Source organism: Papilio machaon, chromosome 17 (assembly GCF_912999745.1).
Source record: "Papilio machaon chromosome 17, ilPapMach1.1, whole genome shotgun sequence".
Classification (NCBI taxonomy): Eukaryota; Metazoa; Arthropoda; class Insecta; order Lepidoptera; family Papilionidae; genus Papilio; species Papilio machaon.
In genome coordinates this window covers 3,925,903-3,989,628 of record NC_060002.1, presented here as the reverse complement: position 1 = coordinate 3,989,628, position 63,726 = coordinate 3,925,903, and the positions used below count along the sequence as shown (strand labels likewise).

Here is a 63,726-nt window from a genome sequence, read left to right as displayed (position 1 = left end):
TGACATTTAATGAGATGAAATAAAATAAAACCTAACCTAACTCATTGAATCAAATCATTAAATCTGATATTGTAACAAATTAGGAGCTTCTTTTTAGAAATATTTGCATGAATCATAAAAACTTTAATGACTTTTTTTGTAAAACTTCGTGGTTGGTTTTTCTTTTTAACAGACATTATTTTGACAGTTGGGAAAGAGAACGCACGAGTTTGGAAAAGCTAAAGAAAAAGCACGAGTAAAAAAGTGTTTTAATACAGTTGCTCAAAAAGTGGCGTATTGCAGTGACGAAGAGTGTTCGGAATGTGGGCTATTACATACTCGTGCTTTTATATACTCGTAATGAAATATACTATTTTGAACCTTCTTTTGATTTTGTCCTGTTGGTCACGTCTTTCCCGGACGCTCTGATGCATCACAGTTCCACGCGAACTTCACATGTACCAATTATCAACTCGTTCGTTCACCATTCGAGTCGCCGACAGTCGCCCAACATAGTTGAACTTACGAGCGTGGCGTGGCGCGTAATTTAAACAAAATGACAACACGTCTCCAAGTTTCTAATTTAACGATTAACGGACTTTTATTAACGGAAGTTGAGTTTAACGGAAGTTAACAAAAGCGTTAACACTTTTTGAAGTTAACTTAAAAGTTAATCCGTTAAGCAAAATGTTAACTTCGTTAATTAACGATTAACGGATTAACGAGTTAATGCCCAGCTCTGTTAGTATGTGTAATTTTGGTATGGTTAACTGTTAACGATTAACTTTAACTTGCGTTAAATTTTCGAGAATTTAACGCTTTAACGATTAACGAAGTTAATTTTTTTATTAACGAATTAACGATTAACGAAGTTAACTTTTCGATTAACTGTGCCCACCTGTGTATATAACACTACTTTATATTTGTGATGATGTGGTTGTACTTTCCCCATTGATTTAAAACTGATTCATAGAACAAAATTAACATGATTGATTGATCACCGACATTATGTTTGACAAAAGAGAGAAAGAATGATATATTTAAGAGAGATTTTGGGGTCACAAACACACCATGTATATGTTATGAGGATGCCTGTCAAATGCTTTGCAATTTTTTTTAAGTTCATCAATTAAAATACAATTTAAGTCATATATATCATTTAATCAGTGCATATAGTTACAGGCAATTTTTATCATATAGTCAAGATATAACTTGCTCAAATAGTTTAAGCAAAATCATCCACAATGCCTCATACAAAAATAGTAACTGTCTTTGTCCATATTTATATTTATCTTCTATCATCAACATCTGGAAAAGAAATGACAAATAACATGACATATATCTTATTATTAGCTGTCGCCCGCGACACCGTCTATAATGAATTTTAAAAAATCGTAATAAGTAGCCTATATGTACTTCCAGAATATTGTTCTATATCTGTACCAAATTTCATCAAGATTCGTTAAGTAATTCTGGAGATACCTTCAAACAAACATCCATCCATCCATACATCTAAACATTCACATTTAAAATATTGGTAAGTGTTCTATTTACAATGTTTTATTACTAATTATTTTTTTGGTGTATTTTTAGAAGTAATTTTGAATTATTAAGCTATTTAATTTTAAAAATAAGTTGGGTTGGCAATATGCAGGCAGCCGGCCTTAAAAAATTAGAGTTAAAGAGGTCTAAGGTTAAGGCAAATCTTTAAGGTTTATAAAAGCTTGTGTGCCAACCCCATATGAGTGGGATAAGGCCAGGGAGATGATGATGATCTTATTTTTAAGGCTTAGATTAGGAACTTTGAAAACCATCATCACATGATATTTAAAATTTTGTTATATCAAGAACATTCCATATATTAATCATTTTGTAACTCACTTTTCCCATCGCAAGCAACAATTTTCACTTTATCCACTTTGGCTATTTCTTGAACTTCCCTAAACTCCACATCATTTAACATGAATGTCCAAACATTATCACAAAACCTGAAATAAATGGCAATTTTATGAGATTCACTTCAAAATTTTCATCTATAATATGAGAGTCATGTCAATTGCTACATAAAACAAAATTCATTACAATGTTTAAAACCAATTAAATTTGTTTACAAAGGTGTTACTTGGCCAATATGTAAAAAAGTGCCACCAATTCACCTGGCGAGTTCACTTTCATGTGAAAAAATTGTAATAGCATGGAATGTTTTATTGCAGCCGTGCAAAGTCAAAGGCACAAAGTGACAACAATAATTACAAAGTATCTTTTATGCTTATTCAGACTTATTTCTTCTGAATTTTAAAGTATTATGAAATTTTAGGTTTCTTACCTGTATGTATTCAATTTTCCCGCTTTAAAGGTAAGCCTAGATTTAACTCTGTTTGAAAGTGCCTGGTTAATAGATTTATCAAACTGTAATAAGACTTTAATTGCTAGATTTGGGGTTATTTGGCCATACTGAAAAAAGATGTATTTAAAGATTATTTGAACATTGTTAAAATTTTAATAGTTTTCCTTCTTGTACCGAGAATAAGATTAATTCATTGCTACCCAAATTGCTCATGTCCTTTTCATATACAACTTTCTCGTTTTCGTTCCAATGAATATTTACTATATAATTTTATATATAAGGCCAGATTTACAACGGTCTAATTATATTTTTTCTACAAAAGACAAGTCAGAAAAAACTTTTACTTACTTGTATTAGTTCATCGAGGCTTTCTTGAAGCGTATTCCCGATTGTGGTATTTCTGTACAATTGGTATGACATAACTAAAATATTTACTTTATAACTAGTATGCAGATCTGCTAATGTAGGTTCAAATGATTTATACAAAATTCAAAGATAACTTCAATCCTTATTTCACTAGCCTCCTTATTTCATTTAGCATTTAGGTATCAAAATCAAAGGAAAGGATGGTGGTTGTCTTGTCAAACAAAAGCAAGTCAACCTTTCGCCTTCAAAGAGCATGTAAGATCCAAAGAGTATGTAACTATTTCGTAGTACTACTCCGTTCACACTAGGCCAGTCGCACTCGAAATCAGCGTTGACATACAACTGGCCTAATGTGGACACCCATGGAAGCCAATAAGCCAGTCCTAGGACCAAGTATATATAGTCTATTCTTTATCTGAGAGCCAGTCTGACCGATAAGTGGGATGATGTTCTACTTTTCAGACCAGTTCGGCCATTCCACCGCAACTGGTATAGTGTGGACGGTCTGGGACAGGCCAGTCCAGTTCTAACTAAACAATTGTATAGGTACCACACGTTTTTATTTTATCTAGAATGTTTAATCTGTCAATATTCTTATTTTGTTATTTTTGCTTTTTTTAATAAGACTGGCGTAACTAAGTTTTAAAAATAGAGCTCCAAAGCCCTAAAGCAACTACGAATGGAAAGAGCTGTTACCTATTAATAAAATGGTAATTGAGTGCTTTTAGAGGTTATAAAATGTATTTTTGTCGCTAATTTATGCTCCCCGGATCTTCTGCCCTGAGCTGCTTTTATAGTAAAGCCGACCCCCCTTATCACTAATTTACTTTTTAACCCAAGATTTTTTTTACTATTTAATTCATAATTAATTTCTTTTACAAGTTCCTGAAATACTAAATTGAAGGCTTGCTTATGTAGTCTATTCCATTTTTTCTCGACCACATTGTCCCTGTAGTCTTTACTAAGCCACGCCTCAGACTGGACTGGCGTAATGCGGACAACATCGTCCATGACAGGTCAGCGCGACTGGCATACTGAGCTGGCCTGGTGTGAACGAGGCATAAGTCAGGACTTGGAACAAATTTGTGTGCAATGGCTTTCTGGTTCTGATCGTAAAGCTTTTGTTCGGAAGATTAAGGAATACAATTTCACATTATGCATGTGTGGTCTGGCAGCTTTGGGATCTCCATCTTTTATTTTTCTCGTTTCTTTTAAATGGCATTCATGTTTACAATAATAACCTTTATACGCCTTATTAACCCTTAATCAGGCCCATGTGCATTGGCATTAAAACATATTTTTAAATATGGTGAGTTCTTAATTTTTACCTTGTCAGTGTATAGGTACTTAAGATATTTTCATAAAAAAATATTAAAATCAAGACAAAAAGTGGATTTTTTGTCAACGTAGTACTGTTTAATTAATGTTTTGTAAAAACTGTTGTCATATTTTTTAATCAATGATTAAATTAGGCTCCGATTATCACTATGCTCTACCATATTGTTGTGGTTTTAATCCAAACCAAATTGGAACAAGGGCAAATCTTATAACCAAGATAAGAATTTTTAGCTCAGTTACACCTGAATTTTTGCAAGAATTTTTAATTAAATGAAAATAAAAGATAAAATTGATGGTAAACAATTTATTAATAATTCCTCAATGTAATTAAATTAAAAACATCGAATGTAAAAATTAAACAAATTCCAATAGTTACATTATTTTTCGCAGATAGATTTTTTAAACGTCATATTACACAAGCATTAAAGATCTCAATCTTCACACGTCGTCTTCACTCTTAGCACGTCGTCTTCAATCTTCACACGTCGTCTTCAATCTTCGCACGTCGTCTTCAATCTTCGCACGTCGTCTTCAATCTTGGCACGTCGTCTTCAATCTTGGCACGTCGTCTTCAATCTTCGCACGTCGTCTTCAATCTTCGCACGTCGTCTTCAATCTTCGCACGTCGTCTTCAATCTTGGCACGTCGTCTTCAATCTTGGCACGTCGTCTTCAATCTTGGCACGTCGTCTTCAATCTTGGCACGTCGTCTTCAATCTTCGCACGTCGTCTTCAATCTTCGCACGTCGTCTTCAATCTTCGCACGTCGTCTTCAATCTTCGCACTTCGTCTTCGATCTTAGCATGTCGTCTTCGATCTTAGCATGTCGTCTTCAATCTTCGATCTTAGCATGTCGTCTTCAATCTTCGATCTTAGCATGTCGTCTTCAATCTTCGCAAGTGGTCTTCAATCTTCTCGCACGTCGTTTTCAATCTTCTCGCACGTCGTCTTCAATCTTCTCGCACGTCGTCTTCAATCTTCTCGCACGTCGTCTTCAATCTTCTCGCACGTCGTCTTCAATCTTCTCGCACGTCGTCTTCAATCTTCTCGCACGTCGTCTTCAATCTTCTCGCACGTCGTCTTCAATCTTCTCGCACGTCGTCTTCAATCTTCTCGCACGTCGTCTTCAATCTTCTCGCACGTCGTCTTCAATCTTCACACGTCGTCTTCAATCTTCGCACTTCGTCTTCAATTTTAGCAAGTCGTCTTCAATCTTGAGACGTGAATCTTTATTTTTTCTTTATTCTTCGCGTAGTTTAAAAAATAGGAGCTAATCTTCAATGCAAGTAAGTTAACTGCACTTTAGAGTCTTCAGAGTTTGACTTTGATTTTCCTCCTCTCTTCCATCTTCACATATTTAATCTCCGTCTTCTGACTTCGGTTTTTAGTCTTCGGTCTTTCTTCCGTTTTCTATGTTCGGGTTTCGGGCTTCGTTTCTCCTACTCGAGTCTCTCTTCTGTATTCGTGACTAAGCCTGAAGACAGAAGTTTTCTCGCTTCGTCTTCGAGTTTTTGTCTTTAATTGTCTGGCTTCGTATTCAGTTTTTAAATTTCATCTTCGGGCCTCGGTCTTCTGTCGTCGGGTTCGACTTCTAAGCTTCGGGCTTCGTCTTCATTCTTCGGATACGTTTTCAGTCTTGTTGCTTTGTTTTATGTTTTCATGTTTTTTTTTTCGGGCTTCTATATTCCAGTCTCGGACTACATCTTCAGTCTTCGTCTTTTTCGCTCTTCGTCTTCAGTTTTCCAGCTTGCGTCTTTAGTTTTCCCACAGGCTCCACTTCAGGCCTCCGTTTTCTGGTGGTCTTCTGTTTTTCTGTCTTCAGCCTTCTTTTTCTGTCTTCAGCCTTCTTTTTCTGTCTTCAGCCTTCTTTTTCTGTCTTCAGTCTTCTTTTTCTGTCTTCAGTCTTCTTTTTCTGTTTTCAGTCTTCTTTTTCTGTTTTCAGTCTTCTTTTTCTTTTTTCAGTCTTCTTTTTCTGTTTTCAGTCTTCTTTTTCTGTTTTCAGTCTTAGAGCTTTGCTTTCTTCGCTCTTTGTCTTTAGTCTACTGGCTTCTTTTTCTGTCTTCGCTCTTCGTCTTTAAGTCTTCAGTGTTCGGGCTTTGTATTCAGTCTTAGTTTTAAGTCTTCGTGCTTCGTCTTCTGTCTTCGTGCTTCGTTTTTCGTCTTTCGCGCTTCGACTTCAGTCTTCGGACTTCGTCTGTATATTCAATTTTAAAGTTTCATCTTCAGTAATTCCCGTCTTCGATCTTAGGTTTTCACTCTTCGTCTTCAACACCAGCTGTTCTCGGAGTTAAGATTTCATAACTATCCTTTTGCTTTGATTGTTCCTTGATTTTTTCAATTTCTTTGTTGTATCGTTGACCTTTGTCTATAATTTATCTTTAGTTGTATTCATTGATCTTTTGTAGTATCTGCAGTTACATTTGATGGATTTAAAGCTCTTTTTTTATCCATTTAGTTTTATGCTAAGCGTAATATTTTTTTCACTGTTTATTTGATTGAATTGTTTATTATTGCGTTGAATTTACCTAACGGTATCTAAAACGCAGTCAGCTGTATGCCACGTATATGTTCTTGAAAACTGCCTCAGTTATATATTTAATTACTTGAAACTTGTTTCAATTATGCAAATTTTTAGCATTATACGCCTTTCTTTAGAAATAATTTTTCGGAAGATGATTTTGCGACCCATACATTGTTGGCGTTAATTTTATTATTGGCGTCTTTTTCTTACAGTTTAAGAGTTCTTCTAGTTTGTACGACTTCAGTATATAGTTTGTATAAATAAATTATACCCAGGAATAACTTATAACTTTCTAATTTGACATACAATTTTAGGTAACAAGACCATCGTAAGATTACATCTGTGGACAATGTTGTTAGCACACCCTATTTTTGGAACATCGATTTTGTAATAAAGTTTACTCGTCAACAAGAATTTCAATTTTAATGTAATAAATATTGATTTACCTTTATTTTTCTGAAACAAATGTATTTTAAACAATCATAATATGTCATCGGAAATTTTCTTACCTCGCTGTTACCATTTGGTTCTGTAAACAAATTATTTTAATGCCTACCTAGTATAATTTAAAATCGTACCAAACAAAAAAAAACTAAGCTGTAATAAAAATTAACAGTTATAAAATAATTTAATTATCCTGAAATTCATTAATGAGCATTTCAAAAATGTAGGAAAAAGCGACAAGACCATTAGATTGTTCATGATAAATAACTATTGGAATAAATTCTAGGTCAAACAAAAAATTTAATCGTGAAAGCTGTCAGCATTCATACCTCATTTATTGTTACTTCATCAAAAGTCAAACCGTCGACTTCGTGTTAAAATATTTGTGATAGGTCAATTCCAAAGAGCAGCAGTCTGCAGGACATTCTGATCAGTCTTAAAAGTACGATCGTAGCAAGAGGAAGCCAGGGTCACATGTGCTAGTAAGGCAGGCAGACTAAACATCGGCAACTGAAAACTTAGGACAAAAACACAGCAAATTGTAAACACATGTATGCTCACAAGAAGAATGAAGCGTCCAAGGCAGGTCGCGGTGCTGGAGGACGTGAGGACCCCACGTGACCACACGTAACCTGGAGCCGGATGTTGAAACGCCGACAGCAACCGAAAGACGGTGCTCCTTGGTAGCCTACGAAGCAGAAGAATTGTATACCTCCAAAGGAAGCGAAGACAGAGTGACCAGAGTTGAAGAGATGCGCAGCAACCGGAACGGGTAGGCGTGCCACCAACAGCGATCGCAGTGAAGGCGCGCACAGCGACTGAGGCTACGGGTGAAGATGTGTGCAGTAACCGGACAGACAGGCGATGGCGTGAGCTGTAACCGGACTTCCCGCGAAGGTCCGCGCAGCGACCAGAGTTGCAGGCGGAGGCGCGCAAAGCGGCCAGAGTTGCAGGCGGAGGCGCGCAGCAACCGGAACAGATAGACGTGCTACCTGCAGCGATCGGAACTGCAGGCGGAGGTGCGCGCAACGCCCGGCGCTGCAGGCGGTGGTACGCGCAACGACCGGCGCTGCAGGTGGAGAGGCACGCTGCGACCGGAGTTGCTGGCGGAGGCGCGCGCAACAACCGGCGCTGCAGGTGGAGAGGCACGCTGCGACCGGAGTTGCTGGCGGAGGCGCGCGCAACAACCGGCGCTGCAGGTGGAGAGGCGCGCTGTGACCGGAGTTGCAGGCGAAGGCGCGCAGCAACCGGAACAGATAGACGTGCTACCTGCAGCGATCGGAACTGCAGGCGGAGGTGCGCGCAACGCCCGGCGCTGCAGGTGGAGAGGCGCGCTGTGACCGGAGTTGCAGGCGAAGGCGCGCAGCAACCGGAACAGATAGACGTGCTACCTGCAGCGATCGGAACTGCAGGCGGAGGTGCGCGCAACGCCCGGCGCTGCAGGTGGAGAGGCGCGCTGTGACCGGAGTTGCAGGCGAAGGCGCGCAGCAACCGGAACAGATAGACGTGCTACCTGCAGCGATCGGAACTGCAGGCGGAGGTGCGCGCAACGCCCGGCGCTGCAGGTGGAGAGGCGCGCTGTGACCGGAGTTGCAGGCGAAGGCGCGCAGCAACCGGAACAGATAGACGTGCTACCTGCAGCGATCGGAACTGCAGGCGGAGGTGCGCGCAACGAACGGCGTTGCAAGTGGAGAGGCGCGCTGCAACCGGCGTTGCTGGCGGAGGCGCGCAGCAACCGGAACAGATAGACGTGCTACCTGCATTGATTGGAACTGCAGGCGGAGGTGCGCGCAACGCCCGGCGCTGCAGGTGGAGAGGCGCGCTGTGACTGGAGTTGCAGGCGAAGGCGCGCAGCAACCGGAACAGATAGACGTGCTACCTGCAGCGATCGGAACTGCAGGCGGAGGTGCGCGAAACGCCCAGCGCTGCAGGTGGAGAGGCGCGCTGTGATCGGAGTTGCAGGCGGAGGAGCGCGCAACAACCGGCGCTACAGGTGGAGAGGCGCACTGCGACCGGAGTTGCTGGCGGAGAGGCGCACTGCGACCGGAGTTGCTGGCGGAGAGGCGCGCTGCGACCGGAGTTGCTGGCGGAGAGGCGCGCTGCGACCGGAGTAGCTGGCGGAGGCGCGCGCAACAACCGGCGTTGCTGGCGGAGGTGCGCGCAACAACCGGCGCTACAGGTGGAGAGGCGCACTGCGACCGGAGTTGCTGGCGGAGAGGCGCACTGCGACCGGCGCTACAGGTGGAGAGGCGCGCTGCGACCGGCGTTGCTGGCGGAGGCGCGCGCAACAACCGGCGTTGCTGGCGGAGGTGCGCGCAACAACCGGCGCTACAGGTGGAGAGGCGCACTGCGACCGGAGTTGCTGGCGGAGAGGCGCACTGCGACCGGAGTTGCTGGCGGAGAGGCGCGCTGCGACCGGAGTTGCTGGCGGAGAGGCGCGCTGCGACCGGAGTAGCTGGCGGAGGCGCGCGCAACAACCGGCGCTGCAGATGGAGAGGCGCGCTGTGACCGGAGTTGCTGGCGGAGGCGCGCGCAACAACCGGCGCTACAGGTGGAGAGGCGCGCTGCGACCGGAGTTGCTGGCGGAGGTGCGCGCAACGCCCGGCGCTGCAGGTGGAGAGGCGCGCTGTGACCGGAGTTGCAGGCGAAGGCGCGCAGCAACCGGAACAGATAGACGTGCTACCTGCAGCGATCGGAACTGCAGGCGGAGGTGCGCGCAACGAACGGCGTTGCAAGTGGAGAGGCGCGCTGCAACCGGCGTTGCTGGCGGAGGCGCGCAGCAACCGGAACAGATAGACGTGCTACCTGCAGCGATTGGAACTGCAGGCGGAGGTGCGCGAAACGCCCAGCGCTGCAGGTGGAGAGGCGCGCTGTGATCGGAGTTGCAGGCGGAGGAGCGCGCAACAACCGGCGCTACAGGTGGAGAGGCGCGCTGCGACCGGCGTTGCTGGCGGAGGCGCGCGTAACAACCGGCGTTGCTGGCGGAGGCGCGCGTAACAACCGGCGTTGCTGGCGGAGGTGCGCGCAACAACCGGCGCTACAGGTGGAGAGGCGCACTGCGACCGGAGTTGCTGGCGGAGAGGCGCACTGCGACCGGAGTTGCTGGCGGAGAGGCGCGCGCAACAACCGGCGCTGCAGGTGGAGAGGCGCGCTGTGACCGGAGTTGCAGGCGAAGGCGCGCAGCAACCGGAACAGATAGACGTGCTACCTGCAGCGATCGTAACTGCAGGCGGACGTGCGCGCAACGCCCGGCGCTGCAGGTGGAGTGGCGCGCTGCGACCGGCGTTACTGGCGGAGGCGCGCGCAACAACCGGCGCTACAGGTGGAGAGGCGCGCTGCGACCGGAGTTGCTGGCGGAGGCGCGCGCAACAACCGGCGCTACAGGTGGAGGCGCGCTGCGACCGGAGTTGCTGGCGGAGGCGCGCGTAACAACCGGCGCTACAGGTGGAGAGGCGCGCTGCGACCGGCGTTGCTGGCGGAGGCGCGCGCAACAACCGGCGCTACAGGTGGAGAGGCGCGCTGCGACCGGCGTTGCTGGCGGAGGCGCGCGCAACAACCGGCGCTACAGGTGGAGAGGCGCGCTGCGACCGGCGTTGCTGGCGGAGGCGCGCGCAACAACCGGCGCTGCAGGTGGAGAGGCGCGCTGCGACCGGCGTTGCTGGCGGAGGCGCGCGCAACAACCGGCGCTGCAGGTGGAGAGGCGCGCTGTGACCGGAGTTGCAGGCGAAGGCGCGCTGTGACCGGAGTTGCAGGAGAAGGCGCGCAGCAACCGGAACAGATAGACGTGCTACCTGCAGTGATCTGAACTGCAGGCGGAGGTGCACGCAACGAACGGCGCTGCAGGTGAAGAGGCGCGCTGTGACCGGAGTTGCAAAGACGCGTAGCAACCGGAACAGGTGGTAGACGTCCCTCATGCAGCGACCGGAGTTTCGGGCAGAAGCGCGCGCAAACACCGTAGCTGCAGGTGGAGTTGCCCGCAATGACCGGAGTTACAGGCAAAGATGAGCAGCAACTAGAACGGGTATACATACCACCCGCAGCGACCGGAGCTGCAGGTGAAGCGCGAAGTGACCAGAGTTGCAGGACGGTACGCGGAAGTAGCTGCCGGCGGTGAATGAGCCGCGGGCAGTAAGCTACCGGCAGTGGTTCGGCCGCGAGCAGTAGCAGCCGGCGGACACGAGCCGCGAGCAGTAGGCGCTGACGGTGGTCGAGCCGCGGGCAGTAGCTGCTGACGGTGGTCGAGCCGCGGGCAGTAGCTGCTGACGGTGGTCGAGCCGCGGGCAGTAGCTGCTGACGGTAGTCGAGCCGTGGGCAGTAGCTGCTGACGGTAGTCGAGCCGCGGGCAGTAGTTGCTGACCGTGGTCGAGCCGCGGGCAGTTGCTGTAGATGTAGAGCGGCTAGTATACCTGACGGCTGTAGACGAGCCGCGGGCAGAAGCTTCTGGCGGCCCCGAGCCGCGAGCAATAGCCATCGATCGTGGGTGTGACGCGGGCAGTATAGCTGCCTGCTGTAGTCGAGCCGCGGGCAGTAGTTGTCGACAATGGAAGAACCGCGGGCAGTTATTACACAAGCCCGCAGACAATGCCGCAGACGTGCTGATGTACAGCGTGCACGCAGTAAGTACCAATGGTGGACGCTGAGCTAGAGTACCTGCAGCTTGTACTCAGCTACTGCTAACTGTTCTGGACCTGCGCATAGCAACCGTACCGAAATATCACGCAGAAACTTACCGGAAACGGTGCTGCACATGAAATCCACATCTATGTCCTGTTTGTTGTTCTATGTTGTCATAGAAGAGGTCCTCCGCAACAGAACAGATAAAATTTAAGAGGATCTTCTGCTCTGAAGGAAAACAAACGAGATTGTCACGATTGTAAATGTGAAGCAATAAGACGCGAAGTAGCTTACGCGACTGTCATAGGTAGCCTGGTCAAGAAACGGCGAATTGGAAGTGGCAGAAGCAGATAATGGCAGGTCAGGATTGGCCACTTATCACCACACCGCACCAGTTCCTGTTACCAAGCATTTTAACATTATTGTTTTGTAACTTCTCCAGTAAGGCTCTGCTAAATCAGCTCAACCTACAGATTTACATTAACAATTTTAGATTTTATTACTTCAGTACTTCGTATTTTTATTGATTACGTAAGAAATATGTTTGACAAAACTGCATTATCTAATGTTCATAGCTACTTAAGTAATTTTTTATTCGAGATGCAAATTTTGCGAACTAAGTAATAAATACTGCGCACTGCTTACATCTTCGTCCTTATGATCCTGCATTCTTCGGCATAAGTGAGCGTGGGGATATATATACTCCACGCTCACTTATACCAAAAAATGCTCTGGACAGCTCTGTGTATAGAGGACAGCTAGTGGTGGTTAGCCACTCGAAGACTTCGTGGAAGGCAGACGGCACTCGTCGGGCAGCAAGCGGCTTAATCGACCCAACGGCCGTTATCAGGAGTGACAGCGAGCAAGATACAGTGGCTATCGCATGAGCAGTGAAGAGCAGCCAGCCTGTAAGTCTGCCAAAGCAACTTGCAGCGTCGCATGGGCAGCTCAAGTAGCAGTGGGGGCTTTGCTGCCGTACGCAGTGTTGGTTAGTTAGGACGGATTTACTTGATTACCTGGCGATAAAAGTAGCCAAAGTTACGACCACACAAATTCATGCGTTAAAGTTGGAATGGAATAATTCATATATTTTGCAATATTTTTAAAACTAATAATTTTAGGACAAAAATGGGAACAACTAAAACATTCGCTGTAAACAATAACAATCCCATATGCAACTACACCAAAAATTAAATTTTAAGACATCAAGACAGAAAAATAATAAAAATTTCATTCAAAAACAAAAAGCATGTCATTTTAAAATAAATAAAAAATCTCACAAACACCAGTGCGTGCTACGTCGCTCTTAGTGATTGAATTTGAGAGTCTGGCAAGAGGATCGCAGCAACATAGGTTTGGATCGCTGCAGTTGCTGCCAACCGAGGGCATCGTACAGTACACAGCATGGGGAGATTTTTGGTGATCAGTTTTGATTTACGCTGCTAATGGCTGTAATATGATGTACAAACACACACGATATTTGTAAAGAGACAGCAGATATACATACACAAGGCAGAGTTTGTAAGCCAGAAAGATATATTTTCATCCAACTTAGTTTTAGCATTATTTCTTTATTTGCCCATATAATTTCACGAAAAGATAAGGATTTTTAGATTTAATAAAATTCCATGCAAATACCTTACAGTTTAACAAAATAGATGATAGCGTAACATACAGTATATGTTCTAAATAAATATATTCTGGAAAAAAGGACGTTTTTAATCGTATATACGAGAATTCCTTCATTAAAAATCGTTTGCATCGGCAATCGGTATTCTCAGGATGCAGTTTGTGACACGTTCATTAGTTTTAACAAGTCAATTTTTTTTATAATTTAGCGCCACCTGCTGAAAATGGACTGCCGTATTACATTTTAAGTGCTGAAAGCCCAATTAAATATTTAGACAACCTTTATATTTTGTACACATTTTCAATTATATAATAGATACCTTTTAGCACTTATTGATATATACTTACAAAAACATTAGGTAGGTACTTTTAGTTTTACAGTTTTTAAAGTTAGAATACGATGAGACTATAATATTATGTCCCCCCATGGTAATAAGTCATAATATACGTTGTTTACTTCACATCCTTGTTTTATAAAAGTTACTTGTATTATATATCTAAAGTTTGATCTGTAAAAATAATTTGGTAATATCGAAAATTTGAATTCTATAAATCGACTGCCTGGTTGTTTTATTTTCTTCCATAAGTTCTTCGTTGTAATATTAAGTTTTTTTATTCTATAGAATACTATTTATATTCCCAGAAGTTTGTAAGATAACTTCAATTTACTCAATATCCACATGCACAGCCTGAACTAACACTTCAAACCTGAATAAATTATAACAAAATTCATAAATGGCCCCAGAAACCATAGCAACACAATGAAAAACCTGAATATATTAGCATTTTACTAATTCTACAAATTAAATACAAATGATCAACTGTATACATACATGCAATTTTTCTAATTCATACTTCAAATACGAATAGATTTGGATTTAGGAATATGTTTACCTCTTGTATCAGCTTAAATATCCGGTAAAATTGTCAGTTACATTGCTCTTAATTCAGTAGGTATATGTATAATTTTCGTATCAAGGGTTATGTATGAAGGGTATGTTGGGCTTGTGTATTCCAAAATTAGGCTTAAATTAGGCCCTTGCTGTTCCCAAATGGGGTTGTGTTGAAGATGAATCAATTACATTATATGATGGCCGTTAAATCCATTTTTCGAAAATATTTCCCAAAAATAAGTAATTTAATCCCACAATGTCTACGTATTGTTATAATATGTATAAAGTTCATTTTACTCGCCATATTACATTCCAACAGGAAACCTAGTTTTTAGAATACCTAAATAATGTGATTGATCAGTGTAGTCAATTTTGATAACTTCTTTGATTAGATGGATCAAAATGCACCTGAAATTCAATGATGAGCACTAATATTAATGTCTTGCAAGTCCTGAACTCGAAAAATGCAGAGTAGTTCAATCTTGAGCACTTGCTCTTGATTGTTGTCCATTATTTCCAAGAAAATTAGCTTTTACTTGGCACATTATCTTCATTGTAGAAGTTTTTTTACGTTAGCCAATCTTTCAAAGTATATTATTTGACTTCATCATCTCCCTCTCTGAAGTATTTGGTAACAAACCTCTAATAAATCATGGCTTCATGAGATGTTGATGTGAAATCCATGGTTCCTGCAGTGTATTCAATGGTGAATTATAATTACATGGTAATTAGAAAGCATACCAGTGTCATTATCAAAATAAAATGAAGAATGTCCAAAATTTATGTTACTTGTTGACCACCAGCGAGCAGTGAAACTAATCTTCTAGAAGGAAATCCATATACTGATACTTAATCCCATGCAATTATCTCCAATTCCAGAGGCATTGTCGTCTACTTCATAATATAAGCAGTCTTCTAACTTTAGAGCCACTAATAACCTTTGGTTTAATACCACAACTTCCAGGATTTTGGTAAAGACAATTTTTTTCCAAAATTAAAATTACTAGCTTGCCTTGCACTATAGTGAAATGGCTGTAATGAATTGGTTAAACAAAAAGCCAAACATGGCTACTACATATCAATACGGCAAAATATAAAAGACAAATATGTAAAGAATTGGGTATAAATATCTATAGATGAAACCTATTGTTACCTGTGAAATGGGAGTACAACAATAGTGCTGTTGATTATTTCATATTTGTGTGTACCTATTATTGCTTAGTAATGCAATCAATACATCTATGCAAGTTCAATTCATCTAAAATAATTAGCAGACTTTTTACAATAAGCGTGTTGCTCAAACTAGCCTGTATTGTTGATTTCAGCAACTTTGAACATTTCACAATCCCAAGCAATTGCTTTATAAAAAAGGTACCATATTAAGCATATTGTAAAGAAATGCACCCATTTGGCCAGCACTCATTACTTCACATTCTAGATCTAAAATTAGCTAGTTTCTTTTGTAATCTGAAAGAACAAATTTTGTAGCAAGGGTAGCATGCACGGGTTAAATGTTGCTGAAAAATTATCTCATACTAACCCCTTAGACTAGACAAAGATTTGCAATAGTCTAACATACCATTCTCTTGCATTTCTCATGCTTTTGTGTAAAATATACCAAACTTGTACAATTTGTATTGTAATAAATTTGCAATACATTATTCACTGCATTAGCATTGTTTCATCTTTCATACAAACATATCATATACCAAATTTTTATGTATCCTTCTAACTGTTGCCGACGTTAGACATCAAACTAATATCTTTCCTAATCACCAGGTAATAAAATTATCACGTCATTTACTTCCATATTGCTTCTATATAAATTCTGTAAACTTTAATTTCATATGTATTAAAATCTAAAATCTGGTTTATTTGTTGCACTTACCATTGGATTATGCAACTAAGACCTATGGAAACCGTGTGCCATAAATTTTTAACTCAGCTTAAATTTAGCTCCTAGATTTTCCATAATTTTAGAACTTATCTGTTTATGGTGATAGTGCATTCTTTTGCAGTGTGCAGTAGACGACCTTCTTTACGAAGGCTGCAAGTTGCTTTCATGTATAAATTAATTCGTCACGAGTCACCGCCACCGTAACAGCTGTGAAATTTACATATACAAATCAGTTTTTATTGTATTTCAACAACTGTTGAGTTAATCGCGAACGAAAATTCCCAACGATACTTACCATTTACACTATAAGCCGGTGTCCAATCCTAAACCACGGCCATTTTACCTATGCTTTTACATCAACAATATTTATTCCAAATATTTTAGTCCCGGATATAAATCAGCCCAGTCACGATTAAAAAATATATTTCCTATTATTATGGTTTTTAAAAATATTTATGTAATTTCATTTCATAATTGCAAGTTGCAAATAATAAAAATCAATATACTTATAGCTTCACCTGTAAAGGTTGTGGTAATAACGTAACAGTATCACATTTCTATTCCTGCAAACTTTTTCGTATTTTCTTTATTAACTATTTTCTGGAATCCATGTTAAAGTTTCAGACAATAGATAAACCTGTGTGGATTTAATATTATTGCACATTTGCAACAGGACACAATCAATATAGAAAATCATTGTTAGCCTCAGCTTGCATTTGCATGAATAACAATGACTCACCGTAAGTATCGCTTCGAGTTTATTTTCTTATGCCGATATCAATTCTAAACATCCGTCATACGCAAGTAAGCACACCTCGCTCGAGCAAGTCGACAATGACGCAGGCATACGCGTATCCAATCCCACTGCAGCCTGCTCTGGCAGCAGCGGCAGTTGTGACATCTGGGATTTAAGAAATAGCACACACGACGGCCTGCATACAGGCCTACATATTGTTAAATGGTAAAATGATTGCTCAATTCCCTAGCTTTACCTATGGGCTGATAACCGGGACTGAGCGCGCGTGACCTTTAGCATGTGGCAGATCCGAATGTCGCCACATCCGGCGACCTCGTAATTGGCAGCGGGAGCGGCTGTGTCTGCAGACAGCTCTCATACGCTTGTAACTCGTCTGCATCGCAACTTCACGTCTTCACGAAGAGATGGCGATGACTCATGGAATAATACATGTTGGGTGAAATTACAATATGTAGAGAAAATAAAATTCAATACGACAATTTTTATCAAATACTCTTTTATTTTCATACTTAAACATATGTTACAATTTTGTATTCAATATGAATAAAAACAAAATCCAATTTATTATTGAATTAAAGAAAAATTTAAATATTTACAATTAAATAACAAATTAACTAAATATAAATGCATGATACCGTTACAAACCCATTTTGTAGCCAGCAGCGGCCACGCCCCATGCGGCAACAAGATGGCGGCCGTCGAATGCAGACCCACGCGAAACGCAATGGGACTGTAATTTAGAAAACATCCTACATATATCACAGATTCTAATACTGTACTTTACCTCTTACATCTAGTTTAGGACTGGTTTGACATTATCTAGTTCCTTGAAAAAGCTATCTAAGCCGCTGAGATCATTCTTCCATATATTATCAATTTTTTCTTGCTGCTGCCTCGCGACTTCCTCTTCCTTATTGCACAATCCAAGATCAGCTTGCATTTGTGCCCACTTTCTAGCACGTTCTCTTTGTTTCGTAATAAGTTCATTTTCCGCACGTAACAAAGAATTACTCAAAATGGCGATTATTCTTAGGTCACGTTTTCTCTTTGTCTTTGCATTAACTGATTTACATTTAAATTTGCTGACCCAATTAGATAGGGACTCTGTTTTACTTTCACAAAAATCAACAACAGATTTTTCTTGTACGGCGTAGCCCATTTTTTTAAACAGGGCTTTCTAAAATATTGTGGATGATACAATATTACACACCTGAATCCGAACAGGCGGCAGACTGCCAGCACTTCACTACACTTCACAGACGAACGTTCTTCACCACGACGAAATTGAAATGAACGGAAATTTCCAACATGGCCGGTTATATACCCGACGCCCTTTGCGGTCGATAACTGCGTAGTTTGCCATCAAAATGGCGGCGTTCTAGTACAAACAGTGTTGCAAACAAGTCTACGAAATTTCCCTAAAACTGGTTTTCGTATTATTTAAATGATTTTTTCGCTTTAACTACAATTGTAACTTTTTAAATGTATTATTGCTAATTAAATTGGCAAGCTTTTAGTGAATGGCGTATTAATAGATAGAATTAAATTTTTTATTCAATGAAAATAAAAATTACGCCCATGACTAAACTTCTTCACTTAATTTCAGTCAGTGGATTTATAAATTTCACTGTGACCGTGATCACCCTTGGCCTTAACAGTTATTACATGTACCGAATTACTCCAATGAATTAAACATCACTTTCTTAGTTTCCAAAAGTTCCATGAATTCTCCCAATAATTGTGAAAGTTGTCTAGATGTAAACACATTGAACCAATTTCGTTTAGATTCGAGAAAAGAATGGCGTTATGCATCATGAAAGACGATCAATACTTAATACAAAAATTCAAATTTAGGCACTACTTCTTGCTACTATTGCATATGCCAATGCCAAAATATTACATTTTAATACTTTTTTACTTATTCCTTGATTTAAAAACTTGCTTAATAAGCGGAATTTAAGTTAATACCTATAAAAGGTACCTATTTCATTTAATTCCTATTCCTAAAGTTTTCACGCTTGCGCGTCAGGAGTTCCATCATCATAAAGGCCAATCTACAAATATTAATTTTTAATTGCGTAGATACGTATTTAATCAAATTACAATTTTAAACGGTTTAAATAAATTCCACATTAAATAACATTTTGATAAGACAAGTGAATAAATTTTCAGCAAACCTTGGATATTTTAACAATTAGAAAACTTTTACTGACATTCTTTATTTACCTTTTCAATAAATTACGAAAATGTGAATCATTCTTCATTCAATTATAGTGTAGAGGTCGATGAGTCTATCGTTGTTAAGAAGGCCATGAAATTTAATATAATCTTTATTCGCAAGGAATAAGAACCAAACTTCCATGACGCATTAAATATAAAATGGCCGTGGACGATGCGCCAGGTGACGTCACCCCTCTAGAGTCACGTTCACACGATCGATACAGAATACAGACAAAGGGAAATACCACGCGCAACGCAGCTGCGCATATTCCGCATAACGAACTTGCTTGGCTTCTTGTCCTCCATTTTAACGAACAAAATGTTTGGTTCGTTATAAAATGGCGGAACGAATACAGTGGTGTCAGTATTTGATATTATTTTACAAAACCATATTTTATAAAAATTGACACAATGGAAAATGACGTAAGATAAATGATAGAAACTATTAAACTATTCCTAAATAGTTATGTCTGTAAGAATAGCATAGGTACAATATTTTACCTATTAGCTTTTCTAAATCAGCTCAAACCAAATTTTTATATTCTTACGAATTCTTACTTATATTATAAATGCCTAAGATGTTTTTAAAGTTATTATAAGCTCTTATAAGTCACTGATAAATGCGAATGTTTGGATGTTTGTTTAAAGGTATCTTCAGAATGGCTCAACGGAGCTTGATGAAATTTGGCATAAATGTTGAGCATAGTCTGGAAGAACACATTAGCTACTAGTAAAGTTTTTTTTTATAATTCCGCGCGGACGGAGTCGCGGGCAATAGCTAGTACAATCATAATGCTTATATAGCAATAGGCAATAGCAAATGCAAATTTAGTTGATGACAAAATTTAAGTTTATTGCCAGGCCCCTAAAATAACCCATTTTATTTACTTTCCGCGTATAATCTGGGTATTTCGGGTTTCATTCCAGTTTTAGAATAATAATACGTTGCAGTAGTTACCAGAAAAGAAGACTAAAGTACTTTCAATTGAAATATAATACAACTAATCACTTTTTAATATTTTGTGTATTACATTTAAGTGGTATGTAGGTATTTTGCGCAATAAATATACGCCTACGCAGAAGTTGTGCTGATAACCCATATACGCGTGACAGTTATTTATATCTTTGTCGCGTAATTTCTTGTAAACTCCGTTGTTAATATGTTTAAAGTTAACCAAACAAACTGGAAACCTACTACATGTATCCATGAGTCACGGTCACGTGTAAGAAATAAGATAATTTGCGAGAACTAGGACGATGTACGAAATAAGGAATTATAACTAGCTAAGACCATTTTCAGAACTAGACAACAATTCTACATATAATTTTAACATTTTGTTTAATCATTAATGTTTAGACGGCCATGTTTACAATATTAGTCAAAGTATAAGATGTTTGTCGCCAACAAATTGTTTTGTAGTTTGGCAACGTTTTGAAATATCTGATAAGTATAGATTTTTTGTGAATATTATACGGTCTTAATTTTATTATCAATATTCAATAACGGAATTAATTTTAGTATTCACTAATGAATTTCCTACATTTAGTATTTGAAAAGTACACCAAGAGGCTCTTTAAATAATGATTAAACGACTTAGTGCGTGAAGCTAAATTTTCACATATTTTTTTTTATGTACATACAAGTCAAAGGAAGATCACTAGTAAATCAATGCTTTCTTCATTTATAAGAACTGGTGTTTTATTTAAAGGAAAGGAAGATAGGGAAAATGAGCGTTTCATTTTTTTTTATTTTTCTTTTAATAAATAAAGAATTAACCAATCCATATCATAACATTGTTTTTCTAATATCTTCGTTATAATTCTATCTCGGGAACCATATAACAAATCCTTATTTTAATTTAAAACTTTATGGATTCCATTTGCTACGTAGTCGCGTGAGACATGATCAGTTTCTGAAAAAAAAAAAAATATATATATATATAACAATTTTTTTATTATTAATCAAAACAAAAAGTCAAAGATGTATTTTTCATGTAAGTGTTTATAATTCTTCGGACATGTAATTATCAAGGTTTATCCTAATCCATAAGTTTTTAACTAATGGTTATAAGTTAAAAGGTGATTAAGATTCGTTATGATGAATATTATGGATATTATAAATTCTAATTTAAAAAGAAAACAATAAGATGATCAATTAATAATTAATTAAGAAACATTGTTTTCCCTTTGTATATTTTCGAGGAATAGGCACAAAAAAAGATTGACGTTAAATCGATGTTGTCAAAAAAAAAATCTTTCCTTAATAGAATCTTTTAAAGATATTATGTCGCCAGATAATTTACTTTATTTTAAATGTAAATATAAAGAGTACTTTTATTGTTTTTTACATTTATACCAGTAAGTTTTAAAATACTATAATTTTATTTGTAAAATTAAAACTAATGTATTAGTTTTAAAACAACTACAAGTATTGTTTACAGTCGAACCTGGTTAAGCGAAATTCGATATTTTTTTCGCTTATAAAGACTGTAATAATATGCTACGGGTAAATTTAGGTTGATATGTATTGTAGTAGTTAATTTTCATAGTAAGTATAGTTCAAGTTAATCTAGTACTTACTTTAATAGGATGAAAAGCGTTGGTGAGCTGAAGGCCAAGGCTTCTGACCAGCACGAGAGGTGCGATGTCCAAGCTGTAAAGTCTGTATAGCGCATCTATAGCCAGCTGTGTTGGCACATTGTGACGCTGTCGGAGACTCTCGTAACTTTGCAACCAGCTGTGGTGTGCTGTTATCAATAAATATTTAATTAAAAAACCAAAAAAAAACCCGACTGACTGTACCCTTATCTTTAATTGTCAAATTCAGTCGGAAAAAATGTACATGTAAAAAATTTTTATATCACAATGTTAGTTACCATATTTCTCTGAAACGGTTTGACCGATTTTTATGAAATTTTATTTGTATATCCAGTAGGTCTTAGAATCGGTTACTATCTATTTTTTATACCTCTAAGTGATAAGGGTTGTTCATCTCTTACTTTTAAGACAAAATTTTTCTATACTAAAGTGTCCTATACAGTATATTATAGGTTTTTATATATATGTACGCATATATAACCTCATATAATTTATGAAATATGTGTGAAATACATTACACTCCTGAATCAGTCGGATAAATAATGATAGAAACCTTTTAAAACAACAGATAAACCGACATATCCGTCGTTATCTAATGCTAGTTCCTTCGATATCGTTTACAAATCGGTTTAGTTGTTTAGGTATATCCGACATTTATTACAAGCATGAGAATGAGAGGAAGTATAAAAATATACCGACATCCCTGTCATTCCCTTTAAAACAAAGGCTTACTATACGTCCCCACTGAGGAGCTCGGAACTACCCCAAGTTAGGGGTGACTAGGACATAGTCAACTACACTGGTCCAGTGCGGGTTGACTTCACACATGTCATTGAATTTCTTCTCAGATATGTGCAGCATCACGATGTCTTCCTTCACCGTAAGAACGTCTGATAAATGTACATATGTAAATCGAGAATCGAAAAACACATTGGTACATGGCGGGATTCGAACCCAGGACCTTCAATTTGCAAGTCAAGTGCTTAACTACTGAGCCACCGACGCTCTATATTTTGGTGTTTTTCTTATTTTTCTTGTAAATTCAGAGATACGTACAAATATCTAATCCGGTGTACAAGGCATCCGCTAACAAGTCTGTCAGGTCCTTGACATCACCGAAGCCAAGGTTGACACCCTGACCCGCCAGAGGATGTACGCGATGTGCCGCGTCACTGCAAACACAACGACAAACATAAAAACTAGAATAATTCTCTAATAAAAGTTCAACTGAATTTGCTCACCAAGAGAGACTAATCTATACAATAAATAAAATTGGAGTGTTTATGTCATATAAAAAAAAAAGAATTATATTTCTTGAAAATGATGTATTTGCGTTGTTTATAATGAAATTTTTTTTTTTTAAATTATGTCTGTCCATCTGTCCGCATGATCGCATTTTTTTCAGGTTATCTCTCTGAAGGTAGCTGAAGCATGCGAGAGTAATTTAGGCTATTCTTGAAAATTCTAAGCGGACGAAATCGCGTGCAACAACTAGTTAAAATGCAGTTAGCTTATTTATAAGCTTGATAATGATCTCATCGCTGCAATGTGCAGGTGAACAAAAGACAAAAGGGAGTTTGTTTATGGGATGGCTGATCAGGTAAAAGAAAACAAACATCTTTATAATAAACGTTATTGTTTGTACGTTTGTGCGTTTCTAAACTAATTCATAGCTAATGATGAAACTATATAGCAGGGTATTTGAAACGTCCCATTTGTACTTAAAAAAAAAGTTACTCGTTTAAAATAAAACTATGTTTTGATATAATATTTTTTAAAATTATTTTTACAAAGTGTTATTATAGTTTCCAAATTTTAGGGTCAGGATTAATTGCGAGCTCACATGAGTCCCACACACTGCGACCGAGTCTCGTCGCTTACATCATCCTAGATACTTACCCGACTAGTAGAACTCCAGGAGCGATGTACTTGGTGCTGTGCCCGAAGGCGAAGGGGAATGCAGCGCGCGAGGCTGGCGCGATGGCCCGCACGGAGGGTGGCAGCTGACGCTCCGCGCCGTCTGGCAACCCCGCACGCCGCAGCAGCCCACCCACCCACATGGTACATGCGTCTACAGCACCGCGCCGCGGGTACTGCTTCCACTACGATGAAAAAACATATAGACGAATTGAGAACTTCCGCCTTCTTGACTTCAAACGAGCAGGGGATCGTCTATGTTAATTAATATGACGGCAAGGACACAAAATGCAGCTCCATATTCAAGAAAAACGCCTAAGATATCCTGGAACCACCAGTACTCATTAATAATGATTTATGCAACTACTAGACTATATTGAATTCATACGTATAAAAAAAAACTGTGATTTACGACTTGTTACCATTAGGTAACAAGTGTAGTTTACACGTAAGTATAACACGTACAAAACAGACAATATTATCATTTAAAGTGTTTGTAAATAGCTGGTTAGGATACTGGCAGTATTACATTTACATCGTAAATGGTAAAAGATCGTAAACCATAAAAGAAGTTTAATTTCTAATGTGCCAAGAACCAAATAAGTAGTTTTAATAACACCCTTACCATAGCATCGTTGAGTGCGTCAACGAACTGTTCGTCGGGTAGTTTGAGGAGTTCTTTGGCGTGCGCATGCGTCGTGGACCAGACCAGTGAGCTGCGCTTGGAGTCGAGCGGCAGGAACGCCACGGGTCCCGTCGGCAGGAATCGTTGCCACGCCGTTGTGTTTTCTGTCTCCTGCAATTTAAATATACGATGTTTATTATTACAGAAAAAACAATCCTTACTTTTAATTTAGGGAAGAAATGGGAAGTAAATGATACAAAAAATGTCTCTTACATATATTGTTTGGAAATTTTAGCGTAGCCTCTGTTCCGCAACGAATAGGCATCGTTCAAGGCGAATCAATGCCTCGACTAAAGTTGCGTACTACAAGATGAGTATGGCACGATAGAAGTAAAGTTACAATGGTATCATACCTCAGCCAAATGTAATGTAGCCACGACCCCCATCTGATCATAGTTCCATGATAGGTACTGCACGCCCATCGCTTTGCGAACCGCTGAATTTGCACCATCAGCACCGATCTGAAATGGAAAACGGTAACAATGCTATATTTCTAAGAAATGATACAAAAAAAGATAATTTGGTGCAAGTTCTTACACTTTGGCAATAACAGTGCACCCATCAAGGCGACCACGTACGAACAATTCTTGTCTCGAAGCTATTCAGGATTTTTATCGAATTTTAATTTATCTTCTATAAAAAAATCACGTGCCAATTTATTGATTGAGGTTTTTATAGCTAACTATAACACGTTTAGAAAGATTCGATCATTTCGTATATCTATGCGTTTCATTCTTTGCCAACATATTCGGTAAATTGATTCGTCATCTTATTTCCAAGATTTGGCAGTCATATTTTTAAATTAGAATCTTAAGCTAAGACTCAGACAACTATAAAATATTGCTGCTTAGTATAATATCCTGGAAAGTTAATCTTAATTGTATAAGTACCTTCAAAATCTTTCTATTTTACGATACCGAATATGGTACAATAAGAAATTCAAAGTACCTAAAGTAAAAACACAACGCAGCCGGTACATTTCTCAGAAAAGGATAGGATTATACCTAAAAAAAACGTACTGGCAACTAATAATAGGAGGGTTTATGAACAATAACTCTCAGTTAAGCAGATATGAAGTCTACTAAATGCTAATGTTTTGAAATTCTTGTAACAATTTGAATAGACAAAGGTTGGTATGCGTAGGCAAGAAATGTGGCAATATATTTAAACAATAGCGTATTTTCGTTTTAATAGCACAAGTGCTCTATAACAATACAAAGCTATATAGGATCATAAATGTTTAATATTGGGAGTTCGAGTTTTCTATTTGGACTAACCGTGGATTTCTGAGACCAAAATCTTCGTTTAAAACATATTGTTGGCTCTGTGTTGTCAAAGATAATGACAGGGATGACGATATGTTTAACAGAGAGATTTTGGTCTCAGAAATGCTTGTTTTTATCAACCGTGGTTTTATCAGATCAAAATCTCCGTATTTCTTTCATAAGTCACACTCGTTTATTTTAGGGTCTGTTTTATTTCCAATTATTTTCATACCTAGGTTAGTTACAAGAAGGGTAGTCAAGTAGAAAGCTAATTGGCCTATGTCATAAAAATTTGGACTATTTTACTGAAAATTTTGTTTAACGTATAGTTAAATCCAATCGCCCACAGAACAAAGTGCTCCGGGCAAACCACGCCTCCTTATGATATGCTTTACCTAAAATCGGATTCGTATATTTACGTATACGTGCAATATATTTGTTTATATGTACGTGGCGGCCGGCCGAGGCGATATTTTGCAGTGGTTAAGTGCTTTCCGACAATGTTGCTTGCTTGACCGCCGCCCGCGCTTACGATATCGTGAAACAGTGAGCTTTGGGAATACAAAAACTATTTGTAAAATAATTTTTTTAATATTAACCATAGTAAGGGCCAGTGAAGTAAAAAGTTTCGTGAATATCTATATTATAAAACTAAACCAACTATTTGTTCCAGACAAGTGAAAGATTTCAAATTTGCAAGTTATTCATAATAATATAGTCAGATTTGAACATTGCTTTTGTAATCGTTTAAGAATAATCGCAATCGGTTCAGGCGTTTTACATTTGAATTATTACAAACAAATATCTTTTCTTTAGAACACATTGATATCTTCCAAGGACCAAGTCCTTTGACCTTGAATTTTTTTTCCAAATGCGGGATTGATGGAGACTTTTCAGGGTTCATATATAATGATGTTCTGAACATTTCTACCAATTTTGGGCTCTTTCTGAATCGTTATAGCTTCAACATTTAATATTTTCTATGTTTCATGGTGATTCTTAAGGCATCAGAATATGTCTGTTTGTAGTTTTGTCACGAGTTGTCAATGCCAAGCTCAGTTACAGAATACTTGACGAATAAAAAAAATTATAAACTTAAAACACGTACTTGATGGCCACTTAGCAATTTTTTTATAATTCTGAAATATATTTTTTATCCAAGTAGATTCTGTAATTTCTAGAATCTAGAGATCAGATTGTAACCTAGATAAAAAAGTACCTGGAGTTTAAAATAGTTTGTTTATTGAAAACGCAAAGGTGTTTTATAATACGCGTTTCATTGGAATTCTCAACTGTTTTGTTATTACAAAACTTCTTTTGGAAGATCGCGTCTTCGAAATTAGGTTAAATTCTGTAAGTTATGAATTCATTCTTGAGCGATTTATAATCGTAAAACCTTGATGAAAGTGATAATTAAAAGTGTTTATATTAGCTGTAAATAAAAAATATTAAACTGTTGTAATAACTAAGAACAGGGCATATATTTTGTGAAAATATTAAATTTCTAGATTAAAATTCTTGGCTTAAAACGAAAAATAATAAGTTTTTGGACCATAAAAGTAATGTATAGACATAAAGTCGTGCATTGCTTACTATAAGAGCAGTGAGTGTAGATTTAGTAAGAGAAAACTGCAACACGAGATTGCTGTACCATTAAGCGAGTGCAGTAGTTAATTGCTAAAAGAATATTTTCCTTTTATTTGGTCTTTCGGGAAGATTAAGAAAACAAGACAGAATAAACTAACGAAGCATTAAATTATTTGTTATTTTTATAATTTCCATTGAAATATTCGCTTCTGTTTGTATAACGTCAACGGAATATGACATCTTAATGTATATTGCGAAAGGACTGGGGCATATTTATTTTCTCGTGTTTGTTATTTCGTAAGTCGCTTCAATGACTCAGTGGTTTAATATCTGTGAATTAGAGTGATCAATGGTGGAAATATTCCAGTGCAAGTTATGTTGTGCGACCCAGGTGTCGACGTTTCACAGGTAAGGACGCACTTAAGTTAAACGTTTATAACAGTGGTAAAAAACATTTAGAATAATTGGCATAACAGTGGTAGAAACTGCAGCAAATAACTAATGTAGGAATGTTCGCCAGGTGCAATACCGATACAACACAGAAGATAGGCGGGAAGTCTAAGTATTTCTGCGTTTTGATCAAGTGATAAAAATGTATTTGATGAGCTCAGAGTTCAATCAAACAAAAGAATACTGACCAATACCACATTTTTAGCTTTTCTTGAAAACAAAGCAACCTCGATTTAGATTATTCAGATAAAACCTTGAAATTCTCCGTGGAAATGAAGACCGAAGTAAAAATAAACAATAAAAACAATTTTTGTCGCATTTTTACATTTTACTTTTATAAATTAACAAAGTTGAATAATTAACTGGCATATCTTTCTTTCTAAATGTCCAATCTTAATTTTTAATGTTATCACCCAACATATTTTGGTATTGGTCTATTATGTTCGGCGACAAATTTCAGGTATTCGACGTACACAAGAAGTTCTATTTTCACAACAATAACTAGACTGTGGCGTGCCATGTGACGGCATTGGCACTTGGAGTAAGCCAGATGCTCCTACTTTGTTAATGATTTGTTTTGCTAATAGGTTCTAAACTAGGTTCTCAGAAGTGACTGAATAAATGTTTTACAACTTTTTTATTAACTGTTTTTTTATCAATGTTAGGAGGAAGTAGTAAATGGAAATGACAGAATAACGGACAGTTATTAAACGCGTTGAAAGAGGTATTTAATTGCGAGCTGTACAAAGCGACAAATTATCAATACATTTACTGAGAAAAGTCAAACAGAAGACAAAATGTAGATTAGGGGATTATTTTAGGTTGCCTGTAATTGTTTTGGTATTGTAATTCTTTAGTACTCGAGCATATTTTGCAGCATTGTTTTGAAACAAGTCTAGCATCGCTAGCTGAGGTATAAACAAATTGCAGCGCAGGCAAAGCAGTATTGAAATTTGAAGCAACAGAGCACGGAATTACGCTGATTATGTTTACACGATTACAGTGTGTTAAATATTTACGTTACAGTTTTAGTAAAACAATTTATATACGTATCTAATAAAGATCTATAGCTTGTATTGAAGTATTAACAGAGAATAGTATGAAACGAGTCAGTTCACGGACGCATGTGTATGCAGATCATAGTGCAAAATGTTTGTAATAAGCAAAACGAACCTATGAATGAGTTTGTATTCGTAAAGGTTGGAAAGGCCAGTGTATGTGACAAATGTTGGTCAACGAAAATTTGCAATTGAATCACATAATAACATATTATGTGAATGTCTCTGGTCATGAGAATTGACAGTAAAGATATCAAAAGAAACATAACGAGCAAAGCTGCGTTGTGCTTCGAGTTTTCGATGATGTGGGAGTTTTGGCGCCGAAGTTTTCAATGTGGTGACATTTTAAGATTAAACGGTGAATAGATAAATAACGAAGACGTATATCGCGTCTTTATAACGTAAGAGATGACGAAAAAAAGTTTAATTTGATATTGCCGACGTGAGAGGCGCCTGCGCAGAAATATTCAGTCTACAGTGTGGTGTGTAGGCGATCTTTATCAACTAGTCTTCATAATACACGTGATGCCGTCGAAAATTATAAAAGGGAATAGCAAAAGAAAAAAGGTTTAGTTTTTGTAATTTATTATTGTTGTGACAGATTGAGTTTTTGAGTGTTATTAGGAAAGTACGTATTTTAAATATGTGGGTAAAATATGAGTTAGTTTTGTATATTTTTAATTAGTTTATTATTGCGTTTAATGAAATAAGAAGACGAATTCGTGTGGTTTGAATATTTGTTTTAATTTTGTGACATTAATAAAGTAAGTTTTTAAAGACAATATATTCAGTTGGGGGTTCATGGTAAAATTAAAAAGCAGCATCATTTAAAGGTATACAAAAAGAAAAAGTTCAAGTTTAGTTATTTTATATGTAAAACAAAAAGTAATTGATGATACGTCTTTTGAAATAACACAAACATTACGCATTTTATATGAAAACAGATCTCACGTAACCTTGATCCAATTACGAAATATTTTTATTATAATTCTTAATAATCTTTCAAACCTAAAATATCTTACTAATATTATAAATGCGAAAGTTTAGATGGATGGATGTTTGTTACAAAGTATCTCCAGAATGGCTGCATGGAACTCGCTGATTTTTAGGAATTTGGCATAGATGTAGTACATAGCCTGGTAGAACACATAGGCTACTAATTTTTTTTTTAATTCCGCGCGAAAGGTGTCGGGTGGACAGGTAGTAGAGTAATAAAGGTTGAATCCGTCATAGGCTTGCAGTGTAGATATCTATGTAAATATCCTGTGGACAATCTAGAAATGGAACTCAGTCTTTTTTCTTCCATCCTATATAATTATCCTATTCTATATAAGAAACGCAATACTTTGATCATGGCAGTTTTAGAATTTTATGTGTCAATGAAATGTGGTAATTACAATATCCCCCTTTGCGATTGATTTTTATTTTTTACTTCTTTTTTTATCAATTTGTAGTTTGACATAGAAAAATTTTGCAGTTATACCGCGAGGGCAGCGTGCGATGGCGCGGCGGCATGAGCGAGGTGGCCGAGGACTCGGACGACGGTGACCAGGCCTACATCTCCAGCGACGAATCCGCGCATGGAGTCGAACCGGTGGAGACATTCCGCGTCAAACCATCCAGAGATATATGGGAATTGGGTAACGATAATTTGAAATCGTTAAAACTGGTTAACATATATGTAACCAGATTTTATCAACATCTTCAGAACAATTGAGTAACACCGTAAATCACGAAATGTTTACTTTCAGAGGATATACTAGATGTTTTACGGCAGCTGCCGCATGCTGAGGAATTGCTAACGATATTAGAGTCTGGGCATTATGACGACGTGATCCATTTTATAATGGAAACGGAACCAAAAATCAGTATGAAGACCGCGATGCTTTGGGCATCTTGGCTTGGTAAAAGTGCGTTGCTGACGAGGCTACTAAAGCTAGGAGCAGATCCTAACAGCGCAGATTTATCTGGAAGGTAAACTAAATTCATTTAAATTATAGTAAATACATACATAGTAATCCAAGTGTGTACAACTACGATGTATTCACAAGACGATTAAACACAAAAAGACCCGGTTTCAACGATGAAGAAAGCGCGGAAAGATTTCCAAGAATGTTAAAATGCACTAGAAAATATAACTCTAGAAAATATAACTTAAAGAAAAAGTGGTTGATCAAACTATAGGCCTGAACATTGCACAATCATTTATTTTTATTGAAATGTTACCAGAATAAGATATTTAACAAACATAGCTTGCTTTCAGAACTTGTTTACATCTGAGTTGTTTGGTGGCCAATGAGGAATGTGTCAAATTGTTGCTGGACCACGGAGCCGACCCGAATAAATGGGATTCTCTGAGTGAAAAAAAGGCGACACCGCTGCACTGTGCTGCAAGTGCTAAATGTTTGAAATGTGTCAAAGTAAGCAATGCATACTTTAGAAATTTGTACACAGATTACAAGGCGCAGTCAAGGCAAACCGTAGTCTGTTTAAACTCTTGATCAAAGTCGTGTCTGTTTTGTCTCTAATATTTAAAATGTTATATAGGTGTTAATAAGTCACGGTGCGGATGTGAACGCGGGACTGAGCGATCGTTCTCCGTTGCATTACGCGGTACTCAGCGACGCGCCTGAGGTTGTTGACGCATTGCTTGCAGCAGGCGCCTGTCCTGACACTCCCCAGGTGCGTTACACATTACGTTGACGTCAAATCTAAATTGATCGATAAACAGGTGAGGAAAGGTTTCGTAGAATCAACGCCGGATGCAGTTATGAATAACGTGTACTGTTTTATGTCTGGCGTGGAGGTACAAATTATTTGTTTCTCCTTCGCTAATAATGGAAAATGAATAAAAACCCCGTGGATCACCAAGATAAAGCTAAACTCCTGAAGCCTCTCAGTCAACGTAAACTCTACAAACTTTAGCGGACAACAAGTTTTTATAGATCCAAAAAATAATCATAAACCGTTTGCCACGTTTCTTTTCACACATTTTAAAGTAAAATAATCATAACATTTTAGGTGTTCACGGAGACTCCTCTCCACGTGGCAGCGTCTTTAGGTTCGGATTCGTGTATGAAGCTACTTTTAGACGCGGGCGCTGACGTGAGGGCGGCACTGGGGCCTGGCAGGACGACTGCTTTGCACCTGGCGGCCGTGGATGGACATGCGGAATGCGCGAGGTTGCTGCTAGACCACGGAGCGTATATAGACTGTCCCAATTCCAGAGGACAGACATCTTTGCACCTTGGTAATATACTTTCAGATAAAATAAGGTAAATTTGAGTTGAGGAGACCAATTCTGTCTAGAGGTGAGAGGTGTTTAGTATGTACGTTAACTTAGTCTTAGACTTTAGTCGTAGTTTTGTACCAATGGTGTATATTCCTTAGCAATCGTCACGTGTTACAGCTGCACTAGCACAATCAATAGAAGTGGTGGAACTGCTGGTTGGCAGACGAGCTGATGTGAAGGCGAGGGATATAGATGGTCGTACACCATTACATGGGTCGATCGTGCGAGGCGCGCGCGCATGTGACGTGGCACGTCTCCTTCTCTCCGTGGGGGCGGATCCCAACGCACCGGATAATTTCGGATACACCCCCCTACATATTGCCGCGTTGAACGAGTTCTCGGCGTGCGTTTTGTTATTATTAGGTGAGAAATCCTATATTTTTAAAACACACTTTAAGTTGAACATGGGTGTTTTATCGAATGTTTAAATATAAAATGTTCCAATCAATGTTCAAAAAAAAAAAAACTACGTTAGTTCTCTTCAAGATAAGAATCTTCGATATTCGATATTTGCTTTATTTTAACGTAGAATTGTAATGTTTTAGACAATTTTATGACATCTATTTATTGAATCAGTTCCACTTTAAATTTATATTAAGCATTCCAGGGAGTTTCATATCTTTCATGTTCATATTTGACGCATTTGATGTTAACAACATGGCGGACACTGCTTCACTTTGTTTAGACTAACTCATTTCATATTTATCGATTTCTGTGTAGCTGGCAACTGTGTTTATTGATCTTAAATCGCTCATTTAATAACATCACATGCAAGTGCGAGGTTTATTCCTAAAAGAGGAACATTACTTTATTCGAATATTAGCATTCCCCATTTCAATTTAGAACGAGGTATAATACATATATATCCAAGATGTAAGAAATAAATTTATAAGTACTTAAATTTATGAGAAATATTTTTTTTTTGTTTTCCTCAGAATAGATAAGATTAAATGCAGTCTCGTTTATTATTTTGTTAAATTAACTATTCTTTGATCATAGATTACGGTGCAGACGTGACTCTGCGTACAAACGGCGGTGTATCTGCGTTATCCTTCATAGTACGTAGGGTACCTGACGTGGTGCCCAGATACTTGAGGAAGTTTGACGACGCGGTTCACGTCAGCGAGCATGAGCTGGGCGATGTTGACTGCGAATTTACTATTGACTTCAGGCCACTAGTCCCGTGTTTATCGAGAGGAGAGGCAGAACTACTATTGGCATTTATAGAGGCAAGTAACTTTCATTTTGTAGTTTATTAGTGTATTATTCGAAAATAGTTGTTTCTGGGAACCAAAAAAAAATATTAAATGAATTGCTAAAAGAGAAGAACTAGAATCAAGCGAATAACGAGACCCGCGTCTAAATAAATAAAAACTAAGGTTAAAAGCTACTTAATTCAATGAAGCAAAAAAAAAAGAAATTTTTTGGTATCTATTTTAAGTTGTAATTTGATGTTATTTTCAGGTCGGTCATAAAGACGTTCTGAAGCACCCGGTCGCTGAGACATTCTTGTTTTTAAAATGGCGACGAATAAGAAAATTCTTCGTGTTGAGTTTCGTGTACCACGCGCTGTTTATAACTCTCTACAGCATCTACATATTACGTGAGTAATCTTAGTTCAACTCGGAACATACCGTGGCTATTGTGAATTCACGAAAATAGAAGTCGACGGAACAGAAAATAAACCAAACAAATCATACAAATTTGCTTCTGCGGCTGGCATATTAAACGGGACGTATACATAATATTTTAGAAAAAAAAATATGTATTAAAAATAGCAAGACGTAATCCTAATTTTGCGGTTTAGCTCTACTATTCTCTAGAGATTCCTCCAGTTTAATATTTTTTTACCAAGCCCTTTGGATTAACAAGGTTGGAGACTGTGTAATTCGCAGATGTGTGGCGTCTCTTTCTGACCAGCGCTCTGTGCGATCGCCCAACCACGCCTTACCCTAAAGCCGGCACAGCCTAAGTTAATAAGTAAGGAAAACGCTAACGCCGGCACAGCCTAAATTAATAAGCAAGGAAAACGTTGAAAGATTAGAAAGACAACTAAACGCTAATCGTACATTTACTTGAGAATACTTGAATTGAACTGAAGTAGACTATAAACAACAATACTGAACTTTATTTTTTCTTAAAAAAAAATATTTCTCTTACTAATACTTGGTGTTAAAATTGTATTTTCAGAAATATTTCTGTGTGAAGACGTGACCTGTGCTGTGCCCTCGTATCTGCGGCCGGTACAATATCTGATCCTACTTCTAAATCTATTCTTCATGTGTAAAGAGCTGTTCCAAGCTTGTCTTGATTATTCCGCGTACATTCGACAGTGGGAAAATTGGTTGCAAATATTAATTATCATAGGAGTATTTCTATGTACGGTGAGTCAAATGACTTTGTTGACTTGAGTCGAAACTACTTGCGAAAGGGGTTTAATTGGTTTCTTAAAGCGATAAACCAACTTAAGAACTTTTTCAAGAAATACATTAACAGATGTGTGTGCAATTTGAATAACCAAAGATTTGAAACACATTAACTTATCCTGACGTTATTTATACGGATGAACATTTCTAAGGTTTACTAAATCAATTTTTATTATTCTAGGTGCCGACTTGGTACATGGAGGATGGGGTGGCAAAGAGCACATCTAATTGGCAGCACGATGTCGCAGCCATAACTATATTCTTCTGTTGGCTAGAGCTAATGATGATTATCGGCCGTTTCCCTACATTCGGATTATACGTGCAAATGTTCACTACAGGTATTTTTTATTAATTTAAAAGTTTAAAACAAAAAAACAAAATTCATTGTGAAGTGGGTAGTTATTAATATTCGTTATCTTTTATTTCCAGTGACGGTGAATTTCGCAACATTTCTTCTGGCATACAGTTGTCTGTTAATAGCATTTGGTCTAGCGTTCAGCGTGCTCTTTAGTAACTACCCTGCCTTTCATCTACCAGCTGGTCTGGTGAAGACAGTCATGATGATGTCAGGAGAACTGGAGTATGAGGATATATTCTACAACGGCAACGGCACTGATTCACAGATACATTATCCGTTCACTGCGCACGGAATGTTTTTGATTTTCGTAGTACTAGTCACTGTTATATTAACCAATTTGCTTGTTGGTTTGGCTGTTAGTGATATACAGGTGCTGTTTTACTTTTTATACTCTCAGTTTTTTATTATACTAGGTATAAATAACAATTTAGATTTTGAATGAGCAATTGAGTTATCATTTTATGATATTTCCTCTATAAATAAAGTTCAATATATAAATCTATATATATAAAAGAAAGTCGTGTTAGTTACACTATTTATAACTCAAGATCGGTCGAACTGATTTAGCTGAAAATTTATGGGGAGGTAGCTTAGAACTAGGAGACGGACATAGGAACTTTTTTTATCTTGTGTGCATTTTTTTTATTCCGCGCGGACGGAGTCGCGGGTAAAAGCTAGTGACTGATAAAGACAATCCTAGATTTATGGGTTCGTAAGCTTTGATCGGTGCATTAACTAATATAAGTCCGAACGTTTCGGTCACTACCTAAAAGTTTTTTATAATTTTCATGTACTAAAATCTGATTTCTTATCAGGCATTACAAGAAAGCGCCGGCCTGGATAGATTAGTGCGTCAGACTCAATTAGTGGCACATCTGGAGAGTATGCTGTTTAGTCCATTGTTGATGTGTGCGCCCAGACAACTGCTGGCTGTGTTGCGATGGGGGGCGCTGCTAACTGCGACCCACATACGGACACTGAACATACGACCCAATGACCCCAGAGAAAACAGGGTAGGTTAAAATACTACTCAATTTGATTACAGTCACCAGCATCAAATAGATTTGTGTTCTAACTGCCGAATACATATACATCTATACTCGAGGTGGCACGCATATGGAATAAAAGTTAATATCATTTTTCCTTTTACCGAAATAACCGTGATCAGAGATCACATTTTATGTAAATGTTTCAGCATTATAAACTAATCTCAATGATTCAGTGTAAAGGTAACTGAAAAATTTTGGATTATTTTCAATATAGATTTTTTCTATATTGTTAGAATATTTAAACGGGTGTTTAAATAAACTAATATAAGTCTTACCGTGGGTTTCTGAGACCAAAATCCCTGTTTAAAACTTATTGTTATACTTGTCACTATCTTTGAACAGAACAGAAACCCACGGTATCTAACCGTAGTCCAATATAAATTATATTTATTTTTTATACAGATACCAAAGGAACTCATTTCATCGATTTACAAAATGGTAGCCAGTCGTCACAGTACAAAAAAGAGTATAAGGAGAAATAATAATTACGAATGTCGCATACGTAGATGTAAAGAAGACGAGGATGTAGAAAGACAAGTGGTGAAGAGAAAAAGCAATTTGTACGATCAGTTTTCGTTGGAGAATCAACAAGTTGAGAGAAGAAAGAAGACTTCTACATCCGTGGATAGAAACAGACCAATGTCATTCACAGTTAATGCAATACAAGAAATATGTATGGTTGACATTAAAACGCAACTTGCCGATTTGACAAAGAAAATTAATAAGTTAGTCGAATGTACAGAATCACGATTAGCAGCCATAGAAAATAAATTAGATAACAGATAAAGATTCAAAAATAAATCAGTTACAAGAAACGGAAAATTATTCTTTTTTTTATTAAAAGGTGGCCAATGACCAAACTTCCCATTGTATTTGCCAACTTTCAATGCCATCCCTCGTCAGCTAAATCTACCTCCCTTCCCATATCTTCCTTTTATGAAAAGGGTAGACAGGGGAAGCGCACTAAAATTTGGCCACATGTACACATACCCATCAGACTAAAAGCGGAATTACTATCACTTCATGCCTGTTTACCCTGTGGTTATGGTATTTCCCCGGTCAAGTAGGTCTTTTGTGCAAAAGATGTTATTGCAAGCTCAATCACTGTTAGGTTCCCCTTTTTAACCATATTGTGTATTAGAAATATAATTCAATAATAATATTGTAAATATATTATAGTAAAATTAGCGGTTAAAATATAACAGTTATTAACAGTTAACAGTTATTTATGTTTTTTATTTGTTTTACTAGCACCGTAAATTACATTCTATACTCAATAAGATAATTCTCACAGTCCTAAAGAAACAAGACAAACAAGACCCTTATTTAACTGTACCATGTACATCTACAGTTGAGCATGTTAATTCCGTACCTATTTTTATAATTTCAGTGAAATGTCATTTAACAATCACAATTCAATTAGGTTAAAATATGTCATATCAACATATATATGTGCCACATTATATCTCTTACAGTGATAGTTTGCTATATGATCTTATATGGAAAGTATTTAATTATTTGACTGTACTCACCAATAACTGGCACTTGTAGGTATCTCCATTACTCATTTTAACTATACTTTCCGAATTCTGACTATTTATTTGTGGTAATTCATAACCAGCAATTTTAGCTCCATAAACTATTTCCACATTCTTGACATCTGAGGTCTTCAATTCTTTGTCAATAGCATGCAGCAAAACATCATTTTCAACTATGTATGCCACATCATCATCAAGTATGTCAGAACTGCTGAATGATATTAAGGCATCTGAACATGCATCCCAAACCTGAAAAACAAGATATGGTAAAGTCCTATAGGTACCTATATATAAAATTATAAAGATGTATTCATATGTGTTTTAAGTCAACAAACTACTAATTATAACTATGGAATTATGTTTCAATAGAACTCAATGGAACACATCTGTAATTACAGATGTCTATGGGCAGTAGTTGCTTCTCTCTTGCGGTGAATTCAGGTGGTTGTTTGCCACCTTAAAGAATAAAAAACTAAAATAGAACTGAGTAGCCTCCGTGCTATTTTAGACTGTATCTTTTCTAAATTTCATTCCGATTCATTATTCCAACAAGGTACGAAAAAATAATAAAGAGAATTCACCAGCTGTTGAATTCTCTTGCAATCTCTTCTCAATGATTAAGTCATTCTTGAGTTATATGAACATCCATCAAAATTTCGAAAACTAGTGTTTTCTTTAGTAATGAACACTTATGATTAAGTTTAGTTACATCATACTAGGTTACAAATGATAAAGGACATAAATACATTACCTGCATGTATCTGACTGGTTGAAGCCGCATTTTTTCTACATGCTCCCAAACTTGCAGTGACTTCATTAACGATTTTGTATTTTGATTCAATGCTACCACTCTATTACTGTACTCTTGTTTCAGTTCAAATCTTTGACTAGGGCTACCTTCAAGTAATAATACTTTCAAGTTTGAAAGTAAAGCTTTCTTACCTGTAAAATATTGCCCCATATTAATATCGGAAAAGCTACAAAAGGTTAAATATTAAATGTTATATTTAGTTGATACGAACCCATTGCACATGCTAAAGTACATCCAACCATGCCACCGCCAGCAATTATAACATCATAACTTCCTTTTATGCTTGTATTTTGTGATGAACTTAATTTTCGTAAAGAAATTATGGATTGAATATTCGTTTTTAACATAGTGGTTGGATAAAGCCAACAATTAACGATAGCTTTGCTGTTTCGCAACATTTTTATAAAGTTTTGTGTATGTTTTGCTTAAGTTAAGTAGAAATATGTTAGCATACTTCTTACGAGTATGTTTTTTTTTTCAAGTAAATTTGCTTCTAGTTATGAAAATATTATTTTAAAACGTTGTTTTTATTTTATATTTTTTGTAGTTGTCAAACAAGGAACATTCTGACATTGACAATCAGGACTCCTTGTTACTGTTGTTACTTGTCAGTAATTTTTTTCATTTCAGTGTAATGGTAACACCCAAAGGTTTTCCTTCTTTTTTAAATAATGTTAAATGTTTGATTAAAATTGATAACTAAATTATGAAAAGATCTTTTTAAAACATTAACCTCTTTTACTCCACCTAGTTCCACGAGTCATCTTTTTTTTTATAATTTCACGTACAATGCTTTAGTTTCTTGGCAATAGAGTTACCGTAGAAACCAGTCGACCAACATAAATGTTCAAAAGGAGTTAACGATTACGTGGAAATAATTTTCACATAATCTTAGAATGTTACTATTTAGTCATGAGTAGTGCTTTTACGAATTCTTGTGTTAAAGTTCCAATAGATCCTATTAGTAAAATGCCTAAAACAGCTTACGAAAGAATCAATAAGACTTTAGTAGAACAGCAATCTATTGATTCATCAACCTGCGTCACGCCTTCCCCTGCGGATGTTTATGCTGAAAAAGTAAAGGACTTTTATCGAAGTATACCTGACTACAATGATATTAATCATTTACCATCAACAGAATTTTATTCAACTTTACAAAAATTACGAGAAAAGAAGAAAGCTGTTTTAGGGCTCCATGGAGATAATACCAATGACCACTTACATAAAGACGAAACTCATTTACTGTATAATAAACAACCCAGTGGTTACTCTAACGATGGAGATGATGTGGAAAAATCTAATAAGATTAAAAATAGCAAATCCAGTAACATAACAAGAAGAAAAAAGTCAATAGAAAAAAAAGATATTGAAGACCTGAATTTGCATTTAGCAAACAAGACAGAAAATGTTGCAAATGACAAGATTCCTGGAAGCTGTTTAAAAGTGAATCAGAATAACAGTTATGATTTAAACAATAAAGATTGTGGGAAAAGTAAATCGAGGAACCACTCTGCTTGTTCCATTTCTTGGCATGACGATAAGGTTGGACGTGATAAATGTGAAATAGACAAAAAGTTTGATAAGTTTTTTCAATTAAAAGGAATAGATAGTTATAAGAGAGATGAATTTAGTACTCAAAGTATGCCTTCAAGTCCCCTACGAAGTAAATCTCTTAGATCCTCAAGTCGCAACAGAAAAAAGTTAACTATTCCAAAGCCTTTTAAAATGACGCTTAGGTATTAGATTATTTTCTTTGAAATACATATGTAGCTTCTTTCATTTAACGTATTTAATGGAGAGATTTTTTTTACAGGGATGATGATGAACGCATTCTAAACGGACTTCGTACAATACAGAAGTCGTTTTCAGATGATATGTTGAACCAAAAACGAGAAAGGAAGCAATTTCATGCCAGGCCGGTACCTATAGAATCACGGATTCCTCTCTATGACAAGATTCTCGAAGACCAGGCTATGAGGTTTTCAAAGAAAACAAACGTTGTATGCTTCTTTTGCTTTTTTTTTGTTTTGATACAAGTGTCGGCCATTAATTCATTATTTGCAGTAGCGGTAGTAGATTCAACTATTTTACACTTGAATGCGACTTCATATTAGCTGCAGTATCTGCCTCTAAAATTTCAATGACATAGGTAAATTACTACTCGTTCACGAATTCACGATAGCACTTTAAAGGTAGTTTTAACTGAAAACAATCTATTTTAGTGTGACTATTTAAGGATGATTAGTTTGACAATTCACTAGAGATGGGTTGAATAAATTCGGTTATGAATCTTTTCGATGGTTGTTGTTATTACAGAACTTGCAATCGAAAAGTTCGTGATTATTGTTTTTTAATTTTAATATAAATAAAATTATTTATTTCTATTCCTAATTTATTCTACAAAATTACATAAAGAAATAAAACATTAAACAAATAATTGAGGTAAAATGTATTTTATGTTTTTTCAATTGATTGTGTGATACATATCCAAATAACTGTAATGATTTCAAATCGTAATAAAACACTAAGATATAGTACTTGTTCGATTAATTTTATTACAAGACCGATTCTCGATAGTTCATAGTTGTTCGTTATGAGCGTACTGTCCAACACTATTACACATTAAGTACAACATTAATCATCATACAAAATTAATTCGATACTTCATAGGCGTCAGTTGTCAAACTAATCATCCTTAAATAGATACACTATATCTATATATATATATATATATATAAAAGAAAGTCGTGTTAGTTACTCTATTTATAACTCAAGAACGGCTGAATCGATTTGACTAAAAATTGGTGGGCAGGTAGCTTAGAACCAGGAAAAGGACATAGGATAATTTTTACCCCGTTTTCTATTTTTTATTCCGCGCGGACGGAGTCGTGGGTAAAAGCTAGTTGTAAATATTTTTTAAATAAAATAACTGTCTGCAGAATAGATTCAATTAGTTATTACGCTGATAATTACGATGGGAAATTGTGAATTTATATTTGAATTTAATATATTTATCATGTATTATTTTACAGGATACGTGATAAGAAATTATAAATTATGTATCTACATTTGTTTAAATCAACGTACTGATGTAAAATATGTTTTTGAGGAAAAATTATATTGTTTCGAATACGATCGAAGTAAAAATTGTGATACTCAGTATTACATTAAAACGATATCTCGTTTGGTTTTACCAAAAGATATGCTTTCATAACCCTTAACCTGGGTTTATCCCACCATTTGTTTTTAAACTTCGCTGGATTTTTTGCAACAACATTTTCATATCTTTTTTTCCTTAGGCGTGCTATTACAAAAATAAACAGCGAAGCCGAACTTCGAGCGCAAATGAAACCGTTTAGTTTCACTAGAAGAGAAGAGAATGGGATGGCAGGAGTGTGTGAGAGAGCAGTACACATTCTACCTAAACCGAAAAAGAAGAAGCGTTTCAAAGCCCGTCCAGTTCCGAAGAACCTTTTCTCTAATTATTTCTATGATAAGAAGAAGCAGGACGAATTTTTCAGGTTAAAAACCAGTTCGATATTTATGGATCAGCTATTCGATATTTTAGCTACTTCATATTGTCTCAGGCAACGGTCAGTGATATGGTCAAGGTTATTTCTTTTGTCGATTAACGGAAAGTTCTACGACTAGCAAAGGATGAAGAAACGCTCAAGATAAGAAGGCAAACGATAATCCTTACTTGAGTGATTATTTAACGCTTATAAAATCGATGCATTTTTTTTGTTTAATAATGTTTTTGTATGTAATAGATCAATGAATCGTCGTATCAGAGCAGAGGAAATGTTACGAAGCGCCAACTACCCGGGTAGCATGGAGACCCGTGACCGCAGTCGTCTATCGACGCCGGCTGCACACAGTGATCTGCCTGTAGACCCGTCGCCCGCCGCACCTTCCACATTATCCTCGGACAGAGCCAGATGCTCCAGTCCGGCTAAAGTATGTAAATCGTCCAAAGACAACTTTATAACGACCAGCCCACAACCATTCCGTTTCAAGACAGCTACTAGAGCGAATCAAAAGGTGTGCTCCGTTTTATTTTTCCAAAAAACAAAGACGAAACAAAGTATACGGTAGTAATTAGTTTTTGCCGTTACAGATGTTAGATATAGCGCAAAAAGTATACCAAAGTGGAAAAAGCACTGATAGTATCAGTGATTCCATTGCAAAACCTCGCGTGTACTCCGCATTGGAGCTGAAAGGGGCAGCTGCGGGACGGTCTAACCTGGCAGCTCTGCTCCGGGCTGAGTCCGTGCGGAGGAGGTTCGAAATGGAAGCGGCTACATGTCTAGCTGAGCAACGAAGGAGAATTGAATTACGTCAAAGAGATCGCCAGTTACGAGCCAAACCAGCCTGGCATCTCGTGAAAAACAAGTAAGTACTACAACCCCTAATTATGTTTCGACAAATGTATATTTTATAAAAATATGAAAATGTTATATGTAATATATTTTAGTCATGAAGAGGATATAGCGATGCGACTACAGACGCGGCGAGATGAAGAGAGAATGCGCCGCGAAGAGTTCTTGCACGAGATGGAGCTTATGTACGGTCGAGTGCAACAGCAACCACTACTCTTTGAAAGATACTACGCCCCGCGGTCGTATTCTCCCTGTAACATTCGACTGTCACCAAGAAAAGGCTCAGGCAAGAAACGCGGACGAAGAAATCGTTCCTATCACTTGATCACGTCAAGTGATGATTTCGACAGCGATGTCCAAAAATGTATGGACAAAATCGATAATGATAAAGTATTTTAGAATTCAGATGACTTAATTGGCAACATAGAAGATGCTTGTAATTTTACTGTTGATTAACTAAATCATGTAAACTAATTTTTTAAAATTAAGTCTTCATATTGTAGTGCACCAGTAAAGGTACTAGCCCACTGGTACATAAATTGCATCTATTAATAGTTTGTTACTGCACTATGATCGTTGAGTTGAGTAAACTTTAATTATGATACTAAATAAATAAACCTTAAATGTATATGAAGGGGCAGGAGGGCCTTCATCAGAAATCATCTTGTGCGAGTATAAAAGCGGGTATGTCGGCAGGTGGGCGTGAACAGATCACGAGTCCTTGTTGCAATCGCAGTTGTTTAATAAGGGTTAGGTAACCAAAAATACACAGTGGAATGAACACTGTAGTGTCTAACCAACGCGACATCAACTTAATTAAGCGGTAGATTTAATTTGTTAATTAGATGCTAAGCGATTCGTCGCAAGCGTGGTGCGCGGGCGCCGTCTCGGACAACACTGTTTAATGGCCGCCCTCACAACCATCGACAGTGACGCTTCGCTTGGCTGAAAAAGTCAACTAGTCATTTGACTTTTGCGGATACGCCGTCATATATTTAACCGCATCACTACACTTCTTTTTGAAACCTAATTTAACCCTAGAAAAAGGCAGACAAGATTTACCCTCATACCTTCATCTGATTATGAGGATGATCTCTCAAGTCGGAGCCAAGATCAACTTCGGATCTTATAAGAAAAGAATGAAAATGTGAAGTGGATTTGATGGCGGAGGGGACGAAAAGGAATAGGAAATATTGTCTTTTTGTGCGTCTCCTCCTCCGTCGATTAAAGATAGGTAACGCATTTGCAATTGCGGATGTCTATGGGCAGCGGTCGCTTCATTTCCGTGAATTCAGGTAGATGCTTCCTCGTTTTCACATTTTAATCTAAAAAAGGTAGGATTTGCCTACACCCTCTTCTGATTATCTATGAAGTTGATTCATCACTTATCGGGTGACACGTTGGCTGATGTCGATCCACAAAATCAGGAAGAACAGGTATTTGGTGCAAATTAAAATGTAAATTTTTATGTTGTTATTATTAAATATATTTAAATGTGTGTTATTATTAACTTAAAATAGTAGTGGGATTTTACTACAATTATTACATTTTGCATTCAATCTTAATAATTATAAAGTTATGGTATTAACTGATACAATTAAATATGTCGGTTTTATTTGAATTTTAGTGGAATTTTAAACCTTTTAACTTAATTAATGACAAGTAGAAATGTGGGTTTGGTTCATATTTAGTGTTATCAACTAAAAGAACATTTATTTTTTAACAAAAAGGATTTATATTAATACAGATTTATGTATATTCTGCAAAATAATTAATTTGAAAGTTTATTGGGCTACAAATATCAAACTAAATTCCTTCATCTCTAAAGAATTTGGTTTGGAGATCATTCATTATGCACAGACTAATAAAATCAAGAAAGATCTTGGATTACGGCTTCTATCCGATTGTGCGTTTCCACATTAAAAATTGTACTTTTTTTTACCAATCTTAATTTAAATTTAAATTAAATTTAATATATATAAAATTATATATATAAAAACCAAAATTCTTTGATGGTGACTGAAAAAGTTTTTATAAATACAAAAATTTCTTATTGTGCAAATCAATATCACTTAATTTAAATAATTAATAAAGTAATTGCTTACATCTAAAAATTTTTTACGTAATTTACTATCACAGTCATAATGGTAATATACATCTTGATTTATCCTCTGTGGATATCCTATTCGTACATCATTGTTTGGATATCACTTGTTAATGTTTGCAATAATCCAATCCATATACGCAGCTACTCTTGTGTATACCGATGGGGTATCAGTGACGCCGCAGCGTGCGGAGCCGAAACTCGTGATACCGAAAAGATAGGCATTTGTATTAAATTCAATTGTTATATCTTTGGTGAGAGGACCTCCGGAATCACCGTTGCAAGTGTCCTTGCCAGGTTTTCCACCGGCACATATTATTTTATCAACGTCCAATTTGTTAATATGTGGCATTTTCACTTTACAAATATCCATTGGAACTGTATCGAGATCCACCTTTTGTTTTATTATTGACGGCGTTCCTGTAATATTCACAAAGATAACAATTTAGAATTTCACTTTACATAATGTATAAAAACTTGTGTCGTCTCTCTAATTCTCCTTGGAAATACGGAGATAAAAATATGTTTAGTACTATTTAGCCAGCTAAATATCTACCCTTTTAACTGAACATTCGAATTGTACAGTTAAAATTATGCATGTGTAGGCAAAACTTTAACTGTAAGTTAACTGTATAGTTCAACTGTTTAGTTAAAACTGTGTATATAAATTGAAGGTGTGAAGCGGGCGACAGCGCAGAATTAAAATTAGCCTAAAATTTTCCCGCGAGCATCAGTTACCTTTCCATCAAAGTCCTATCAAAATCGGTTCAGACGTTCCGGAGATTACCCGGAACAAACAGCCTTGCGGACAGACATACAGATGGACAATAATTTTTAAAATTGCAAACAGACACACCAAATTTATTAATATGTACGTATATATATAAGTACTCACCCAGTTCAGTGAGGCCCCAACCTGCAGTTGTGAACGATGTCCCGATCACGTAATCCTGACTGGCCACAAATTCAGTGGTGGGCAAACATACTGGCCGAATGAAATCTGAACACAATTTTTTTCTATTGGTATTTTAAAATAAAACAATGTGTAGCTTTCTACAGATTTTTCCTAGTATAAGAAAGAATTTCAGGCAAAATTTCAGTACCTAACGTTATTTTCTTGGAAAGATAATTTCTTCGAAATGTCAATTATGTAGTCAAGTACTTATAGAATTTTCTATTTTGTGATAAGTAGTAAAAAAAACGTTGATAATTAGTTCACTTAATCATTTTTATTTAAGTAATTTAATTTTTATAAGTTGCCGTAGGAGGAAATAAAGAAATTGGGAAATTAACTTTGTGCGAGTCACGCAGAAAAAATTTTTTGGTGTAGCGCGGCGTAGCGGGCTGCGGGGGTAGGAGGGCACTGCGCACCACACCGGTGACGTTGGATCGCCAAGATATTTAAAAGACTAACCTGTGTAATTAATAGATTTTTCCAATCTGAGAAGTGAAATATCTCCATTATGCAGACGCCTATCGTACATGGGATGAACTATAACTTGGACGACCATGACATCTACCGGAGGGTCGCTGCAGTAGTCATCATCATTGCAATCCTTTTCTGTTTCTGTATCCCACTCACCCAGCCGTACTGCCACACTGAATATTAGTATCGAATATTGTAAATATTACTTCGTCCGCAATCTTATTGTTTTAAATAAATTTTTGAAGGTGCATTTTTAACTTATTGTGAAAAAAGTTAAAAGTGGTGATAACCTCAAAAATGATTGGCTTTCGCATAATATGGGGATTAAAATTATCACAAATAGTCATATTTGAAAAAATTTGAACAATATTTGCTAAGTCGTTCATCGAAGACAACGGATGAATTATAGAATATATTACAATCATTTTTATTTATTTTTTATATATATGTGTATATATTTTCATCTATGTACCTATTCCTTAGGCTCATTCCTAGTTTTGCCAAAACCACGTGAACCTAACGTTTAACTATACATTCAATAATTTAAACAATAAAATAACTTACACTTTCCTGTCAATAACACAATGTGCAGCTGACACAACGAATTGTTGTGTTATCAGAGATCCGCCGCATGTGTATTTCAGTTTATCATACCCTAAAATAAAACGTTAAATAAATACAAAAAGCTTGTAAATAAAATAAGTAAAACTTAAAAATAGCGAATCATGCCGAATTTAAAACTGGTTTTAAAGGTTTATTTTCTTCAAAATAAATTACGATCCTTAAAAAAAACTTCAAACAATGTAAATGTGATCATTTCCTATCCTTTAACATCAATTTTATGAAAATTCGACAAGAATTACCGATAATACAATACTCTCGTATACTTTGGTATTAGTGTTACGCCCGTTTACATTATGCCAGTACATTAGGACAGTAGCATTAAATCAGCGCTGGTGTAAAACTGGCATAATTTCAAAATTAACTGGCGCCAGTGAGCCCATACAGTTTATGCCAGTGCTACTGTCTTACTGTACTGGCATTACATTACGTTAGTAAACAAGGAATTATATCGACGCTGGAAAGCGTAAACGCTGTAACCTCGAAAGTATGAACTTTACAGGAGAGCCAAAAAATGATAACTAGTGAGCTGATACGCCTACAAGCATGCGGTATTTAGCAATGTTGTGTAGTTTGTGCTAACCTATAATAAAATCATTATCGTTTGATAATGGTTTAAATTAATAACGTGTGAAAAACATATTCGCGATTTCAAGGGTTACAGCGTTTATGCTTTCCAGCGTCGATATTATGGTACACAGCCGGAAACGCATCCGCAATTCCTCTAGTGTTGCGACGTCCATGGACATCGATGAGAATCTCAGTTATGCCCATGGTCGAGTGCACTGTTCTCTTAAAATAAAATTGTCCTTTTGATCTTTCGTCATTTTAGTCGTTTCTAGATCCTTGGGCTAGTAGTAAAAATTACTTTTTTATTCCAAAGGGTAAGCTCATGAGCTGTGTACCCACCGCACCCCCTTGGCGTCGCCCATGATATCCAATAGTATGGGATCGCAAATGAGACAAACATAAAAACATTGAATTTTATTTAGGTTTAGCTAGAAAGATTTTAAATATTTTATCCTTAAAAACTTACTCTTCGTTGCAATACGAGCTAGCCATGGAAATTCGTCAAGGGCAGCTATCGAACCGCCTATAATGCGATCCAAACCCGAGCCAGAGATGCCGCAAACTTTTATAGAAGGTAACACGTTAGCTGTATTCAATACGTTGCTGGCACTTGTCGACGTGGTAATAAGCGGAGTTGTAGCAGGGTTTTGTGTCGTACTGGTGGTTTCGACTCTGCTTGTCGCTGTCTCTGAATCGTTTCTAAATACTATTGGGCGATCAACCGGACAGCACACCTATAACAAAAAAGTTTCCTTTGCATTTTTTATTACAATCTGTAGTGTATGGAAAAAAATCCTGTCGCAGAGTTTTATTATCATCATCTCCCCGGCCTTATCCCACTCACGTAGAGTCGGTGGAAAAGTAGACTACTGATTAATGTAATTTGACATTTTGTTCTTTTATTTCGCTCACAGTAGAATGAAACTCCTTGAGTATGTCCATGATAAAATCATCAAGTTATGATTGTTCTGCCGACCGGTCTCTTTTCCGTTTAACTATCTGCATGGTTTTAGTAGTTATAGTTTCAGGATTATGCGTTACTTTTATAGACGGGTCGGACTGACTATGTGTCTGCAATGGGTACAGGTCTAGCGTGGGAACATTTGGCGATTTAGGTGGTGTCCTCTTTAATGGCATTATAAGTATTCTTTATATTAAGGTCAATTGACGTGAGTGATTATTTTGTCGAATTTTTATTTAGTTCAGCTTGTATACGTAGAATGAAGGGTTTGAACTTGTATTGTAAATTGTAAAAAACGGAAATGACAAATGTTCAGTGATTACTTTTTTCTTACATCTTTTCTTATATTTATTAATAGTAGTATGTGTTTATTACGAACATTGTAATGTTGACAACTGTTTAACTCGGCGGAATATAAAATTTAGTGCAGGGGATTCATGAAAATCGTCGATGTTTACTGTCAGTCATATTATAGTTTTCAATTCACAGAAAACAGTTTAAAGATGTTGGAGTAATATAATAGTCACTATAATAGTAACTTTTCTTGTATTTTTAGTGCACTTCACTATAACGTAATATCATTTCAATTAAGTCAAATGTTTACACTAAAGTTTGCTTGCAATATTAAACCTTGACTAACACGTCTACTCGTCACTGCACTCGCGCGGGAAGTGAAGTAAAATAATAATAAAAACTACTGTGGAAGGCATTGGGAAAGGCCTATGCCCAGCAGTGGGCCGATAAAGGCTGTTGTTGATGATGATGATAATTAAACATAAGAAAGTTGGCTCCTACGAATAGGGGTCAATGTGCAAATTAACAACTTTTCAGGAGAGGATCTCAAAGTTTCAAACATAAAGGAAAAGATGCCGCATAGGCCCTTTTACTTTAGCAAAAAAAACACGCTTACACCTGTAAATGTGTATTTGTGTTTAGTGCAAGTTGTTAACTAGACTAAGAGGCAGCTTTTAACATAAAAATCAATTTGTTACTTTGGCCCTTATACATGGACACATCGATAAATAGAACAAAATTTTAAGCTTATGTCGCTTAGCTTGGTTATAGCAATTCAAATTCCAGGATGGACGTCCACCGCCGCCTCTTTTAACTGTGGGGAAATACATTTATAAACCTATTTAAATTTATAAATAAGGTATTAAATATATTAAGCTATTAATTTATACTAAAAACCTATTTATAAATAGGTAAATACATTCCGCTGGTATTATAGACTGTTTATGCCTTAATAACATCATGGTCTCAAACATTACCCGTGGGCCTCTCACGTCGTATCCACAATGCATCATTCTCAACAACTTGTCTTCTCTGTTTTTTAAAGCTTCCAAAGCAGAAGTACAGTTAGTTATTATCGTGCATTCTTTGTTTTTCTGTTGACATTGGTACTTCATTGATAAAGTTGTTCCTGCAATTAATAAATATCATTTAAATATCACATTTCTATATAATCTTACTAATATTATAAATGCGAAAGTTTAGATGGATGGATGGATGGATGAAAGAATGTTAGAAGGTACCTCCGGAAAGGTTTAAAAAATCTTGATGAAATTTGGTACAGATGTAGAACATTGTCTGGAAGAACACATAGGCTACTTAAGATCCCAAATTGTTTACAGTTCTCGTAGGATCCGTTTCATTCACATATTTACTCGATAACACTGCAATGATTCAACACATCTTATTGAAGTTTGGCTTATTGAAACTGTTATATTTGTATATAACACAGTTTCGAGTAAAACATGAGATTCATTCAACCCTTATTTTAATTCTGCGCAGACGAATCTGCCGGCAAAAGCGATAAAAGCGATAGATCAATCCAAAAATTAATTTTTACAGGAGAAGGCGGCAAATGAGCATCACGTCAATTAGTTAAGAAATCCGACACCGATGGAAATATACCATATAAAAGACGAAACTGACAATTTTTTGAAATCATTCGCTATAGCTTACTGTGTGTTTATATCCCTATAGCTTTTGCTCGCGAATTCGTCCACGCGAAATTAAAAAAAAACAGGCTGAGTATATTATGTCTCAATCGACACTATGTTCTATATATGTGCTAATGTGTATTACGCAGATGGTTTAGTTTAAAGTTTCCACTTATGAGTCGCATTTATAATATTATCATTGCAGCTGGCAATATCAATAACGATGAGATAATGAAAGAACTCTGGCGTCCTTAGTGCCAGAACGTTTAAACCAGCGTTATTAAGTTGTGGCTTTAGCTAGTATCTCGTTTTAAGAATCAGATGATATTTCTCTAACATTGTAGTTAATCGAGCGTGATCTAAAAATATCGGCGTTAAGAGCTGGACGCACAAAGCCCAAAGTAGATCGGAGTGGAGAAATTTACTTGACCAGGCCCAACCGCGGCTGTAGCGCCTCAGATGATGATTGTATTTCCTACACCAGTCTCGTCAGCTTCCATATGAGCTGACCTTGAACCCCTTGGGGTTTAGTCTACTCTATGATAGGAGTCACTAGGTCTTCGTCAACCTGGCTGGCGCGGGGGGGAATAATTGAATTCGCAGATGTGTGCAAGCATCACAATGTTATCTTATCATTCACCGTAAGAACGTCAGATAAATGTACAATGGCGGAAATTCCCGGTGTTCCACTTAACGAAAATATGCCTTGCACCGTGCAACGAAACAAACTCCGCCCCCTTTTTACGGATAGCCAATGAGTTAGCAATGAGTTGCGCAAGCGACTGGATAATAGTAAAAACAATCAGTTGCGTACTGCTCTGCATCCCTGCGTGTTGTTACTGCCGCTGTCTTTGTTATGCGTTTTAAGTTTTACGACCTCTGCTTGTTTTTTGGACTTTTGTGATTTGTGCCTATTAGTGACCTCTGCTTGTTTTCCGGACTGATAGATCGCCTTACGTTTACCTGTGCTAGAACCCTGGACTTAATCTGTAATCATTTAACATAATGCCGCGTAATCTTCTTGCTGAAGAAAGAGAACAAATCATCGTTTTGCATCGGGAAGGTTTCAACATCTCTCAAATAGCGGATGAACTTAATGTTGCAGTAAGTAATATGTTTTTATAGACAATGAAACGTAATTGATTAGTTATAAATATGTAACTCAAAACTTTTGAATAAATAAGAACTGTATTTATTACTTTGATTCATTGTAGGTTTTTTTTTGATTAGCGTTATTACTTTGAACGCGTTTATATCTGCTTGCCACTTAGTGCTCTCTGATTGTTACAAGTTATCGTTCAAAAACTAAAAACTACATGTTTTTGAATATGCCATATTAGACTATATACTATATGTTTTTGGAAATAATGTAATAATAGATTGATAATATCGATTTTTAATTAAAAGCCATAATATCAGCAATTCCGTAAGTTCGTAATGTAAAGATTACACAGCGTAAATATTTCAAATTTATATGTGTATACAAATATATTTATAACCTTAGGTTTAGCTTAACCCAATGTAAATTATAACCGGCAACGCAAGGTAAATTAAAAAATCTTAAAAGAAAAAAATATCACAAACCACATTGACTTTTTTATATACTTAAACACTTCTTATCTAAAACTATTTTTTAGCCTAGACTTAATAACAAGACCTTTCTCTATTGTCTTATAATGGTTAAATATACAAATATCTGTTTATTTAGTTAACTTATTAAATCAATTTATAAACATATTATCTAAAATAAAAATCAGATGCAACAGTTGGAATTACAGATATATTACGTTATATATGTTTTAATTTTAATTTTTCTGTCTTTCGTTTAATATAAAATTTATTTTACAGAGAGCTACAGTACGCCGGTGGGTGGAGCGCTACGAGAACGAAGGCTCGCTGTTAGATCGAGTACGAATCATGCCGTTGCGTGTTGCGCAGCAGCCCCAAATAAATCAGATACTAACTTCATACAAGATAATTGTCCGATACACCGTGCGCGCGTGGTCAGGGAGCGAGGTGGTTTGAGTCTCATAGCGAAGTTCAAACGATTTCGTGGCCATCAAAGTCGCCGGATCTCAACCCGATTGAAAATTTGTGGGCGCTCATGGTCCAAAAGTGGGACAGTAGAAATGAGCGCTGCAAAGAAGAGCTAGTAGCCCACTGTGAAAAAATTTGGGAATCATTTAGAGGATCAGACTTATGTCAAAACATAGTCCTCTCTATGCGAGATAGGTGCGATGCCGTCATAGCTGCGAATGGTGGACCGACAAAATACTAGAAACATACGTATAACATAGGAATCGTATGTTTCTAAAATTTATATAAAAAGTACTCGTATATTAGTATAAAATATATTTATTTCAATTTTATTTATATAGATTCATGTTATAATTTATTTAAATGTTAATGTTAAGAACCTAAACATTTTGTAAAAACGATGTCAACCCAATAATACACTTTATAATTATTAACCATATTTATTATATAATAAAATGAATGAAATACGAATAAGCTTTTTATTTAAATCTAAATAAAGAAAACCTTAAAGGCCTTACCATTACCATTACTAACAAACTTAGTATGTAGTAACAGTTAAGCTTAATCATATGTCAACCTTTTATACTTTGACTCTTTGCTCGATCTTTAGCTTAAGTTCATCTTTAACTTTGGTCCGAAATTTTGTCCGCAGGGAATTGAGAAAAAAAGCTTGTTATTAAATTCTACATCTAGGCGGAATTTAATCGAGTTTCTTTAAGATATCTTTTGTAAATATCCATCCATCCATCCCAAAACTTTTTTAATTGAATGAATGAATTAGTGAGATTAAAGAATTAATTATTTTTGTTTTATTTTTATACTTAAAAATATGTATTTAATAAATTAAAGTATAAACGCGATGATGCGAATCACAGGATATCAATATTAATATTGTAATTTGCGCGCACATCTCTTAGCGTAAGTGTTCATTTTTTTACAACTAAACTAGTTGGAACATTTTTTGTGAATTCTAAAATCCCCCGGACAGATGGTAATTACAATTATTATTCTTATTGTTTAGGCTTAGCGCACCTGAGCGGCATTACGGGTGCTTCATTTTAAAATTGTTTATTGTTTTACGATAGCAGTTAGGACAAAACAACCGCACAAAAAATAAAAATCTCTTACAACTTCTTGTATACTTTTAATTTTATTCAGAATCATAACAAGTTGACAAACAACTACAGTTTATACTTTTTACAGATATTGACATGTTCTTAAATATTGTTTATCTTTTTTATATTTCCAGTTTTCGCAGCACATGTATGAAACACCTATTATGGCTATAGTTTGCACATTATCAAAGATTTTGATAATGTGCTGAAGACGCTGAATCTATGTTACTCACATTTTATGTATCATTCTTCAAAAACAACCTTTCTTTCCTCTTTAAAATGATTTGAAAAATAATTATATTTTTTACTTAACCAGGAGTCAATACCATAGTTTACTCACTGAAAATTTATAAACGCTTGCATTTATAGTTACAGTAAAATCTCACTATAATGATTTTTTTAATACTGAAATATATTTATATTAACTATTCAATGTTTACTTGGCATGCAATATTCATACATTGGCAACCCGGCACGTCTATTTTATTTTATTCCTTGAATCAGTTGCACTTGGTAAAAAGCCGCCTCAACAGGTGCAAGTAGTAAATGCTTCTACAGTAAACAATGATACAAGCATGCCGCAGCAATAACAAGATAGTAATCTTTTGTTATTGCTGCGGCATTCTTCGAAAATTTTGCAAATATTTTTCTAAATAGTAATTTAGACTGTCATAAACTGCAAATAGCAAAATATTTTTCTTCGAACACCTATAATATTTTTTGTAGTCTATCCCGTAACAAAAACATCATAATCCGATCCGTATTCTAATGATCACACAGCCGTATAAAACATAATTTGTTGCATCTGATACCAAGGAGAAATGTTTCTTTGTAAAAGATTTTATTATCATTCAGCGGATTCGGCTGATCAGACACAATAGGCGGGTTTTAAGATAAAGGGTAACTGTCGTGATATCTAAATTGCAACATAACTGCAATGTTAGAACAAAGTAAATGGGACTTTCTACGCGGAACGGAGAATCAAAAAAGATTCTCTTATATCATATCATATATTTTTCAATGTTATAGTATGGTATACATATCTTGGTTAAAGTAATCATTAAACATATTTTATTAATGACTTAAGACATTTTGAAAATATGTATCACCTTTTGATAGGCATGCGCTAATCATGGGCGATTATCAAGTCGTGAAATTATAAATTTAAATTATAAAGCTGCTGCGAGAGCGCTTATTATGATTTTGGTATTAATTGTTAGCGTGACAACATCAACAAGTGAGACGGCTCGATCAGTGAAATACCACAACCACACAGAAAAGAGTCTCTAAGTATGATTTTTTATTATATACTCGAATACTATCATTCCTTAACAAAATCAAACATATTCAAGTTTATTTTATAGCGTCTATTTAATGTTTTAAGCTCGTCGTTTCATTCGACATGACACATGTTATGTCACTAAAAATAATATAATTTAATTGAACTCAAATAAATTTATTAAATCAGGTTAAATTTTAAATCATAATTATGTTTCCAAGAAAGATAACACAAGGTAAATTATACAATATTATGTTGCTAAAATGATAAATATTTATTGTTATTTATAATTCTAAAACATACTTTAATTTTTTTAATTTATAATTATCATATGACTAAGTAAATATTGGTAGAAAAAAATTAAAACTTCCGATGATTTACGTTGTTTATTTTAAAACAGAATAATTTTAAAATGAATTAATGGAGTCCGAAGTAACGCTGCTTTCGTTTCGAACGACAACAAAGAAAATAATATTTTTATTGAGTCTATTGTTACAACGCTGACCATTCACAGACCGTGTTCGAACATTAGAGTTAAAGGCTGCACCCTATTGGTTATTGTTTCCGCGTCGTAGTCTCAATGCGTACGAAACGTTTAAACGACTATAGCCCTAGAGGTGGAACACCGGGAAGGTTCGCGATTGTACATACATATGAAATTTGAACATCGAAAAAATAATTGTGTACCGGGTGTTGAACGCAGGACCTAAGGATTATAAGTTAAGTGCTTAACCTCTGAGGCATTGTCTCGGAAGTTGCCAACATACATTTATTTAAATAAAAATGTAGATTCATGTAATAAAGACAAATAATCGTAAGTTATAAAAATAATAATATACAGACCGGCGGAAAAACCTGGCGATATTAAATCACAATTTACGTTGTTTCTGGCTCAAAACTTAAAATACCTAAATAAAATTTCCCAAAATAAAGGTTTCAGTTTTAGAATACAATAATTATTACATGGGATTTTATCTAAAATTCTTAACCTAATACTAATACGACTGATACAGGATGGTAATGTTTTTCGCGCTTATGTAATTATGTATGTTGGTTTGTATGAAAGTTCTATTGCGACGACCCTAAACGTCTGAACCGATTTTCACGTCTGAGGTTTAAGTAATAAATATATTTAATTGTCCTACGGTATGTGAATGGTTAATTCAGCCCAGCTGTGATGGTAAGTGATAATTTGCCATTCTGTTGTTTTTCCCGCATATGTACTGATGTAAAACTGTGACCTCCGTACCCCAAACGACTGGAACGATTTCAACGACGTCATTCAATTAGTATTCCTCTGATTGTCATAGAGGTGCAGTCAGACCGATATTTTGGCTTTAAAAATAGTAGTATCGATGGTGATGAGTACGATGATTTCATCAAACTGATTCAATTTAATCTTTAAAATATGTTTTAGAGCAACGGTATTATGACATTTTAATTTCACGCTAAAAATGTGGCATTCGAGAGAAAAACTGACAAAAAAATTCTAAGTGATTATTATTAAGCGGGGGTCAAACTTTATGTTGACTTCTTTGTCCTTTTGATTTATAATAAAAAGAATTATTTAATATTGTATTGCCTCATATTATGATTAGAATTTATTATTTATATCCAAAACAAAATATGCGAAATTAAAAAAAAAATCGTATTTAATATAGAAACATTAATAAGTAGTAACTAGATACATAAGTATTTTTAAACACCAAAGTACAGTAGTACATCTTGCAACACGTATGGGGAAAATCCGAATGCGACATAAAAACAAGAAGATATTATAAACACACATATAAGACTTACGGAAAGATCCAGCTACAAGGACAACCAGCCACATGCAGTTTGCGCTAATCTGAGTCATTTTATTTTATTATTATCTTATTTGAAGAGCTCTAAATATAATTAACTACACTGGGCGATGTCTATAAAACGAATAAGTTGAATTAGTGGTTATCAATGATTACAATGTGATGTGGTTGTGGACGGTTTTGTTTTATACACATATGCAATAACGAACTGACAAGTGACTTAACCCGTCGCACTTGTATTGCAAATAAATTATTTAATCTGTAGGACTGCGTGTCAGTCTTCGTTCTAGTTCAGTCCATTTGTTACTGTGAATGAGTATGGTCTACGTTCCTTCATTCGTTCACTAAATTGTTCACTTGTATTATTGTTCCGTAGGCCATAATATCAGTGTTGTTATTATAAAAAATATTCAAAATGTAAAATAAAACTATTAAAAATTATTTACCTACATATGCAGTAATTTTATTTGTAGTATTTTTAAAGCCATATTGGTCTAATATTACCTTACAAAAAGATGTTTCTTTAAGATATTTAGAAGAAATTAATGGTATTAAAAGCAAATTACATAAATGTAGTATGTAAGATTAAATAAAATGTTACAATAACTGTCCATTGCTATAACTAATTAAATCTCAAAATCTTTTTGTTATTTTGTATTATTTTTATTGATCATAAACGCATTTAACATAATTTTAAGAAATATTATCTAAAATCCATTTTAAGAAATATGGTACAGATGTGTAAACGCCTGGCTTTTTAATTCCGCAAACTGTCGGTCCGAACGATACCACACCAACGAGGAAACTTTTTGGTCCTTCTGCCGTATCGAAGATCTGAAAAGGAAAAAAAAAACGTCATGGCTTGTGCACAAGTTGTCTTTACAGCACATGAACATACTTAAAACGAGGGAAACCACAGCTGCGTTCCGACCTAGTCGTATTGATTTTAAAACACCGCTTGCAATGAAATAATGTAGTTGTACAAAATTTAAGTGTAATTTGAAAATAATAACTGTTTCACTTTTGTCACTGTTGTCGTAAATGAAATGTTTCTTATAACTTTAAACCATGACACATAATTAGTCATGTTTATTAAAGTTGAATGTCGTGAACAAATGAAGGACAGATGTATTATAGCAGAGTCCATCAACAAATTAAATACATAGGTGACTAATACTCATTTGTGGTTGGGGATACTTACATTTTAAATCCACGTGTTTTATCAGGTAAATATTTTTCTAAGGCCATGTTCACATGATACTTTTAACCTCTAACTGTGAAAATGTTGAATTGTGTTTTTTAATCTTTACTAATATTATAAATGCGAAAGAAACTCCGTTCATCTCACGCATTCACGCTAAAAAAACGCTATTAGAGCCTGAGAAAGGACATAGGCTACTTTTTAATGCGACAAAAGGGCTGTAAGGGTTTTAAAATGGGAGCGGAAATTGGGCAGTATCGTCATATTTATAGTAAGAAGCATGTAATTTATTTTTTAGTCTATTAATTTGATATAAATAACTAGGACATTTAAAGCTTGTAAAAGTTTTACCCTCGAGGGTACAAATAGGTATGAAAGTATGTGTAGGAATATGTAAGGTTTGTGTGAATGTTTTGTAAGTTTAATACATTCTATTGAAACACTTTATTATTTTAAGTAAATAGCCTAAGTCATTAAAAATCCAACCAGTAGACAGCATTTCACGCAGACGTAGTCGTGGGCATAGCTAATCTAATATATAAAATTCTCGTGTCACAGTTTTCGTTCCCGTACTCCTCCGAAACGGCTTGACCGATTCTCATGAAATTTTGTGAGCATATTCAGTAGGTCTGAGAATCGGCCAACATCTATTTTTCATACCCCCCCCCATTTTTTAACTGCGCGCGGACGGAGTCGCGGGCGACAGCTAGTATTTTATAAAAAATACTTACTTTCATAAGTGGGCCGCCTGAATCTCCGCCGCACGCGTCTTTGTTCCGCTGTGAGCCCGCACATATTTCTGACTTCTCTACTTTAAATCCTTTGCCGAAGAAACTACAAGACTCTGGCTTTAGCACTGGCAACTGTAAAGTACATAACCTTAACAGTTGAACTGATTGGTTGTCAACAAGTATTATAATTCGTAAAGGGACAAGAGTTACCGAAACAAATTGTAGAATGTCAGCGCGCTGGTCCGTGGACATGTTCGTTTTGCCCCAGCCCGCCACCGTCACCAGTTCGCCCAATCGTAACTCCGTTAACTGGTCTCGCTGCGGCAGGCAGATCGGGGCCACATAGTCTACAAAATGCATACTAACAGTAGAAACTATTTAAAAAACCAAAACATTAGTTGCCTGGTGGTATTATTCTGGTAATATATGGTGAGGTTTAAAACCCTCCCCATTTTTTTCGACTTATTATAATAACAATATGGGATACATCAATTTTTAAAAAGAGACGCCGGAGGACACTAGTTATTACTTGATATTTTTTAATTTTCGCGACGTGTCAAATCGTGTTGTGTTTTTTGCTAACTTAGGACAACGGGTTAATGAACCTTCGAACAATGTCCGCGATATGATGTTTATAGTAATTACTTAATTAATTATCTACAAAAAAAACACTGACCATTCAAGTCAAACGGTGAATCTAACTCAATAACAGCAATGTCGTTGTGGAAGGGGGGCTTATTGAAACTGGCGTGGCTGCGGATGGCTCTCACCCGGCGGTCTTGGAGCGGTGGCGCGCACACGCCCAGCTGACAGTCGGGATCCGTCCGAGCGTCATACTCACCCGCGCGTATTGACACCCTATATAAATATAATTATTAATATGATATCATACACACGTATAGTATAGTAATCTGATTAGTTGTTCAATTCGTTTCTATATCTAGTAGCATTTTTGGCCGTAGACATTTTTGCTTCTTTCGTAATTTTGTTCTAATTCCAAGAGTTGTTCTATATACGCGTATGTCTATAGGTATTTAAAAGTTGAGTTACAATTTAATGCCGTCGTCTGCCGTCTTCACGCAGTGTGCTGCGGTCACCACGTGCTTGTCCGTCACCAGCACGCCGCCGCACATCCAGTCCAGATCTTCTTCGCCCTCCACTTAAATTATACAAAGAATATTTCTTTTCTCATTTCATGAAACTGAAAGATGCAACGTTTAGTAATCTTTTTTACAAGTAATTCTGTATGAATTATCTACAAGAAGGGTTATTCAGTTGACTCGCTCTTGTTCTTGCTTTGTCTATGTTGATGAAAGTTCCTTTGTGCCTGGTAACATCACTGCGCCGTGCTTACCCAATAAAAAATATGCTGTCAAATAACAATACCCAGATTTTGTTTACCAATTTAGGGAGTAACTTAATTTGGAAACGATCTCTTTTAATAGATTGCAATTGCAATGGCAAAATTCAACGTTTTCTTGTTATCTTTATAAACATAGTAACTAACGGGTATATCCAAGTCGTAAGATCCATGGGAACTGTCCGAGCGCTGCATTGAGACCGCCGATGATGCGGTCAGCGGCGCTGTAGCCGCACTCGAATGCTTCCAACTTTCTCCATGATGGATGACTGGCGACTTCTTGCCATGTGTCACCTACGGTGCCCGCAACAAATCACTAGCGTCACTTCACCACATAAAAAAATATTTACTTATTCAAATAACAATTACAAGCTTACCCGATGAGTGTCTCAAGATCGTTATAATTATAAGTATGCAATCCCAGTAAATTATACCCATTTTTGAAGTCAATTTACGTTACTAATACCAAATACTTAATTTGCTATGACGTGTCCTTTCGGCAGAAGTTCATGCCTGCTAACGTTCTCTCACCCACCTCATTCTTATGCGACTGGGTCAGACGAAGCGATGAGAAGCGATTAGTTCCACATTGTTCCTTGCACCATTAAATGTACGCTTTGTAATCGACCTAACAACGAATGCAATATCGTACAACAAATTCTGTTGAGTTAAATAAGTGAAGAATTAATTTTATACAATCATCACCCAAACAATCGGTTATGAGATTTTTGTGTCGTTCCGCATATTTTAGAGATTTCATTCTGTTTGAAAATAAAGGTAGGCCGCAATTGTTTTTGCAGCTATATTTGATGAGACTCAAGTGAAAATAAGTAAGTAAAACAATTTTAATGTAAAAACAACATCTTATCACCAATTAAAATCACTGTTTAAAACATATTATTATCTCTGTTTTGTCAAAGATAATGAGAGGGATAAGATATGTTTTATACAGAGATTTTGGTCTTAGAAAAGTGTTTTTTCTGTAACAAAAATCATAACGTATTAGTTTTTTTGTTTTTATAGTTTAAACTAAATTCACAGCTATTGAAAAATTTTTGTTAAGTAGTAAAATCTGGCCTCGTTTTTCAAAGTTCGAAAAAACGAATACAATTATCTAATTTTATCTTGCGTTTAGCATAATGTGTACAATCCAACAACACTACTTTGTTTGAGACAAATGTACTTGCTAATTATTTGTTTTTACATTTGATTACTCATTGTACAAAACAATGTAGTTTTTTTCGTTTATTTATTTTTGCTGTTAAAGTTTCAGCATAATTACAATGATATTATAAAATACTAGTTGTCGCCCGCGACTCCATTCGCCCGGAATTAAAAAAAGTCATAATAGGTAGCCTGTGTAGCCTCTCCCAAGTGGCGCCAGGCAGTCGGCCGGTCGTAAAAACTTAAGCCAAAACTTTAAGGTTTTATAAACCTTGTGAGCGTACTCCATGTAAGTGCCTATGTGTTCTTCCAGACTATCATCTGAATCTATGTCAAATTTCATCGAGATCCATTCCGCCGTTCTGGAGATACTTTCAAACAAACATCCATCCATCCATTCATCCAAACGTTCGTATTTATAATATTAATAAGATATGTTGACGTCATAGAATGATATAAAGCGGTTGGGAAACATTTTTCAATGCGTCATTATATTTCTCAAGCGTTACAATTGAATATGTTTCGTTACTCGACCTAATTGCTGTAAACTAGTCGTTAACATCACAATAACTGAATTTATGATCTAATTAAAACGTGAATAATGTGATCCTAATACCGTAGCTAAAGCACCGTACACATTAGCTAGCAAACACTTGAAAAATCAAAGGTTTTTTTTCTTTTGTAACGTTTTTGCTCTTCACCGTACTGATCTACTGATTATGATTTATAGTGAAATTCTGATCACCAATTTAAACTTGTGGTAAAAAATAAACACCTCTTATTTATACATCTGAAATAAAAAATCCACACCTTGGCCAAATGTTGTTTTGTTTTTTTTTTTAATTTTAAGAATTCATGACGTAATGTTTAATTATATTAGGTCCTTACATATGAAATTGGCGTTTTGTATGGGAGGAACAAAAAGTCGAATATTTTTTAATATAATATATTTAATTAATCAAAGTATGAACCATTATTTTCTATGCACTTTTGCCATCTCATAGGTAGTTCATTGATCCCTTTACTAAAAAAACCAGTCGGACGGGAATCAATAAAATCTTTGAAGGCGATTTGGACTGCCCCATCGGAGTTGAATTTTTTCCCTTGCAAGAAGTTATCCAAATTTCGAAAAAAATGGTAATCTGTTGGAGCAAGGTCCGGGGAGTACGGAGGATGTCTTAGACTTTCCAATTGAAGCTCTTCTAATTTAGTAGCCGTCTGTTGCGCAGTGTGTGGTCTAGCGTTGTCGTGAAGCAGCAGTGGCGTGGAGCGATTGACCAGCCTAGGTTGTTTAGCCGCTAGCTTTTCCATCACGGTTTGCAATTGCTGACAATAGACATCAGCCGTAATAGTCTGGCCAGGTTTGAGAAAACTGTAATGAACAATACCGGCACTAGTCCACCAAACGCTTACAAGTAACTTTTTTGGGGTTAATTTTCGCTTGGGGCAGGATTTGGCTGGCTGGTCAGGATCCAACCATTGCGCTGAGCGCTTCCGATTATCGTAAAGAACCCATTTTTCATCACAGGTAATGATTCGGTTTAAAATATGTACCTTCATTATTGTGCCGGTTTAGTAATGTAACGCAACAGTCGACGCGCGTTTGCCGGTTTGCTTCGTTCGTGAGGTACCCACCTTTCAAGCTTTTTAATTTTCCCAATTTGCTTCAAGTGAATTAAAACAGTTTTATCACTAACATCGCAGCCTGCAGCTAATTCGGACGTGGTTTGCGATGGATCCGCTTCCACAATAGCCTTCAACTCTTCATTATCAACTTGAGTCTCAGGCCGTCCACGGGGCTTGTTCTGCAGATCGAAATTTCCAGAACGAAAACGTTGGAACCAAAAACGAACTGTGTTTTCTTTTGCAACACGACCGCCATACACATCATTCACCCTTCGAGTCGTTTCCGCAGCACTAGTGCCACGGCGGAACTCGTACTCGTAAATAATGCGATATTTTAAGTTTTCCATTTTGTAAAATGAGTGACGCAAACAGAAAAAAACAGAAGAAAAAAAACAAATCAATGACGGTCATCGAACCACAAATACATGAGTCTATAGCTGTACAAATTTGAATTTGGAATTCCTTACCAAAGAGGAGAAATTCGTGATTAAAGTGGCCAGTACGAAAAACGCCAATTTCATATGTAAGGACCTAATATTAAAAGAAATTGTTTTTCTTCAGGAAGAAAAAGTGTTTCTTTCGTATTAATTAGATTTTAATGTAGTAATTAGTGATACAAGTTGCTAAGTTTGTTGTTTTACAATTGATTTAATTTTTTAATGGATATTTTGTTTGGTCTAGTAATCGCAGTGACAGTAATAAAATCTAAAACTATTGAACAAATTCTACATACTAATTTCATGGCATCAAAATCTCTTGAATAAATGCTATAACGAGTTTATGAGAATGCAAATGCGTATGTATTGGAATAACGATCAGAACAATGTCAAATGCCAACGAACTAAAAATCTTCCACTGACGTATAATTTTAGTATGGATTTACTGTGTTAAAGTTCCACAAAAGTATTAAGGTAGTCACTGACATCTGACATGTGGATTTAAATTCTTGGATAATTTTATGTGACTAAGAATTTTGATTCTTCTAAGAAAGAACCTTACGTCTTTCCCACACAATATAACAAAGGTTAGACGAGAGACTGTTATTGTGTCCAAAGTAAGCTTAAGTTGTGTATATTTTTCCGGATTTAATATAAAAACCTTATTTTTAGTAGTAGCTAACAGAAAACAGCTGAACTTCAGTCTCTTAAAAACAAAGGACAACTGTAAATTTAATTACTTATTAAACTTGATACTTCAAAAGAATATCACTTCTGATACGATCTTAGAGACTCCGAGAATTACCTTCTCCATTGACATTAAACTGAAGGCCATGTTAACATAGGACAAGATCGTATCTGAGTAAACATAATTGATCTTTTCAGTCAGCTCGCTTATTTCTGGTAGAAATAATTGTCAACAATTT

At 36.5% G+C, this 63,726-nt stretch overlaps 8 protein-coding genes and 1 long non-coding RNA gene across 11 annotated transcripts; 3 read left to right on the top strand and 6 right to left on the bottom strand.

The window, feature by feature from the left end:
• Positions 1 to 1,119: 1,119 nt before the first annotated feature.
• On the bottom strand, positions 1,120 to 2,939 carry LOC106721602 (transcription initiation factor IIA subunit 2). Its single transcript, XM_014516565.2, has 4 exons — positions 2,675 to 2,939; positions 2,306 to 2,433; positions 1,861 to 1,967; positions 1,120 to 1,287 (listed from the first exon to the last, which is right to left on the bottom strand). Exons 1-4 carry the CDS (start codon positions 2,744 to 2,746, stop codon positions 1,268 to 1,270), a joined length of 327 nt encoding a protein of 108 aa, XP_014372051.1. The 5' UTR covers positions 2,747 to 2,939; the 3' UTR covers positions 1,120 to 1,267.
• Positions 2,940 to 9,483: 6,544 nt separating this feature from the next.
• On the top strand, positions 9,484 to 10,773 carry LOC123721902. The gene is made up of 4 exons (XM_045681999.1): positions 9,484 to 9,582; positions 9,791 to 9,950; positions 9,982 to 10,107; positions 10,325 to 10,773. Exons 1-4 carry the CDS (start codon positions 9,484 to 9,486, stop codon positions 10,732 to 10,734), a joined length of 795 nt encoding a protein of 264 aa, XP_045537955.1. The 3' UTR covers positions 10,735 to 10,773.
• Positions 10,774 to 11,127: 354 nt separating this feature from the next.
• LOC106721604 lies at positions 11,128 to 13,610 on the bottom strand. The gene is made up of 4 exons (XM_014516566.2): positions 12,889 to 13,610; positions 12,254 to 12,624; positions 11,903 to 12,006; positions 11,128 to 11,374 (listed from the first exon to the last, which is right to left on the bottom strand). The coding sequence occupies exons 2-4, from the start codon at positions 12,275 to 12,277 to the stop codon at positions 11,128 to 11,130; spliced, it is 375 nt and encodes a 124-aa protein (XP_014372052.2). The 5' UTR covers positions 12,278 to 12,624; positions 12,889 to 13,610.
• A 2,365-nt stretch (positions 13,611 to 15,975) lies between these two features.
• LOC123720923 lies at positions 15,976 to 18,112 on the bottom strand. 2 transcript variants are annotated; one of them, XR_001357517.2, is made up of 3 exons: positions 17,995 to 18,112; positions 17,430 to 17,514; positions 15,976 to 17,198 (listed from the first exon to the last, which is right to left on the bottom strand). It is a non-coding gene; the product is annotated as an uncharacterized LOC123720923 (long non-coding RNA). The 2 variants fall into 2 exon arrangements; XR_001357516.2 differs by having other exon boundaries at positions 15,977 to 17,198; positions 17,420 to 17,514; positions 17,995 to 18,109.
• Positions 18,113 to 20,825: 2,713 nt separating this feature from the next.
• On the bottom strand, positions 20,826 to 38,566 carry LOC106721652 (ubiquinone biosynthesis monooxygenase COQ6, mitochondrial). The gene is made up of 9 exons (XM_045682046.1): positions 38,250 to 38,566; positions 37,979 to 38,169; positions 37,222 to 37,476; positions 24,558 to 24,665; positions 24,145 to 24,315; positions 23,502 to 23,704; positions 22,659 to 22,774; positions 21,585 to 21,751; positions 20,826 to 20,917 (listed from the first exon to the last, which is right to left on the bottom strand). The coding sequence occupies exons 1-9, from the start codon at positions 38,434 to 38,436 to the stop codon at positions 20,888 to 20,890; spliced, it is 1,428 nt and encodes a 475-aa protein (XP_045538002.1). The 5' UTR covers positions 38,437 to 38,566; the 3' UTR covers positions 20,826 to 20,887.
• Positions 27,220 to 36,801, top strand: LOC106721651 (transient receptor potential channel pyrexia). Of its 2 annotated transcripts, none has more exons than XM_045682045.1 (14): positions 27,220 to 27,464; positions 30,042 to 30,204; positions 30,316 to 30,538; positions 30,828 to 30,984; positions 31,112 to 31,246; positions 31,586 to 31,814; positions 31,974 to 32,219; positions 32,856 to 33,085; positions 33,321 to 33,459; positions 34,047 to 34,240; positions 34,464 to 34,620; positions 34,712 to 35,010; positions 35,456 to 35,653; positions 36,092 to 36,801. In XM_045682045.1, the coding sequence occupies exons 1-14, from the start codon at positions 27,432 to 27,434 to the stop codon at positions 36,473 to 36,475; spliced, it is 2,787 nt and encodes a 928-aa protein (XP_045538001.1). In that variant the 5' UTR covers positions 27,220 to 27,431; the 3' UTR covers positions 36,476 to 36,801. The 2 variants fall into 2 exon arrangements, with proteins under 2 accessions (XP_045538001.1, XP_045538000.1); XM_045682044.1 differs by lacking the exon at positions 27,220 to 27,464 and adding an exon at positions 28,635 to 29,131.
• A 317-nt stretch (positions 38,567 to 38,883) lies between the features above and the next one.
• On the top strand, positions 38,884 to 43,042 carry LOC106721538 (protein FAM161A). Its single transcript, XM_014516497.2, has 6 exons — positions 38,884 to 39,774; positions 39,852 to 40,016; positions 41,338 to 41,559; positions 41,809 to 42,079; positions 42,156 to 42,430; positions 42,513 to 43,042. Exons 1-6 carry the CDS (start codon positions 38,951 to 38,953, stop codon positions 42,814 to 42,816), a joined length of 2,061 nt encoding a protein of 686 aa, XP_014371983.2. The 5' UTR covers positions 38,884 to 38,950; the 3' UTR covers positions 42,817 to 43,042.
• Positions 43,043 to 44,520: 1,478 nt separating this feature from the next.
• On the bottom strand, positions 44,521 to 56,577 carry LOC106716312 (CLIP domain-containing serine protease B9). Its single transcript, XM_045681822.1, has 7 exons — positions 56,277 to 56,577; positions 49,371 to 49,522; positions 47,605 to 47,872; positions 46,512 to 46,602; positions 45,936 to 46,120; positions 45,417 to 45,521; positions 44,521 to 44,941 (listed from the first exon to the last, which is right to left on the bottom strand). The coding sequence occupies exons 1-7, from the start codon at positions 56,332 to 56,334 to the stop codon at positions 44,625 to 44,627; spliced, it is 1,176 nt and encodes a 391-aa protein (XP_045537778.1). The 5' UTR covers positions 56,335 to 56,577; the 3' UTR covers positions 44,521 to 44,624.
• A 409-nt stretch (positions 56,578 to 56,986) lies between these two features.
• Positions 56,987 to 60,382, bottom strand: LOC106721459 (CLIP domain-containing serine protease 2-like; the record flags this gene model as incomplete). Its single annotated transcript, XM_045681927.1, has 7 exons — positions 59,951 to 60,382; positions 59,721 to 59,867; positions 59,264 to 59,372; positions 58,890 to 59,071; positions 58,424 to 58,560; positions 58,214 to 58,345; positions 56,987 to 57,115 (listed from the first exon to the last, which is right to left on the bottom strand). Coding segments are annotated over exons 1-7 (897 nt in total), but the record flags the coding sequence as incomplete, so codon positions are not given.
• Between the last annotated feature and the right edge of the window lie 3,344 nt (positions 60,383 to 63,726).

Bases quoted from the DNA above. Each gene is read 5' to 3' on its own strand.
- LOC106721602 (XM_014516565.2), bottom strand. From the start codon at position 2,746: ATGTCATACCAATTGTACAGAAATACCACAATCGGGAATACGCTTCAA. The intron at 1,968-2,305 runs GTAAGAAACCTA...CATTTATTTCAG, and splicing joins GGAAAATTGAATACATACAG to GTTTTGTGATAATGTTTGGA. The intron at 1,288-1,860 runs GTGAGTTACAAA...TTTCTTTTCCAG, and splicing joins TGTTGCTTGCGATGGGAAAA to ATGTTGATGATAGAAGATAA.
- LOC123721902 (XM_045681999.1), top strand. From the start codon at position 9,484: ATGGAGAGGCGCGCTGTGACCGGAGTTGCTGGCGGAGGCGCGCGCAAC. The intron at 9,583-9,790 runs GTGCGCGCAACG...CGGAACAGATAG, and splicing joins GACCGGAGTTGCTGGCGGAG to ACGTGCTACCTGCAGCGATT. The intron at 9,951-9,981 runs GCGCGCGTAACA...TTGCTGGCGGAG, and splicing joins GACCGGCGTTGCTGGCGGAG to GCGCGCGTAACAACCGGCGT.
- LOC106721604 (XM_014516566.2), bottom strand. From the start codon at position 12,277: ATGCAGGATCATAAGGACGAAGAT. The intron at 12,007-12,253 runs GTAAGCAGTGCG...GCTTGGTAACAG, and splicing joins AGGATCATAAGGACGAAGAT to GAACTGGTGCGGTGTGGTGA. The intron at 11,375-11,902 runs GTAAGCTACTTC...CTACATCTACAG, and splicing joins AGGCTACCTATGACAGTCGC to CAACTGCCCGCGGCTCGACC.
- LOC106721651 (XM_045682044.1), top strand. From the start codon at position 29,090: ATGCCGTCGAAAATTATAAAAGGGAATAGCAAAAGAAAAAAG. The intron at 31,247-31,585 runs GTGCGTTACACA...ATAACATTTTAG, and splicing joins CCTGTCCTGACACTCCCCAG to GTGTTCACGGAGACTCCTCT. The intron at 35,654-36,091 runs GTAGGTTAAAAT...TTTTTTATACAG, and splicing joins ATGACCCCAGAGAAAACAGG to ATACCAAAGGAACTCATTTC.
- LOC106721652 (XM_045682046.1), bottom strand. From the start codon at position 38,436: ATGTTGCGAAACAGCAAAGCTATCGTTAATTGTTGGCTTTATCCAACC. The intron at 23,705-24,144 runs GTAAGGGTGTTA...TTTTCATCGTAG, and splicing joins ACGCACTCAACGATGCTATG to TGGAAGCAGTACCCGCGGCG. The intron at 21,752-22,658 runs GTACGTATCTCT...TATTGATAACAG, and splicing joins GTACACCGGATTAGATATTT to CACACCACAGCTGGTTGCAA.
- LOC106721538 (XM_014516497.2), top strand. From the start codon at position 38,951: ATGAGTAGTGCTTTTACGAATTCTTGTGTTAAAGTTCCAATAGATCCT. The intron at 40,017-41,337 runs GTTTTCAAAGAA...TTTTTTCCTTAG, and splicing joins CTCGAAGACCAGGCTATGAG to GCGTGCTATTACAAAAATAA. The intron at 42,080-42,155 runs GTGTGCTCCGTT...TTGCCGTTACAG, and splicing joins CTACTAGAGCGAATCAAAAG to ATGTTAGATATAGCGCAAAA.
- LOC106716312 (XM_045681822.1), bottom strand. From the start codon at position 56,334: ATGACTCAGATTAGCGCAAACTGCATGTGGCTGGTTGTCCTTGTAGCT. The intron at 49,523-56,276 runs GTAAGTCTTATA...TATTAATTGCAG, and splicing joins CCTTGTAGCTGGATCTTTCC to GAACAACTTTATCAATGAAG. The intron at 46,121-46,511 runs GTAAGTTATTTT...ACTAATATTCAG, and splicing joins TGTGTTATTGACAGGAAAGT to TGTGGCAGTACGGCTGGGTG.